We start from the raw sequence: 60,948 nt of genomic DNA on the forward strand, positions 1-60,948 counted from the left end.
CCTTTACACTGGCATATAATCCAGATTATTAAAGCATTGGATTATATGAGTCTACACTGGCAGTGTAGAATAGGCCTGAGTTTCCCAGACAAAAAAAGTTTCTTCTCCAATTGAAAAAAATCATCTTTGATAAAAAAAAAATAGTTTGTTCACATAGATGTAAAGAAATCAACAGAAAGTCAGGACTAGTTTTCCCCTATTGAACCCTGAAGATCTGTTCTAGACATGAACAAGTCACCAAGCAATGCAGTCTGGAACCATTTCTTGAATCGTGATTTTTCAAAATGCCTTTCAGTTATTTAACTGTTTCAGAATTTTTAGATGTCTTTCATGAACATGAGTAATATTGAATCCCAATCTCTTTACAGCTTTCACAGCACTTTGATCACCATTTCTCATCAACATGATTCTGCAGACCCTTCTAATCTCTGTGCTTCTATGGATGGGTAAGGAAAGCCTGGTAATCCAAAGATTCATTTTCCTAGCATTTGAACATTAATTAGTCTTAAATTAAGTAGAAATCATTCCTTTCCTCAAAGTTATGTTCAGAACCCAATCTCTGTGAGACATACTGCCAAACATCAACAAAATTTCAATAATGTTCCATAAACCAGTGAGGACTTTTCTGTTTTGACAAGCCTTTGAAGGCTGAGACAGGCTTTAATACTGTTTTAATATTTGTACATTTGTATCTATTTTAATTAGTATTATAATGTATTTAATTGTGAGCCACTTTGAGTCTTCGTATGGGGAGAAAAAGTGGGATACAAATCAACACAAACATAATAATAATAATAATAATAATAATAATAATAATAATAGTCCTGGATGCTTGGGAAGTGTTTGACTTGTGATGTTTTGATATGAAATCCAGCATATAGATCTTGTTTGCTGTGTTTTCTGTCAGTAAAATAATAATAATAATAATAATAATAATAATAATAATGTATTGCACAGATGGACTACAAACAGAGGCATAACTCTGTTTCACAACTGAGGAAAAGAAAAAAGTTTGAATTATTGATGTTGCCATATCAGGTGACAGTCAAATTGATGAAAAACAACAAGAAAAACTCAGCCATTATCAGGACCTCGAAATCGAACTGCAAAGGTTCTGCCATAAACCAGTACAGGTGGTCCCATTGGTAATCGGCACACTGGGTGCCATGCCGGTATTTGGAAACAATAAACATTGATAAAATCACGATCTGTCAACTGGAAAAAGGCCACTTAAGTTGGATCTGTACGCATCATTCTTAAATACATCACACAGTCCCAGACGCTTGGGAAGTGTTCGACTTGTGATTTTGTGATACGAAATCCAACATATCTCATTTGCTGTGTCATACTGTGTTTTTGTGTCAGTAGAACAACAACAATGATAAATGACTCTACACTGCCGTATAATCCATAGAAGATAATCTGGATTTTATATTGCAGTGTGGACGGGACCACAGTTTCATTCTCAGCCTACATTTTTCTAAAATTCTAGGATCTTTTCTGGAAAATGTTGCAATATAGTATTTTTAAAGAAGTTCCATTGACATAGCAATAATTGCTCATATCAACTAAGGCTTGTGGTATTGAATGAAGCAAAGAGGAAATGCTAGGCTACGACAAAGCCATATACATGTGAACAAATGAATCTCAACCCGGTTTCCTTTCCTTTGCTCAGGCAATGCTTTGGAATGTGAAGTCTGCACTGGCCTTGGAAGCAACTGCAGTGGTCCCATGGAGACTTGCGCCGACGGTCAAGACACCTGTGCAGTCATAATGGTTGAAAACACAATAGGTAAGTGCAGGGAGGATTTGATACATTTTGCTGGCTGAGGTCAAAACAAAGATAATATGCTGCCTCTAGTCCAACAAAAAATAAAAGATGGACTAGCACTTGAATGTTGTTTTCGACCCAGGGAATGAACAAGTTAGTTCAGAGGCCCAGTACAATTGTGAGACATCTGGGAGCTCTGTTCTCCAATAGCATCTAATTATTATTCTTTGTCTCCACCCATCTGTATATTGGGATTCCTCATGTAAATAAATAAACAAACTCTTCCTGACGTCTATATAAATAAAAATGTAATGTTCGTTTTTGGGATTAACATAACTCAAAAACCCCAGGACAAATTGCCACCAATTTTGGCCACAAGACACCTACTAACCCAAGGAGTGACCATCACTAAAAAAAAAATCAATTTTGCCATTTGGGAGTTGTAGTTACTGGGATTTATAGTTTACTTACAATCAAAGAGCATTCTGAACTCCACCAATAATGGAATTGAACCAAAAGTGGCACACAGGACTCCCATGACTAACATGGGCATTGATGGGCATTGACCTTGAGTTTGGGAGTTGTAGTTCATCTACATCCAGAGAACACTGTGGACTCAAACAATGATGGATCTGGACCAAACTTGGCATGAATATTCCGTATGTCCAAATATGAACACAGATGGAGTTTGGGGGAAATAGACCTTGACATTTGGGAGTTGTAGTTACTGGGATTTATAGTTCACCTACAATCAAAGAGCATTCTTTTTAATATATATATATATATATATATATATATATATATATATATATTATTTTACAAATTTGCATTAAAAACAAACAGGAGGTGGACAGTACAGGGAAGTTGTGGGGTGAAGGAAGGGATGGGGAAGAAAAAAGGGGAGGGGAGGAGAGGGAGGAGGGGAGAAGGGAAGAAATAGGGGAAACTTGGGTAGTGGGTGAGGTAGATCAGGTACTTCCAGGTTCATCCAGGTGGCACTCAACTTGTTACATCTTCATACATTAATATATTTGTACATATAATGTGTTCTTTTGACTACTTGTCTAAATACTTGTCCTACAGCATATAAATATACATTTATTTCCTTACTTGCATCACTCGCTGTCTATATATTGGTATAGGCCTTGGGTTTTCATTACAGGTCTATCATATGCATCTCTTTGTTTTCTCCTTTTATAAAGTCCAACACTACCCTCCAGTCAATTCTTTGGGGTTTTGAAAAACTGTGTGAGATTCTTTGCGTCAACATGTCCATGTTTATTATATCCATTATTTTTATTATCCAGTGTTCCGTTGTTGGGATTTCTTTGGTTTCCACATTTTTGCTAATGTTATCCTCGCAGCTGCTATTAGGTGAAAAAATATCTTATCTTCGTTTTTTTCCAGTTTAAAGTCTAGTAGCCCTAATAGCAATATTTCAGGTTTTGGGTCAAATTTTATGTTTAGGATTTTTTCTATCTTTTTATGTAATTGCGACCAATAATTTTTGACCTTACTGCAGTTCCACCACATGTGGACGAATTCACCTCCCCCCCCCCCCCCCACATTTCCAACAACGATCTTTTGATTTATCTTTGGAGATTTTTGATAATATCACTGGTGTTAGGTACCATCTATAAAAGATCTTGTACCAACTTTCTTTAAGGTCGGTAGCATATGTATATTTAATTTTTCTTTGCCAGATTTCTTCCCAATCCGCTAGGGGTATGGAGTGGCCTATGTCTCTTGACCAGTTTATCATATTGTTTTTTATTTGCTCCGTTTCAGTGGTCCATATTAGGAGTTGGTTGTATATATATTTTTAATGATTTTTGTGTCTGAATCTAGTATTTGTCCCAAAAGGTGTTTTTTTCCCAAAAGGTGTTTTTTTTTCATTTCATATCCTATTGTGTTGTCTATCTGGAAATTTTGCTTAATTTGGTGATAATGAAACCATGAGATGGAGGAGTCCAACAGGGTCAGTTCTTCCTGTGACTTAAGTATTATTTCCTGTCCTCTGACCTTTAGTAGTTGGTTGTATGTCAGCCATATGTTCCAAGGAAGTTCTCTTTTATGATAGGCCTCATTAGGTGAAAACCACATTGGGGTTTTTTTTATATATATAGTCTGATTTTGTATTTGTTCCAGGTATGGATAAGAGCGGCTCTGACCAGTTGAAGTTTCCGAACTGTCTTCAAGGGCAACCCCATGTAGAGTGCGTTGCAGTAGTCTATTCAGGATGTAACAAGAACGTGGACCACTGTGGCCAGATCAGACTTCCCAAAGTACGGGCGCAACTGGTGCACAAGTTTTAATTGTGCAAAAGCTCTCCCAGCCACCGCTTAGACCTGGGGTTCCAGGCTCAGCGATGAGTCCAGGATCACTCCCAATCTGCGAACCTGAGTCTTCAGAGGGGGTGTAACCCCGTCCAGCACAGGCTGTAACCCTATACCCTGTTCAGTCTTACGACTGACCAGTAGGACCTCTGTCTTGTCTGGATTCAATTTCAATTTGTTAGCTCTCATCCAGTCCGACACAGCAACTAAGGTGGACAGCCTCCTTGGTGACAGGTGGGAAGGAGTGACAGATCTGGACATCATCTGCATAGAGATAACACCTCAGTCCACCTCAGTCCAAAACTCCGAATGATCTCCCCCAGCGGCTTCATGTAGATGTTAAACAATTGAACCACATGACAACGTCTGTGGGGCCGAACAGGTGTCACCCAGTAACACCTTATTAGTATACAATTTAATTTTCTGATCCATAGTTATTTTTATTTTTGTCCTCTAAGTCCACAGCTTTCTTCGCTTCACACAGGTAAAGGGCATAGTCATTTGGAGATTTTTCTCTGGCTCTCTTTCTTCTGTTGTCACATTCCTCTTTTTCTTGCATTTCTGATGTGAGTCAATTTATTATTTGTCTTATCTATTTTGTTTTATTTTGTTTTATTATTATTTTATATTTATTTTATTTTATCTTATTTATTCATTTATTTTGTTTGTTTGTTTTTTAACTATTATTATTATTATTGTTATTTATTTTTTCCTTATTATTATTATTATTATTATATCGAGGTGTGGTTTCCCACTTCGTCCACAGGATGGCAGCACAGATGCGCCTCCACGGCTAAAGCCTGCGCTTCTCTATGAGACCACTTGATGGCAGCAAAGGACTGCAGATGAGAATTTGAAAGCAAGTGTGCACTTCTCTATGTGGCCACTTGATGGCAGCAAAGGACTGCAGATGAGAATTTGAATGCAAGCGTGCGCTTCTCTATGTGGCCACTTGATGGCAGCAGAGGACTGCAGATGAGAATTTGAAAGCACATGTGCACTTCTCTATGTGGCCACTTGATGGCAGCAAGTGTGTACTTCTCTATGTGGCCACTTGATGGCAGCAAAGGACTGCAGATGAGAATTTGAAAGCACATGTGCACTTCTCTATGTGGCCACTTGATGGCAGCAAGTGTGTACTTCTCTATGTGGCCACTTGATGGCAGCAAAGGACTGCAGATGAGAATTTGAAAGCAATTGAAACTGAATCCAGACAAGACAGAGGTCCTACTGGTCAGTCGTAAGGCTGAACAGGGTATAGGGTTACAGCCTGTACTGGACGGGGTTACACTCCCCCTGAAGTCGCAGGTTCGCAGATTGGGAGTGATCCTGGACTCATCGCTGAGCCTGGAACCCCAGGTCTCAGCGGTGGCTGGGAGAGCTTTTGCACAATTAAAACTTGTGCACCAGTTGCGCCCGTATTTTGGGAAGTCTGATCTGGCCACAGTGGTCCACGTTCTTGTTACATCCTGAATAGACTACTGCAATGCACTCTACGTGGGGTTGCCCTTGAAGACTGTTTGGAAACTTCAACTGGTCCAACGAGTGGCAGCCAAATTGATTACCGGAGCGACATACAGGGAACACACCACCCCCTTGTTGTGTCAGCTCCACTGGCTGCCGATTCAGTTCCGAGCACAATTCAAGGTGCTGGTTTTGACCTACAAAACCCTATACAATTCCGGTCCAGTGTATCTGTCTGAAAGTATCTCCCTCTACGTCCCATCCCGGAATTTGAGATCATCTGGGGAGGCCCTGCTCTCGATCCCACCGCTATCACAAGTGAGGCTGGTGGGGACAAGGTGCAGGGCCTTCTCAGTGGTGGCCCCTCACCTGTGGAACTCACTCCTGGGGGAAATCAGGGCATCTACATCCCTCCTTGCCTTCAGGAGGAGGGTAAAGACGTGGCTATGGGACCAGGCTTTTGGACATCCTGACAGTTAGATATAGAAACCAGATGGATAGGACCGGTAATGTGTGGTAGTAGAACCTAAACTATGAGTCTGTTAAACGCTGACCAGCAATGAGGTTTGTATTGCTTTTATTGTTTTATTGCTTTTACAGGTTTTATGGTTGTTTTGATAATAATTTATTGCTGATGTTAATTGTTATCACTGCTATAATTGCTGTTGTTAACTGATGTTGTGTTTTTGTTGTCATGTAATGCGGGCATTGAACTGTGCCTTGCTTGTGTAAGCCGCCCTGAGTCCCCCCCCTCCCCCCGGGGTGAGAAGGGCGGGGTATAAGCGACCGTAATAAATAAATAATAAATTAATAAATAAATAAGTGTGCACTTCTCCATGTGGCCACTTGATGGCAGCAAGTGTGTACTTCTCTATGTGGCCACTTGATGGCAGCAAAGGACTGCAGATGAGAATTAGAAAGCAAGGGTGCGCTTCTCTATGTGGCCACTTGATGGCAGCAAGGGACTGCAGATGAGAATTAGAAAGCAAGCGTGCGCTTCTCTAAGTGGCCACTTGATGGCAGCAAAGGACTGCCAATGAGAATTAGAAGGCAAGCGTGCGCTTCTCTATGTGGCCACTAGATGGCAGCAAAGGACTGCCAATGAGAATTAGAAGGCAAGCGTGTGCTTCTCTATGTGGCCACTTGATGGCAGCAAGCCTGCACTTCTCTATGTGGCCACTTGATGGCAGCAAAGGACCGCTGATGAGAATTTGAAAGCAAGCATGCGCTTCTCTATGTGGCCACTTGATGGCAGCAAAGGACTGCAGATAAGAATTAGAAAGCGAGGGTGCGCTTCTCTATGTGGCCACTTGATGGCAGCAAAGGACTGCAGATGAGAATTAGAAAGCAAGCGTGCGCTCCTCTATGTGGCCACTTGATGGCAGCAAAGGACTGCAGATGAGAATTAGAAAGCAAGCGTGCGCTCCTCTATGTGGCCACTTGATGGCAGCAAAGGACTGCAGATGAGAATTAGAAAGCAAGGGTGCGCTTCTCTATGTGGCCACTTGATGGCAGCAAAGGACTGCAGATGAGAATTAGAAAGCAAGCATGCGCTTCTCTATGTGGCCACTTGATGGCAGCAAAGGACTGCAGATGAGAATTTGAAAGCAAGCGTGCGCTTCTCTATGTGGCCACGTGATGGCAGCAAAGGACTGCAGATGAGAATTAGAAAGCAAGCGTGCGCTTCTCTAAGTGGCCACTTGATGGCAGCAAAGGACTGCAGATGAGAATTAGAAAGCAAGCATGCGCTTCTCTATGTGGCCACTTGATGGCAGCAAAGGACTGCAGATGAGAATTTGAAAGCAAGCGTGCGCTTCTCTATGTGGCCACTTGATGGCAGCAAGCCTGCACTTCTCTATGTGGCCACTTGATGGCAGCAAGCCTGCACTTCTCTATGTGGCCACTTGATGGCAGCAAAGGACTGCAGATGAGAATTTGAAAGCAAGTGTGCACTTCTCTATGTGGCCACTTGATGGCAGCAAGCCTGCACTTCTCTATGTGGCCACTTGATGGCAGCAAAGGACTGCAGATGAGAATTTGAAAGCAAGTGTGTACTTCTCTATGTGGCCACTTGATGGCAGCAAGTGTGCACTTCTCTAAGTGGCCACTTGATGGCAGCAAGCCTGCATTTCTCTATGTGGCCACTTGATGGCAGCAAAGGACTGCAGATGAGAATTTGAAAGCAAGTGTGCACTTCTCTATGTGGCCACTTGATGGCAGCAAGCCTGCACTTCTCTATGTGGCCACTTGATGGCAGCAAAGGACTGCAGATGAGAATTAGAAAGCAAGCGTGCGCTCCTCTATGTGGCCACTTGATGGCAGCAAAGGACTGCAGATGAGAATTAGAAAGCAAGGGTGCGCTTCTGTATGTGGCCACTTGATGGCAGCAAAGGACTGCAGATGAGAATTTGAAAGCAAGTGTGCACTTCTCTATGTGGCCACTTGATGGCAGCAAGCCTGCACTTCTCTATGTGGCCACTTGATGGCAGCAAGCCTGCACTTCTCTATGTGGCCACTTGATGGCAGCAAAGGACTGCAGATGAGAATTTGAAAGCAAGTGTGCACTTCTCTATGTGGCCACTTGATGGCAGCAAGCCTGCACTTCTCTATGTGGCCACTTGATGGCAGCAAAGGACTGCAGATGAGAATTTGAAAGCAAGTGTGTACTTCTCTATGTGGCCACTTGATGGCAGCAAAGGACTGCAGATGAGAATTTGAAAGCAAGTGTGCACTTCTCTTTGTGGCCACTTGATGGCAGCAAGCCTGCACTTCTCTATGTGGCCACTTGATGGCAGCAAAGGACTGCAGATGAGAATTTGAAAGCAAGTGTGTACTTCTCCATGTGGCCCCTTGATGGCAGCAAGCCTGCACTTCTCTTTGTGGCCACTTGATGGCAGCAAGCCTGCACTTCTCTATGTGGCCACTTGATGGCAGCAAAGGACTGCAGATGAGAATTTGAAAGCAAGTGTGCACTTCTCTATGTGGCCACTTGATGGCAGCAAGCCTGCACTTCTCTATGTGGCCACTTGATGGCAGCAAAGGACTGCAGATGAGAATTTGAAAGCAAGTGTGTACTTCTCTATGTGGCCACTTGATGGCAGCAAGTGTGCACTTCTCTATGTGGCCACTTGATGGCAGCAAGCCTGCACTTCTCTATGTGGCCACTTGATGGCAGCAAAGGACTGCAGATGAGAATTTGAAAGCAAGTGTGCACTTCTCTATGTGGCCACTTGATGGCAGCAAAGGACTGCCGATGAGAATTAGAAAGTATGCGTGCGCTTCTCTATGTGGCCACCTGATGGCAGCAAAGGACTGCAGATGAGAATTTGAAAGCAAGTGTGCACTTCTCTATGTGGCCACTTGATGGCAGCAAGCCTGCACTTCTCTATGTGGCCACTTGATGGCAGCAAAGGACTGCAGATGAGAATTTGAAAGCAAGTGTGTACTTCTCTATGTGGCCACTTGATGGCAGCAAGTGTGCACTTCTCTATGTGGCCACTTGATGGCAGCAAGCCTGCACTTCTCTATGTGGCCACTTGATGGCAGCAAAGGACTGCAGATGAGAATTTGAAAGCAAGTGTGTACTTCTCTATGTGGCCACTTGATGGCAGCAAGTGTGCACTTCTCTATGTGGCCACTTGATGGCAGCAAGCCTGCACTTCTCTATGTGGCCACTTGATGGCAGCAAAGGACTGCAGATGAGAATTTGAAAGCAAGTGTGTACTTCTCTATGTGGCCACTTGATGGCAGCAAGTGTGCACTTCTCTATGTGGCCACTTGATGGCAGCAAGCCTGCACTTCTCTATGTGGCCACTTGATGGCAGCAAAGGACTGCAGATGAGAATTTGAAAGCAAGTGTGCACTTCTCTATGTGGCCACTTGATGGCAGCAAAGGACTGCCGATGAGAATTAGAAAGTATGCGTGCGCTTCTCTATGTGGCCACCTGATGGCAGCAAAGGACTGCAGATGAGAATTTGAAGGCAAGTGTGCACCTCCCTATGTGTCCACGTGATGGCAGCAAAGGACTGCAGATCAGAATCTGAAACGCAATTTTAATATTATTAGTTTATGTTGTTATATTTATTTTGTTTATTTATTTATCTTTTTTTGTCTATTTTCCCCATATATATATATATATATATATATATATATATATCAGTTGATGCCTATTGATGCCAATTGATTCGTAATTATTTTATGGAGTATTGTTCTTATTCCGGGATTTATTTTTTATTTTGTGACTAATTTAAGCTCACCCCTCATTCTATTTGAATCTCTGATTCCTTGTAGTTCTCTTGGTACTCCTTTTTATGTTCTTCTATGTGAATCTCTCCTTTCCTTATTTCTCTTTTTTTTAATTTCCCCCTATTTTTAATAATATATATCTCTATTCTAATATAGTATATATCTCTATTGTGTTTCTTCTACTAGTGGTCTCTATCGTTCTTACTCTAATGTCTTTTCTTTCCAGATCTGTCCTCCTCCTTATCTGTCGGCTTCCCTCTCTCTTTTAGCTCTCTCTCCTTAACCTCTGTCCTCTTCCCCACCCGCACTATGTATCTCGGCTCCTTTCGTTCTTGCTTTGCGTCAGGGCATGTCTTTCCAGATGGCCCCGGCTTCGTATTTCTTCTGGGCGTGCCTTCTTCCGATCCTGCTCCTCCTCTGGGCGTGGCCTCTCAGTCGATTCCGACTCCGGCCTCGTGGTTCTCCCGGGCGTGGCTTGCTACTTTGGGTTAAGTGTCCGCTGCTGTGTTCAGCCTTGCCCTGCGTGGTTCGCCATTTGAGACGCTCTCGATATGGATGGAAGGCGAGCGTCACCTGGGTCCTCACGCTCCCCTCTCTACCCCTTCTCCTCGGATCTCCTCGGATCTATCTTCTTCGATTCTTCTTCTTATTTAAAGTAAGGAGTCGGTGAAGGGTTCCGGAGAGGCGTGGGGTGACGAAAGATCGTCGGGGGGTGCGCGGAGGGAGGCGAGGAGATATTTGTAGTAATTTGTAGTAATTATTGATTGTAGTAATTGCAGGATTTAGCAATTTTGTAGTGTTTTGTTGTTGTTTGTTGTTATTTGTCAGTCGTGTAACCCTTAGGCATCTCAGTTTTATGAACCCTTCTGTAGTTGTTTAGTTGTCTGGATTCAGTTTGTCCAGGGGAGGAATTGGAAAGGTTTACGTAGTTTGTGGGGTTGTTCGGGGTTAGAGTCTTTTAAGGGGGCGGGGAGTTTGGCTTGTTGGGAGATCTTGGGTAGGTGGGTGGTGAGGGGTTTATTCTACCATATTTTACATATTTTGCTTAGACCAGTGTTTCTCAACCTGGGGGTCGGGACCCCTGGGGGGGTCGCAAAGGGGTGTCAGAGGGGTCGCCAAAGACCATCAGAAAACACAGTATTTTCTGTTGTTCATAGGGGTTCTGTGTGGGAAGTTTGGCCCAATTCTATCATTGGTGGGGTTCAGAATGCTTCTTGATTGCAAGTGAACTATAAATCCCAGCAAGTACAACTCCCAAATGTTAAAGTCTATTTTCCCCAAACCCCATCAGTGTTCACGTTTCGGCATATTGGGTTTGATCCAGATCCATCATTGTTTGAGCCCACAGTGCTCTCTGGATGTAAGCGAACTACAACTCCCAAACTCAAGGTCAATGCCAACCAAACCCTTCCAGTATTTTCTGTTGGTCATGGGAGTTCTCTGTGCCAACTTTGGTTCAATTCCATTGTTGGTGGGGTTCAGAATGCTCTTTGTTTACATGTTAACTATAAATCCCAGCAACTACAACTCCCAAATGACAAAATCAGTCTCCCCGCCAACACCACCAGTATTCAAATTTGGGCATACCAGGTATTTGTGCCAAATTTGCTCCAGTGAATGAAAATACATCCTGAAGATCATTATTTACATGGCGATTCATAATGTTAGGGCTATGTTTGGGGGTCACCACAACATGAGGAACTGTATTAAGGGGTCGCGGCATTAGGAAGGTTGAGAACCACTGGCTTAGATTGTCTATGTTTCTCTTTGCTGACCTTTCTACTTTTGTGTCTTTATTTTTTCTCTCTCCTCTTTCTCCTTACTTTTTTTTTTTCCTTCCTTCTTTCTTTTTTTTTCCTCCTTTCCACCTTTCCACCTCTCGTGCTCTCTCGTTTCACCGTTTTTGTTTCACCGTTCCTTCCGCAACTCTCCTGTAACTCCCCTTTTTTCTCTTCTTTCTCCTCCGCTCCTCCACTCTACCCCTTAGTTACTTTCCTCCACTTCTTCTCTTGTTTCTCTTCTTCTTCTTCTTCCTCCTCCTGTTTTTTTATTTCTCTGTTTCCCTTTATAGTTGAACGCTCCACTTCCCCCAGGCTCTCAGTTTCATAATTACCTTATATTATAATCCTTTCGGCATTATTTTGTCCTTATGCACGTTATGCACATTTCAAGTATAATCGGATACAGTTGTAGTAATTAAAGTTCTTATAAATAGTGGAAAATCCAAGGTATATTCAGAAAAAGATTTGTAGCTTTCTTACCCTCCCTGGTGAGCCTTTCTTCGTTTATCTAGTTCTCTTCTTCTTCTTCTTTTTGAGTTTAAAATAGCAGCCGTGGTCCTTTCCCCGGCTTTTGGCCTTCCACGCCCTGCAAAACTCTCCCAATGGGTCAAACTGGTTGCAACAGAGTTGCAAGGGTCTGTAGTAGATTATAGATTGAATGTCCATTCTTTGTTTGACCCGGTCGAGTTAATAGCGCCCACCCGCTTCTAGCTGCCAGGTTAGGGGGTGCTGGGGGGGGGGCACCCCCTGCTCTACCAAGGGTTGTGTGGAAAGGGGTTGCTGCAGGCTGCGGAGCTTCAGCAAACCGTGGCCTCCGCCATCTTGCTGCTACCGGAAGTCCAATCAAAGAGCATTCTGAACCCCATGAATGACAGAATTGGGGCAAACTTCCCACATTGAACCGCCATGACCAACAGAAAATACTTAAGGCCACCCAGTCCAACTCCCTTCACCAGGGCAAGAAAACATAATCAAAGCCCTCCTGACAAAGAGCCATCCAGCCATAGATATAGATAGATATATATGATTCACACACAGAGAGATATAGTATCCTAGATTTGAAAGGGACCCCTAAAGAAGGACAATTATGTGTTGCATGTTCCATAGTAGGCAAACCAGACAATCTCGACATCAACACTGACAAAGAAACAGCAAAAATACTGTTTACCCACAAGCATAAATAAATTACATATATTAGAAACCAACACTTTCTCATTATTTCATTTTCCAGATCACCAGATTGGGCCACAGCAAAGCATGGCAGGGGATAGCTAATCTATATAAATAAAAATGTAATGTTCATGTGTGGGATTAACATAACTCAAAAACCACTAGATGACTTGATACTAACTTTGGATACAAGACACCTATCAGGCCAACCATCACTCATAAAAACACTGAAAAACAGAGAGAAATGAACTTAAAAAGCCAAAAAAAAACCCCAAAAAGATGCTGCAGCGCATGTACAAACCCGTATATGTGTGTGTGTGTACACACACAAAACATATACACAGACTGGGCCACAGCAACGCATGGCAGGGGACAGCTAGTAAATTAATAAAAAAGCAAACCCACATAAAATATTTTTAGTGCAATGCTTGAATATGTTGAATAGTCATATATTCCAGACCCACTAATGTGTCCAGAGACATCCCTATCATTAGAGAAAATGATCCGATCTCGAAAACGTGGTTTGGCATGTTCTGGTGCATGGAATTAAGTGTGCATTCCACTGGTGATGTAGAATGAAATTTCCCTTCAATTGACATGGAGGAAACAAAGGGACCAGGTTTGTATGTGACAATCTCTTTCCTGTTCTTTGCAGATGGGGAACTGCTTCAGACAGTGACGAAGGCGTGTGAGTCCTCTCATGTGTGTGATAGTCCACCAAGTTATATGAATTTAGGAAAGGGAAGATATGTAAGATCAAGTGTGGCCTGTTGCGTGGGAGATCTCTGCAAAACAGCCCATCCTCACTGTAAGCATTTTTTGAGGCTAAAACAAGGTTGGGGGTGGTTTGAATGAAACAGGGTTCAAATCCTTGCTTAACCATGGAAACCCACTGGGACACTTTGGGCAAGTCACTCTTCTTCAGACTGAGATGAAAACAAAGAGAAATATCTTCTGAGCAAAACTTAGCAAGAAAACCAAGTTGATAGATTCATCTTAGGGTCACCATAAGTGAGAAAGAACTTGAAGGTGCACAATACCAACAACAACAACAACAACAACAACAAATTTTCTTTAGAAAGAACCTTTTGATTCCTTCTTTCAAAGCATACGTGAGATAGAACTTGAAGGCACACAACAAAACAACAAGAACAGCCTTTATTTTTCATTATGTACTTGGGAATAATGCACAAAATGGAAAGCTAAACGGCATACTATACAAACAATGTGGTGAAGGGTTTGACATCAAAAGGGTGAAGTCTTTGTTTGTTTGAAAGTTGGAGAACCCAAATGTCACACAGCTGGAAAAGAAATCCTGGTCAACTGAAACTGCAGATACATGTAGTTTGGTTGCGCAAGATTGCTGTTACTCTAAAGCCCCTTCTACATTCCCATATAATCCAGATTATCTAATCAGGTAATCCACACTATCAAAGCAGATAATCTGGATTTTATATTGCAGTGTAGAAGGGACCTTAGTTAACAGAGAAAGAAAGGATACACTTAATACTGCCCAAATGAGCCAAGGATACACTTAGTATTGTATAATCCCAATACTAATCCTATCCTGTCTCATTACATATTGGTAATATTGAAAAACGTGAAAGACAAAATGGATCTGGAGAAATCGGATATGGTAGCAAATCAATCATGCAATATCCTGGGTGAATTTTGGTAAAATGAAAAGGACAGATTTATTATTAACTCAAGCTTGAATTAAAGCCCAACAAAAAACCATTATTGTCTTGATTTTTGGATCTGTTCGCGGGATTATTTGGGATGCTGATTCAGAACATTGTAGCAGGTTTGAATCTGGGGAGAGGCAGATGAGCTCCTTCTATCAGCTCCAACTCCTCATGCGGGGACATGAGAGAAACCTCCCACAAGAATGATAAAAACATCAAATCATCCAGGCGTCCCCTGGGCAACGTCCTTGCAGACGGCCAATTCTCTCACACCAGAAGCGACTTGCAGTTTCTCAAGTCGCTCCTGACACGATTAAAAATTGGATAGATTGCATCAGCTGTAGTTTCTTAGATATTGTTGTCATGATTTTCTATTAGCAGGTAGCTGGTGATTGGTAAGAATAATAATAACAACAACAATTTTTAATTGATTACCTCTTCTGATGACTTGAGGCAGAGTGCAACAAATTAAAAAATCAGATTAACATAAAAATACAGTAAATGAATACATTTCATAGATACACACACACACACACACATGAAAACTTATACACAGCTGCAGAATTGACATATGGTAGATGGCATGTGTTATGTATTTCCGTAACTAGAGCTAATAGGGAAAAACTGATGTCACTTCTGAAATCAGTAAGTCAAATATACCCAGAAACAAGTCTAACATTTGAGAGACCAAAATGTGTGTTTGCCAGCATTATTCACCCTATCAATTCTTATAAAATGAACTATTTATTTATTTACAGTATTTATATTCCACCCTTCTCACGCTGAAGGGGACTCAGGGCAGATCACAATGCACACATACACGGCAAACATTAAATGCTGTTTTTAAGAGTTACAAGACAGACAGACAGACAGAGGTATTTTGGCATTTTCCAACTTCAGCGCTTGGAGGTTATGCTCAATTCCGGCTACATGAGGGTGTTGTTGCTTCATCTACTATGATGCCGAGCTGTTTTGATTGCAGTATTTTCTCCTTGTTCTTTGACCTTCGGCATTTTTATGGTGTTGTAAAATACAAAAGCATATTATTTGCCAAAAAGTGTCTCAGAAATTGGATTACTCCTTGGGGGCTGGCGAAATAAAGAATATTCATCATGCTTGTAGAGCTGAAACCTTCCATATTCCACTAATCAACCAGAGTACCATTACAAAGGAGCCCCCGGTGGCGCAGTGGGTTAAAGCACTGAGCTGCTGAGCTTGTTGATTGAAAGGTCGCAGGTTCGATTCCGGGGAGCAGCGTGAGCTTCCGCTGTCAGCCCTAGCTTCTGCCAACCTAGCAGTTCGAAAACATGCAAATGTGAGTAGATCAATAGGTACTGCTCCGGCGGGAAGGTAACGATGCTCCATGCAGTCATGCTGGCCACATGACCTTGGAGGTGTCTACGGACAATGCTGGCTCTTCGGCTTAGAAATGGAGATGAGCACCACACCCCAGAGTCAGACAGGACTGGACTTAATGTCAGGGGACTACCTTTACCTACCATTACAAAAGTTTGAGCAGCTTGAAGTGGGCACTGACCTGCTCTTAGCAGCCCAGCTTCATTGCACCAGGCATCATCTTTGCACCTGCCTGATCACCTCACCAGCTCTTTCTCTTTGGTTTCAGTGGCGCCAGTAATGGACAAACCCAATGGGAAGCAATGCCCAGCCTGCTATTCCTTCTCACCCTATGGGTGTGAAACAGAAATGGTGGATTGTGTTGGACCTGAGAACTACTGTCTTGACATGGTGGAAAAAGTAACATACGGTAATTTCTGAATTTCAGATTGGCAAGAATAAAATACTAATGGCATCAGAAAATAGATCTTAGGCACTTACTTTGAAAGTAGTTGTTAAACCCTATAAACTTTGTTTTTGTGGTTTCCACAAACTATGTTGAATGGGTTGAGACTCAATGAGATTCAATGAAAAACTATAGCAAAATGTGCTCCAGGATGTCCCACAAAAACAAAATTGTTGGAGTTTAATAAACTTTTTCCATGTTCTTATGATAGATCCAGCTTGAAAACGGCATTTATAATGCAGAAACAAAAGTCATATTACATTGTGTGGTGTAGGATTTATTTCCCCCAGAAATTGGAGATTTCCATTTATCTGCACCTATGCCATCAATGTGAGGACCTTCTCCTATGCCACCACTATGATGTCAAATGTGGAGACATTCTAGATGTCCTGGTAGTTCCTGTGGGAGACTTCATTAATTTAATCTCCCTCCCAAACACTACTACTCTTGATTAACCTGGATGTTGGTCATCCACCCCAAGTGGTTTATTTCCTTTCCACTTTGATTAAATAGCCATTAAACACTTCCATACTGATTGAGATGTGGGTTTTTCACATTGTCGTGAAGCTGCAACATCTACATCAGGTATGGGGAAACCCAGGCCCGGGGCCAGAGTGGCCCTCCTCTCTCTCTCTCTCACCATCTTATTCTTCCATCCTTCTCTCTTTCCTAACCTACTTCCCTCACTCCCTTCTTTCCTTACCTCCCTCTCTCCCTCCCTCCTTCCCTTCCATCCTTTTTTCCTTCCTTCTGCCCTTCCTTCTTTCTTTTCCCCCTCCTTCCTTCCTTCTTTCTTTCCGCCCTCCCTCCATTCCCCTCCGCCCTTCCTTTGTTCCTCCCTCCCTCTCATCCTTGCCTTGCCTTCCCTTCCCTTCCTTCTCTTTTTCCTTTCCTCCTGGGGATGTTTACCTGGGAGAAGAGAAGGTAGAGAGGGAACACCAGAATCATGTTTCTAGATTTAAAGGCGTGTCCCATTGAGGAGGAAGAGGGAGGGGAAAAATGGACTTTCTGCTGCTCTAGAGACCAGGGCACAAGGAAGCAATGGGTTCAAATGGCAGGGAATGAGATTCAACTGGAAAGATTAGGAAGAACTTCCTGGGGAATGGCATAGGCTGCTTCGGAGTGTGGTGGAATCTCCTCTTCTGGAGGCTTTACTGTCTATTTTTTTTTTTAAATCATCTTTATTGAGGATTTTTTCTTAAAAAGTGAATATAAATAAAATAGAGAAAAAAGAGAGAAAAAAGAAAAAAAAAAGAGAGAATGTAAGAGAAAAAAAAAAGTAATAATAAAAAAGAAAAAAGAAAAGATTACTTCGACTCCCTGGTGTCTTCTGAGGATCTTCTGTCCTTTCTTCTTCTAAGAAGAAAGGAGGGAAAAAAATGCATGTATAGAAGAAAAAAAAATAAAGTAAAGTTCTTTATTTTCCTTCCAATCTCTTCGTTCTATCCCCTCTCTTCTTCTATGTTCACCTATTATTTCCACTTCTTTTCTACTTTTTAGATACAAGTCTCTTTTTTCTTTTTCCTTAGGTACTCGATGACCTCCTTCCAGTCTGTTTCTTTTCTTCCTGTTTCTTTGTTTTTCAATAATAAAAAAGTCAGTCTGTCCAGGTTGCTAATGTCCAGTAGCTTTATTACCCATTCTTCTTCCTCTGGTATCTCCGTTTGTCTCCATTTTTTTGCAAAGCACATTCTTGCAGCTGTGAGTGCTAGAAATAGTATTTTGTCTTTCTCTTTTTCTATACTGTTGTCATACATTCCTAGTAAGAACAGCTCCGGTTTCATTGGCATCTTTATTTTTAACATATTTTGAATTTCTTTTTGTATCATCCTCCAGTAATCTTTCGCTTTTTCACATGTCCACCATAGGTGGAAGAAGGAACCCTCCTTCTTCTTGCATTTCCAGCACATCGAGTTTGTATTATTATATATTTTCCCTAATTTTTTTGGTGTTAAATACCACCTTAATGCCATTTTAATCCAGTTTTCTCTAAGCTCCGTGGCATATGCATATTTTAGTCTTTTTTTCCAAATTTTTGTCCATTCCGTTTGTTTAATATTTCTTCTTAGGTTTTCATTCCATCTTCTCATATAATTTTTGTCTTCTTTAGTTTCTAATTGCCATTCTAATAATTTTTTGTATATTTTTGTTATTAATTTCTTTTCTGTTTCCAAGATTTTATCCCAGAAATCTTTCCCTTTTGAGAAGCCCAATTCTTTATCTGTTTTATATTTCTCTTTGATTTGCCAATATTGTAGCCATGATATTTTTTTATCTATAGTAATTAGTTCCTGCTGTTCTTTTAGTATTAGTTCTCCCTGATGAATTTTTAAGATTTCTTTGTATTTTGGCCAGTCGTTCCACCCCATACATCTCCTTTGGCTAGCCTCAAGCGGTGATACCCATAACGGTGTTTTTGTATAGAATTTCTTTTTATATTTTTCCCAAATTTTTAAAATTGCGGATCTCACAAAATGATTCCCAAAAATTTTTTTCCTTTTCCTTCCCTTTATACCATGTGTAAAGATGCCACCCTCCCCTAAGGTCTATTCCTTCCAAAGTCAGTAACTTCTTCTTTTTTAGCAATGCCCAATCTCTTGCCCACACTAAAGCACTTGCCTCATAATAAAGTTTGAGGTCTGGGACTGCTAATCCTCCTTTTTCTTTTTGTTCAATTAAATTATTATAATGAATTCTTGGCTTTTTATTGTTCCAGATAAAGGCTTTACTGTCTATTGGGAATGCTTTGATTGTGCCTTCCTGCATGGCAGGGGGTTGGACTGGAGGGTCCGTGGGGGTATCTTCCAGCTCTAGGATTCTAGGATTACATATCAGGAGTAGGCAATACAGGGTCTAATGGATACAATTTTTCTCCCCCATGCACCATCTCATCCTGACCAAGGCCAACCCTTTTGGGATCCAAATGGTTTCCATCTTTCTGTGTCCAAAAGAGAAGAGGAAGGGGAGGAAAGGATAGGGAGGGGCTTGGGGAGAACCCCAACCCACCTGGCCCATCCACCCCAATCGAACCTGCCATGCTGCCCCCAAGTTAGAAAGTTTGCCCATGTCTGATCTACATCCTTGAATGAAGAATTGGTTTGGGGTAGCTGTTTATGTCTTCCTTTTCTCACCACCTTCCATGAATTTCATTTGCAGGTAAATTTGTCATTGACCTCACCATGAAGGGATGTGTTACAGAAGCTCTGTGTGCCTCAAAAGAAGGCGAAGTCACTTCTGCAAATGTTCATACCAATATTGCTAAGGCGACTTGTACTCCAGCTTCTGTTGCTGCTTGAATGATTCCTTCACCGCTTCAGCTTCTGGATTGTGACAGAGCTTCTGACCGACTGGTTTTGGGCTGCAATAATGCCTTCTTTTCTTTCATTGTTTTTTGTTTTGCCAGTTATTTCCTTTTAGATTATGTTTTCTAAGAGCCCCAGTTTACTGGGCAGTAGGGGGTTATAGGAACTGTCAGAAATTAACTTTATACAGTTCTACTTTTCCTGATACATTTTACAAGCCACCTTCTTCTTCTAGGAACTTTGATTTATAGCTGACAGAGACAAAAAAAATAATAATAAAAATCTAATTTTCTCTGATTGCTGTTCTTAATTTCATTAAGAAAAGTTCATTTTTTTTGTTGTAGCTGAATATTCACAGCCTCCAACTGTTCCAAACTGTCAAGGGTACTCCTGATTAATCCTCTGCCTTCCCACATTTCCAGCTGCTTTTAAAAGGTCCCAGTTTCACTCTCCTCCTCTTAGTTCCACCATTGTTCTTAGCTTGCTTTAATTAGTGGAAACGCAGTTCAAAATGCAAAAAGATTACATTCTGTACCAAATTGCAAAATGCAAATATTGTCCTGAATAAATCTTGAATTGTGAATAGCCTTCAAAAGTGCATGCTTTTCTACTATTCTATCACAATAGAAAGAGATATGAGGAAGTGAATTAGTCACTGATTCCTTTAAGAACAAACTGTCTTCCCTAGGAGGTGGGAATCAAACTAAGTTAGTGCATTGGCATTTCTGGATTTTTTCAAGGAAGGGTCATTGATGGCCAAAAAGGAGAATGGTTACATTATTCTGCCATGTTTTACCCTCCTGGCAAATGTACATGCTGGGCTGCTAGAGATTTTTGCTGTCTAGCATAATGCAGAATCTTGGCTAAAGTATATTTATTTATCTATGTATTTATTTACAGTATTTATATTCTGCCCTTCTCACCCTGAAGGGAACTTAGAGCAGATCACAGAACACATATACAGCAAACATTCAATGCTGTTATACACTATCAAGACAGACAACTGTACATAGATAGATATTGTCCATTGTGTGTATCCTGTCAAATTATGTCTTGTTTTAATGATAAGTAATTCTATTTTATGTGTGGCACCTTGAGTGCTTTGTTAGTTGCCCCGAGTACCTTCAGGGTGGTGGTGGCGGGGTACAATTAAATTATTATTATTATTATTATTATTATTATTATAGATAGAGGTGTATATTGGCTTTCCCATCTTGGGCATCTTGGAGGCTGTGCTCGGTTCTAGCCATGGGGCGAGGCGGGGGGGGGGGGGGGAGGTTGTTGCTCCACTTTCCCTGTCAAAGGGCTTTGTCCAAAAACTTCCTCCTTGATTGAATCACTGGCATTTTTCTGGCATTTCCTCGTGGGTGCCTTAAATACTGATTTAAGCAGTACCTATTTAGCTACTTAAATTGCTGCTTCCGAAACAGCTTGGTAGGCAGAAACTGGGCTAAAGGCCAGGAGCTCACCCTGACCTGGGCTTTGAACTGACAACTTTTAAGCTGGCAAAATTCACTGCAGCTGGTAGTTAACCTACTGTGCTAAGGCCCAGTCCTAGTACTTTGTCCTTCATATCTTGTAAAGGGAAATAATGCATAAAAAATTATCATCCCACAGATAAAAATCAATGGTGAAAATTAGAGATAGGATGCCAGGTTCACTCCAAGGCTTGTGGGAATCACCAGTAGCTCTCATCAGCCCCATCTATACTGCCATGTAATGCAGTGTAGTTCCTGCGGTTTGAAACTGTGTGATACAGCCAGTGTAAACCTACAAATTTAAGTCAAACTAATAGATCCTTGTTCTGACTGTTCCATCCCAGTGCCATGTTTTTGTTTTGGTCACCCTTTACAATCACATCCACCACCCAGGTTTAATCAGTTATTTTTTCAAAGTCTTGTTTATATCCCATTAGGAAAGTGTCTCTTCCTCCTTCACCTCCTCCTCTTTGTAATATTACTTTTACTTCCAGCCAAAAACTAAACAAAACAAGACTTTAGTGCACTGAAATAATTTTATTGTAATGACAGGTAAAGGTAACGGTTTCCCCTTGACATTAAGTCTAGTCGAAGAGCCGGCGTAGTCCGTAGACACCTCAAAGGTCATGTGGCCAATATGACTGCATGGAGTGTCATTACCTTCCCACAGAAGTGGAACCTATTGATTTCACATTTGCATGTTTTGAACTGTTAGGTTGGCAGAAGCTGGGGCTAACAGTGGGAGCTCACCCCACTCCCCGGATTGGAACTTCCAACCTTTTGGTCAGCAAGTTCTGCAGCTCAGCCGCACCACCAGGAGCTCCATTGTAATGATAAAATACATTAAATTCATTGCAAAAGTCTCATATTAACAGCAGCATTTTAAGAAGCTTGAGAACATCTGGTGCCCTCTGGTCCTTGGTTGTAAATAGGTTGAAAGTTATGCACTATAAAGGACTGGAATTGCCCCGCTAGAATGTGCCAAGTGGTGAGGTGTCACTTTCTTTGTTCCTTTCTCTGAAGGTATTTTGGAGTGTGAGCCCATTCACTTTTCCTGAAATTTAAACAGAAAGCAAAGGAATAAATAATGTATTTGGTGTTCTAAAATTTATCTTGGGATCTGGTTGTACAGAGGATTTGGGAGTTTGGGAGGAAAGTGGGAAGTTCATGCCCCATAAAAGTATTCTGTGCCCTCCTCCATATCATGGATTGTACTGAGTTTCATGGAACATTATTGGGACTCAGTTATTTGAATGTATAATTTTGTTTAATACTGGTAGCCAGATTTTGTGAGAAAATGAACAAAATCTGGCTACCAGTATTAAAAAACTCTAAAATTACAACAGCAAAACAACAGAGAGGAAACAACCAGGCACAGATTAACACCTCCCAGGAAGAGATTTTCCCAGGCTCAGGCAGGCCTTCAAATGCTAATGAAGGTGATCAGCTGAAACATTCACACCTAACTGCAGCAGGGAAGAGCTCCTTGCCCCACCCCAGGCATTCCACAGATATATAAACCCATTGTCCTAATTCCAACAGACCTCACTACCTCTGAGGATGCTTGCCATAGATGCAGGCGAAACGTCAGGAGAAATGCCTCTAGAACATGGTTCTATAGCCCGAAAAAACCCACAAGAACCTAGTGATTTCAGCCATGAAAGCCTTCGACAATACGATTTAGGGCTACATAATATGGCCACAGCTCGCTAATTGTTAATGGTTTTTGTTATGGTTTCCATTTCAGATAAAGGCTGATCTGCAAAATTTAAAATTAATTAACGTTTTCCCCTTTCCAGGACGTACAGATTATTTATTATATATATATATACACACACACACATATTTATAAGCTCTGAAGTAGACACTTCAAAACATGTCAGCCATAAAGCCCTATAATACTATCTGGTGATTTCCATGATGTAGTTAACTGAGATCAGTCATATATGTCTAGTTGGATTCTGTTAACAACTTTCAGTTGCCTAAGACTACCATGGGCTAATGACAATAATTAATGAGAATGGGAGGCCTCATACATTTTGGATATAAAGATTGGCCCATTGCATCGTCATCTCACGTTGCCTCCTTCAGTTTGACAAACCCGTCGGCAGAGTTTATATATTTAGTTTGTTTAACCACGCCCTCAGTGACTTTTATAGATTAATTAAACAAAAAAGGAAAATTGTTCTAAAGTTGTAGTGTCAGGCCAAGCCTTTTTTGTTTTGTGATGTCATCTCACACACACGGTTGCCCCATTTGGTCAGAGTGATATATTTGACCAGAGCTCACCTTTGGCTGGTTAAAATAAATTTAAAACTCAATAGCGTCTCCTCCTGGAGACAGGGCTAGAGACAACATGTTAGTGGTGGCCTTTGAGGCTCCAGGGTCACCATTGGTGATTTATTTCAATGGACGTAGGTGGACTGAATGTTTTCCAAAATAAAATGTATTTTTACTTTGCTGTTTGGGTTATCCTGGAGCTCGGTGCAATGGATACAGCATATGGAATGGCTTCAGTGACCAGGAGTAACTTTATTTATTTTATAATATTGTGTATGCTTATTATTTATTTATTTATTTATTTATTTATTTACAGTATTTACATCCCAACCTTCTCACCCCGCAGGGGACTAAGGGCAGATTACAATGTACACATATATGGCAAACATTCAATGCCAATTGGACATACAACGTATACAGACATACACAAAGGCTATTTAATTTTTCTTGGCTGCCAGGGGAGCTGTCTCTTTCATCGTCCATCTGCGACACTGATGAAGTACTTCTGCATTCCCCTCATGGTTTTGCTGAAGGGCTTTGCTGGAGTCTTTTTATGGCCTCATTAATTTAGCCTCCCCACACAAGGTGGTACCTAATTGTCCTACTTGACAGATGCAACTGTCTTTTGGGTTGCAAAGGTCAACAACAGGCTACACAATTGGTTGGAAGCCCACTCCAACCCGGGCTGGCTTCGAACTCATGACCTTTTGGTCAGAGTGATCTTAATGCAGCTGACACTCAGCCAGCTGCCCCACAATCCCATATATTGACAGTCATTATTGTTGACATTGTGTTGTAAAAATGGTTAAAAACAAATAAATAAATAAATAAAATTAGAAATATAACCTTAGTTAGCCACAGAAGGAATTGGCCGTCTGCATGGACGTTGACCAGTGGAGGCACAGATGGTTTGATGTTTGTTATCCTTGTGGGAGGCTTTTTCCATGTCCCCGCATGAGGAGCTGGAGCTGATAGAGGGAGCTCATCAGCCTCTCCCCAGATCCGAACCTGCGACCTGTCGGTCTTCAGTCCTCACAGCCCAAGGGTTTATAAATGTGTTTTTAAATAAAACCAACATGCATTTGTGACAAACGATAGTAACATGCGTTGTGGCTAATTTATTCATAACTTAAAACAGTAAAAACCTGGTGAGTAATTGGTGTGATTCACCTTCATCTATGTGCTGTCCAAAACAGCCTAGGTCGTGCAGCCACTGTGTAATTAAGTGGCTGTCTCGGTGTCAGTCAACCACCATAAAATGGCTGCCAGCCATGGGGCTATAGATGGCTTCAGTATATAAAATGGCTGCTGGGGCCAAGATGGCCGACTGCCACGTGTACAGTGATGTCCTGTCCACAAGCAACTGGCATCATCAGGCAACCAGGAGGCCAGCCAAGAAGCTCCTAAGGGTGGATAGAGGGTGTGCCGCCAGCACTTGGCCTAACAGGCAGGTCAGATCCATAAGCGCTGAGCCAGGGCAAAAAGGCCCCACAGCCAACATGCCTAGCGGTGAAAGAAACAGGGTGGGGGAGGGGCCAAACAAGTCCTATCACTTTGAAGTCCTATCAAGGAAGGAATTGAACTGAAAATAAAGCGAATCACACTGGCCTTAACCCAGTTTATTATAACTTTGTGTCTTGCCTTTTATTGAAATATTAATGACCATTCCTACAAGGGAATTTGGTTCTTTCTTTGCTTTTTTGGCTTTGCCCTGTAACAGTTAAAAGAAGTTTAAGAGGATGTCCTTTCACAGCTTCAAAAAGTCAAAACCAGGCAAAGCCAGGGGAGGAGACAAGGGAGGAAGGCAGGCTGGCAGAGCCCTGCTAAACCACCAACCCCCAGCCCAGGGGAACAACCTGGGGGAGGGGATCCTGACTCAGGGCCAAAGAGGCGGTGGGGGTGCCAAGGCAAGGGAGCTGCCACCCCCCAAGGGCCCAGAGACAGACCTTGAGTGTCCTCCCTGGTCCACATTCAGCTTCAGAATGAAGAAGGGGGCGGGCCAGTGCGGAGAGCAAAGTAGAGAGCTTAAGGAGCTGGGCATGTTTAGCCTGAAGAAGAGAAGGCTGAGAGGAGATGTGATAGCCATGTATAAATATGTGAGAGGAAGCCACAGGAAGGAGGGAGCAAGCTTGTTTTCTGCTTCCCTGGAGACTAGGACGCAATGGAACAATGGCTTCAAACTACAAGAGAGGAGATTCCATCTGAACACGAGGAAGAACTTCCTGGCTGTGAGAACTGTTCAGCAGTGGAACTCTCTGCCCCGGAGTGTGGTGGAGGCTCCTTCTTTGGAAGCTTTTAAACAGAGGCTGGATGGCCATCTGTCAGGGGTGATTTGAATGCAATATTCCTGCTTCTTGGCAGAATGGGGTTGGACTGGATGGCCCATGAGGTCTCTTCCAACTCTTTGATTCTATGATTCTATGATTTCAGTGGCTTCTCTGTGTAGCCTGGCATGGTGGTTGTGAGAGTGGTCCAGCATTTCTGTGTTCTCAAATAATAATCTGCTGTGTCCAGGTGGGTTCCTCAGGTGCTCTGCTATGGCCGACCTGGGGAACCTCTTGCGGTCATCCCTTGGGACCTCCAGGAAACCGACGGGCCATCCTGGCATTGGCTGGCCCTGATTGTTTCACATCAGGAATTCCCCTGTTTTGTCAGTGTTCCTCCTTAATCTCAGGACTGTGAATAAAGAGCAACACTCAAAAAGAGAAGACTTCCAGCCAGGGCCAGCTAACACCTCCCAAGAAAGGATCCCCCCAGGCAGGGAGCAGCCAGGCTTTGAAGCTGCAAGGCTATTCAATGCCAATCAAGGGGGCTAATTGCAACCTTCACACTTGCAACCTCAAGCAGACAGGAGTCCTTTCTCCCTCCCTGGACCTCATTCCACAGGGATATAAACTTCACTTGCCAGTTTCCAAAAGACCTCACAACCTCTGAGGATGCTGCCATAGATGCAGGCGAAACGTCAGGAGAGAATTCTTCTGGAAAACGGCCAGGCAGTTCAGAAAACTCACAGCAACAAATGTGGTGTAGTTGGCCAGTAGTTCAATGTCAGGTAGACTGACTCAGATCCATGTCTCACACCTTGGATAAGGCCACAGCCTTGGATAAGGCCTCAGTTGACACCTTGTCAATCAACCATCAAGTCCTTCGATGCCACCAATGCAAGGCCTATGTTCCTCCATGACGGCATCTCTGCTCTCCATAGGAGCAGACCTGTGAGGAATGATGGGAGCTGCAATCCGCAACACTCTCTGGGGCTTCCCTGGCCCCATTCTCCTCTCTCAAGGAACTCAGCACAGAACCAGCTGCCAAGCCCCAGAGAATGAGCTGGGTCGTGGCAGGGGGGTGGGCCTGGATCGCCTTGGGGGCCCCTTCCCACAACCTGGTTCTATGCATTCACTAGTATTACTATTATTAACATAAAGTTTATCATCATCATCATCATCATCATCTACAGAAATAAAAATGAAAGGTTTGTTTGTGGGATTAACAGAACTCAAAAACCACTGGACGCATTGTCGCCAAATTTGGGCACAAGACACCTACTGACCCAAGGAGTGGCCATCACTAAAAAAAACCCCTGATTTTGTCATTTGGGAGTTGTAGTTGCTGGGATGTATAATTCACCTACAATTAAAGAGCATTTTGAACTCCACCAATGATGGAATTGAACCAAACCTGGCACACAGGACTCCCTTGACCCAACAGAAAACATGAGACAGGGTTGGTGGGCATTGGGTTTGAGAGTTCTGGTTCACTTCCCTCCAGAGAGAACTGTGGGCTCACACAATGATGGGTCACACACTCTCAGCCTCAGAAGCAAACCAAGGTATGACAACAACAACAGAGTTAGAATCCCTGCTCAACCATAGAAAGCCATTGGATGGGTCACATACTCTCAGCCTCAGAGGCAAACCAAGGAATGACTAGAAGGCAAACAACAACTACAACAACAACAGGATTAGAATCCCCACTCAACCATAGAAAGCCATTGGACGGGTCACACACTCTCAGCCTCAGAGGCAAACCAAGGACGGGTCACACACTCTCAGCCTCACCTACAATCAAATAGCATTCTGAACTCCACCCATGAGGGAACTGAACCAAACGTGGCACACAGAACTCCCATGACCAATGGAAAATAATAAAGGGTGTGATGGGCATTGACCTTGAGTTTGGGAGTTGTAGTTCACCTACGTCCAGTGCGCACTGTGGACTCAAACAATGATGGATCTGGACCGAACTTGGCATGAAAACTCAATATGCACAAATGTGAACACTGGTGGAGTTTGGGGGAAATAGACCTTGACATTTGGGAGTTGTAGTTGCAGGGATTTATAGTTCACCTACATCAAAGAGCATGCTGAACTCCACCAATGATAAAATTGAACGAAACGTGGCACACAGAACTCCCTTGACCAATAGAAAATAATAAAGGGTGTGATGGGCATTGACCTTCAGTTTGGGAGTTGTAGTTCACCTACATCCAGTGAGAATTGTGGACTCAAACAATGATGGATCTGGACCCAACTTGGCATGAAAACGCAATATGCCCAAATTTGAACACTGGTGGAGTTTGGGGGAAATAGACCTTGACATTTGGGAGTTGTAGTTGCAGGGATTTATAGTTCACCTACAGTCAAAGAGCACTCTGAACTCCACCGGTGCCTCCGGTGTGGCTGTGAGAAGGTCCTCCCTGGCGTCTCCCGTGACTGGGCTCAGGTGGCAAGCTGGAGGGGGTCAGTGGTGGACTCTCCTCCACTCTCCTCGCATGTCGTGGGCTCCCTGTGGTGGCCCCATTCTTGAAGGTTGGCTCTGCGCCTTCTTGTGGTTGGAAACCCACTCCAACCCGGGCTGGCTTCGAACCCATGACGTGTTGGTCAGAGTGATCTTAATGCAGCTGACACTCAACCAGCTGCACCACAATCCCGGTGTCAGTGGGTCTCTCCCCAGGTGTGTTTTGGCCTACCACGCCCAGAAATCCCAGCCAGTTTCCCAGCTGTTAGGAGTGGAGAACCACTGGTTGAGGAGGAAAGGCTCTGTTGTGGCAGGCCAACTCCCGAAGATGGAATCCTAGAATTGGAAGAGACCTGGTGGGCCATCCCGCCCAACCCCATTCAAAGCACCCCCGACAGATGGCCATATTGGTCCATGCCCACCAAAGCCTTCCAGCATTTTCTGTTGGTCATGGGAGTTCTAGGAGCCCCCGGTTGCGCAGTGGGTTAAATCCTTGTGCTGGCAGGACTGAAGAACGGCAGGTCGCAGGTTCGAATCCGGGGAGAGGCGGATGAGCTCCCTCTGTCAGCTCCAGCTCCTCATGCGGGCACATGAGCGAAGCCTCCCACAAGGATGGTAAAAGATCAAAGCATCCGGGCGTCCCCTGGGCAACGTCCTTGCAGGCGGCCAATTCTCTCACACCAGAAGCGATTTGCAGTTGAAGACCGCGTCCCGACCTCCCGCCTCCCCCCCCCCGCCCGAGACGCCACGACCTGAGGAGGGGAAAAGTCCCGGAAAAAAAAAGAGGGGGGGGAGCCTTGGAGGGAGGGAGGTGGGGAAAGAACAGAACCCCCCCCCCCCAGGGCTCATGGCAGACCTGTGGCTGCAGGGGGGCAGCTGCTTGATTGTGGGAGGGGGCTCTCTTCCGCACTTCCATTCCCCTCCCCACTTTCCAGGTCTCCCTTCTGGTGGGCAGAAGGGAGAGAGGAGGCGACCCCAGGTAGCTGGTGGATCATGGGAGGGAAATGGAAGCACTGAGGAGACTCCCCCTCCCGCGAGTCACCGGCTCCCAACCTGCCTGGTTGGTCAGCTGGAGAAGAAGGAGGAAGAAAAGAAGAAACGGCAGCAGCACCCTTTCTCCTATTCTTCCTCCTCTTCCTTCTCCAGAGCCAATTGGAGGAGGAGGAGGAAGAAGGAGAAGGGGCGCTGTTTCTTCTCTTCTTCCTCCTCTTCCTCTTCAATGGCCAGTTGGAGGAGGGGGAGGAGAAAGGCAGCAGTGGCCCTTCTCTTCTTCCTCCTCCTTCCTCCAACTGGCCATCGAAGTGAAAGAGGAGGAAAAAGAGAAGAAACTGCAGCAGCGCCCCTTCTCCTCCTTTTCTTCCTCCTCCTCCTCCTCGATGGCCAGCTGGAACAGGAGGAGGAGGAAGAGAAGAAACTGCAGCAACACCCTTCTCCTCTTCTTCCTCCTCCTCGATGGCCAGCTGGAACAGGAGGAGGAAGAAGAGGAGGAGAAGGGGCGCTACTGCGTTTCTTCGCTTCTTTCTCCTCTTCCTCTTCAATGGCCAGTTGGAGGAGGGGGAGGATAAAGGCAGCAGCGGCCCTTCTACTCTTCTTCCTCCTCCTTCCTCCAACTGGCCATCGAAGAGGAAGAAGAGAAGAAACTGCAGCAACACCCCTTCTCCTCTTCTTCCTCCTCCTCGATGGCCAGCTGGAACAGGAGGAGGAAGAAGAGGAGGAGAAGGGGCGCTACTGCGTTTCTTCGCTTCTTTCTCCTCTTCCTCTTCAATGGCCAGTTGGAGGAGGGGGAGGAAAAAGGCAGCAGTGGCCCTTCTCTTCTTCCTCCTCCTTCCTCCAACTGGCCATCGAAGTGAAAGAGGGGGAAAAAGAGAAGAAACTGCAGCAGCGCCCCTTCTCCTCCTTTTCTTCCTCCTCCTCCTCCTCGATGGCCAGCTGGAACAGGAGGAGGAGGAAGAGAAGAAACTGCAGCAACACCCCTTCTCCTCTTCCTCCACCTCCTCGATGGCCAGCTGGAACAGGAGGAGGAGGAGGAGAAGGGACGCTACTGCGTTTCTTCGCTTCTTTCTCCTCTTCCTCTTCAATGGCCAGTTGGAGGAGGGGGAGGAGAAAGGCAGCAGCAGCCTTTCTCCTCTTCCTCCTCCTCCTTCCTCCAACTGGCCATCGAAGAGGAAGAGAAGGAAGAAGAGAAGAAACTGCAGCAACACCCCTTCTCCTCTTCCTCCTCCTCCTCGATGGCTAGCTGGAGGAAGAAGAGGAGAAGGGGCGCTGCTGCGTTTCTTCGCTTCTTTCTCCTCTTCCTCTTCAATGGTCAGTTGGAGGAGAGGGAGGAGAAAGGCAGCAGCGGCCCTTCTCTTCTTCTTCCTCTTTCCTCCAACTGGCCATTGAAGAGGAAGAGGGGGAAGAAGAGAAGAAACTGCAGCAACACCCCTTCTCCTCTTCCTCCTCCTCCTCCTCGATGGCCAGCTGGAACAGGAGGAGGAAGAAGAGGAGGAGAAGGGACGCTACTGCGTTTCTTCGCTTCTTTCTCCTCTTCCTCTTCAATGGTCAGTTGGAGGAGAGGGAGGAGAAAGGCAGCAGCGGCCCTTCTCTTCTTCCTCCTCCTTCCTCCAACTGGCCATCGAAGAGGAAGAGAAGAAAGAAGAGAAGAAACTGCAGCAACACCCCTTCTCCTCTTCCTCCTCCTCCTCGATGGCTAGCTGGAGAAAGAAGAGGAGAAGGGGCGCTGCTGCCTGGGCAGCGTAGATAAGCGACTGCTCCAACTCCCAGAGCAGGCAATGCTGCTAGACCAGCCCAGCGTGAGCTGCCTGCCGGGAGCTAAAGCCAGGAGGGCCGAGTGGAGAAGGGGAGCCCAGCTCTGCTTCTTCCTCCTCCCCAGCCTCCTGCTCCTCCTCCTCCCCCAGACACCGGTGCCCAGCTCTCCCTCCGGCTTTGACGGCGCCCATTTATCCGGCCCTTTCTTGCTGCCCTTGGGAGGGGCAGCCCTTCAGGGCACGGTGACCCAGCGCGGGCCGGATAAATGCCCCTGGGGGGCCACATACGGCCCGCGGGCCTTAGTTTGGGGACCCCTGTTCTAGAATATAAAAAGACATTTTTACTCCCCGCCTGGCCCCGCCCATCCTCGAGTATATAAGGCCCCTGGGCGGGGCCAGCCTCCAGTCCTCTATCCGCCGCTTGGGCATCAGCTGGAGAACCTTAGTGCGAGCTTCTGTATTATCTGGATTGCTCCTATTCTGGTTCGTTTTGCTATTCTGTCTTTGATTCTTCATTGATCCTTAACTGGTTCCTAATAGGCAGGGCTTCCATTTCTTTGAAAGTGCGCCGATTGCCCCAATGTTTTACCTCACACTAATGGGTATTCCCTCTGCTTGGCTTGCCTAGGAGAGGGACACCTCTCGTAGGCTTGCCCCGTTTGCAGGGCCTTCACACCTCATAATAATAATAATAATAATAATAATAATAATAATAGTGAGTCCAGGCTTAAGGTGGCCTTATATGTAAAGCCCCTTCTACTCCCAAGCAGCCAATGTCTGCCGATTTCTTGCACTTACCTTTCTGGCTAATTGCGGCGTCAGGGTGCTCCCCTCAAAAAGTAGGCGAAAAAACTGAGGAACAAGGGCCGCCAAGATGGCCGCCAGGGCCCTCAGCCTAACCAGAGCCTGATTAAAAAGGCGGGAACTCCATCTAGTGCCATTTCGCAAGCCGCTTCTGAGCCTCCGTCTAGAGTGCAGAGAGAAACCCTGCTCCCCCTGCCGGCCTCTGAGCGGTTACTGCAGTCTTTTATGGAGCCCCTCTCTTCTTTATTATTACTATCATTCTATTCTTATTGTTAAACTGTGTTACTGGTTTTGATTTTTGCCGGGACTGCACTACGTATCAGGCCGGTAAGGGTGTTTACCGCCTCTTGTGAGGGGGGGGGGGGGGGGCAATTGTTTGGCTTGAATGGGTGCGCTATGTCTATCTCTGGGCTTGCCTTTCCCTTCTGTGCCTCAGAGAGACATATGATACCCTCATTGTCGTTCGTGAGGAGAAAAACCCTGAGCTAAAGGGGCAACTAGTTGCTCCCTGAAATGCTGCTTTAAATGCTCTTCCAACTGCACCACCTGGTGGCTGATATTGCTATGTCGCACATCAGCCTCTTCTCGTCCACGCTCTCCAGGGTTGGGAGCGCGTTGTCGGGCTTCGCAGAGACTGCGGCTCAGGGACCTGGCTGTCGCGGTTTGTTTGCCGCTGCCGTTCTCATCGAGACCTTATGTGCTGGCTCAGGCCAGATTATCGCGCCCGGGACTTTGGCTCCCTGGCAATGCCCCAAGAGTCCCGCTCTGTGGGCCTAGGGCTACAGCTGCGCACCCGTCGTTGCCCTCCATTGCACCGCCTCTGGTGATCCCACCCAGGGGGTCCAGGGCTGGAGTTGCTTGCCCGAGACTGCGGTCCCGTGGCTACCCTCCATGGCGCTGCCCCCAACAATCCCTCTCAGCGGATCTAGGGCAAGAGCTGCGCACCGAGACTTCGGTCCCCAGGCTGCCCTCCATGGCGCCGCCCCCAGCGATCCAGCCGAGTGGATCCAGGGCTAGAACTGCGTGCCCGAGACTTTGGTCCCGTGGCCACCCTCCATGGCGCTGCCCCCAGCAATCCCGTCGAGGAGATCCAGTTTGGTCTTTATCAGTCTTTAGATGAGGGTGGCAGTGGTGTCAGTAAGTGAGTGAAGGTAGTGCAAGTCCCATCATCCAAAGTCCATCCCCTATCAAACTGCAGCAGGATGTAGAGTGGATCATGGGGGCTCTGTGTGCCAAACAACACCAGGACGTAACGTGGGTCATGAGAGGTCTATGTGCCAAGTTTGGTGTTCATCCGTCATTGGATGAGGTTTGCAGAGGTCTCAGAATGTGAGTAAAGGTACTAGAAGTTCCATCATCCATGGTCTGTCGTCCTCCAAACTGCTCCAGGATGTAGAGTGGGTCATTGAAGCTCCATGTGCCAAGTTTAGTCTTGATTAGTCGTTGGCGAGGGTCTCAGTGGTCTCAGGAAGTGAGTGAAGTGACTGCAAGTCCCATGATCCATTGTAAATTCTTCAAAACTGCACCAGGATGTAGAGTGGGTCATGCTGGGTCTCTGTGTAAATTGTGGTCCTGATCCATCATTGTTGGCAGTTGTAATGGTGTTAGGAAGGGAGTGCAGGTATTGGAAGTCCCATCGTCCATGGTGCATCCTTCTTCAAACTGCACCTGGATGTAGAGTGCGTCATGGAGACTCAGTGTGCCAAGTTTGGTATTTATTGGTAATTGGATGAGGGTTGCAGTGGTCTGAAGAATTGTGCAATGGTACTGCAAGTCCCATAATCCACGGCCCATCCCCGGGCAAACCACACCAGGACGTAAAGTGGGTCATGAGAGGTCTATGTGCCAAGTTTGGTCCTGATCAGTCATTGGATAAGGTTAACAGCGGTCTCAGAATATGAGTGGTGGTACTGCAAGTCCCATCATCCATGGTTCATACTCCTCCAAACTGCAGTAGGATGTAAAGTGGGTGATGGGGGCTCTGTGTGCCAAGTCTGTTCTGTATTGGTAGTGTTCTGACCCAGCCCCCGGCCTTTCCTTTCCTCTCTGTCATCTCGGAATGTTGGATTTGAGACTGGCCAATCAGAGACCATATGCAAATTTCCTTCTCATGTCCCCGTTTCTGCCATGAACTCTTTTCTCCACCAGGAGCTCCTCTTGAAGCTGGCCAATCAGAGACCATATGCAAATAGCACCACTGCGGCAGCCAATCCAAATGTTGGAACTTTCAGGCTGGCCAATCAGAATGCTGGCACATACACCGCCACACTTTTGTCCTCCACATACAAACTTTCACCTTTATTATATACTAGCTTGGGGACCCGGCGTTGCCCGGGTAATTAGAGAAAGTGGGTAATGGCGGTTCTGTATGCCAAGTTTGGTCTTTATTGGTCTTTGGATAACGGCTGCATTATTTTCAGGAAGTGAGTGAAGGTACTTGAAGTCCCATCATCCATGGGCCATCCTCCTACAAACAGCAGCAGGATATAGAGTGGGTCATGGGGGCTCTGTGTGCCAAGTTTGGTCTTTATCAGTCATTAGATGAGGGTGGCAGTGGTGTCAGTAAGTGAGTGAAGGTAGTGCAAGTCCCATCATCCAAAGTCCATCCCCTTTCAAACTGCAGCAGGATGTAGAGTGGATCATGGGGGCTCTGTGTGCCAAGTGTGGTCTTGATTGGTCATTAGAAGAGGGTTGCAGCAATCTTCGGAAGGGAGTGGAGGTACTTGAAGTCCCATCATCCATGGTCTGTCCTCCTCCAAACTGCACCAGGATGTAGAGTGGGTCATTGGAGCTCCATGTGTCAAGTGTAGTCTTGATTAGTCATTGGCGAGGGTCTCAGTGGTCTTAGGAAGTGAGCAAAGGTACTGCAAGTCCCATCATCCATCTCCAAAGTTTTCCAAACAACACCAGGACGTAATGTGGGTCATGAGAGGTCTATGTGCCAAGTTTGGTCTTGATCCGTCATTGGATGAGGTTTGCAGAGGTCTCAGAATGTGAGTGAAGGTACTGGAAGTTCCATCATCCATGGTCCACCCTTCTCCAAAACTGCAGCAGGATGTAGAGTGGGTCATGGGGGCTCTGTGTGCCAACTTTGGTCTTGATTGGTCATAAGATGAGTTTTGCAGCAGTCTTGGGTAGTGTAGGTACTTGAAGTCCCATCATCCATGGTCTGTCGTCCTCCAGACTGCTCCAGGATGTAGAGTGGGTCATTGAAGCTCCATGTGCCAAGTTTAGTCTTGATGAGTCATTGGCGAGGGTCTCAGTGGTCTCAGGAAGTGAGTGAAGTGACTGCAAGTCCCATCATCCATTGTTAAATTCTTCCAAACCGCACCAGGATGTAGAGTGGGTCATGCTGGGTCTCTGTGTAAATTGTGGTCCTGATCCATCATTGTTGGCAGTTGTAATGGCCTTAGGAAGGGAGTGCAGGTATTGCAAGTCCCATCGTCCATGGTGCATCCTCCTTCAAACTGCACCTGGATGTAGAGTGCGTCATGGAGACTCAGTGTGCCAAGTTTGGTATTTATTGGTAATTGGATGAGGGTTGCAGTGGTCTGAAGAATTGAGCAATGGTACTGCAAGTCCCATAATCCACGGTCCATCCCCGGCCAAACCACACCAGGACGTAAAGTGGGTCATTAGAGGTCTCTGTGCGAAGTTTGGTCCTGATCAGTCATTGGATAAGGTTAACAGCGGTCTCAGAATGTGGTGAGTGGTGGTACTGCAAGTCCCATCATCCATGGTTCATAGTCCTCCAAACTGCAGTAGGATGTAGAGTGGGTGATGGGGGCTCTGTGTGCCAATTTCGGTCTGTATTGGTAGTGTTCTGACCCAGCCCCCCCCCCCCCCCCCCCGGGCTTTCCTTTCCTCTCTTTGTCATCTCGGAATGTTGGATTTCAGGCTGGCCAATCAGAGACCATATGCAAATTTTCTTCTGTCATGCCCCGTTTCTGCCATGAACCCTCTTCTCCACCAGGGGCTCTTCTTGAAGCTGGCCAATCAGAGACCATATGCAAATAGCACCACTGTGGCAGCCAATCCGAATGTTGGAACTTTCAGGCTGGCCAATCAAAACGCTGCCACATACACCGTCCGCCCTCCCTCCACAATTCCTCTGTCCGATACAAACAAACACTCTTCTTTATTATATACTAGCTTGGGGACCCGGCGCTGACCGGGTTATTAGAGAAAGTGGGTAATGGCGGTTCTGTATGCCAAGTTTGGTCTTTATCGGTCATTGGATTAGGGTCGCAGTGGTTTCAGTAAGTGAGTAAATGTACTGCAAGTTCTATCATCCATGGTCAACCCTCCTCCAAACAGTATCAGGATGTAGAGTGGGTCATGGGTGTTCTGTGTGCCAAGTTTGGTCTTGATTGGACATTAGATGAGGGTTGCAGCAGTCTTGGGAAGGGAGTGGAGGTACTTGAAGTCCCATCATCCATGGTCTGTCCTCCTCAAACGTGCACCAGGATGTAGAGTGGGTCATGGGGACTCTGTGTGCCAAGTTTGGTCTTGATCCGTCATTGGCGAGGGTCTCAGTGGTCTCAGGAAGTGAGTGAAGTGACTTCAAGTCCCATCATCCATTTCCATATTTTTCCAAACTGCACCAGGATGTAGAGTGGGTCATGTGGACTCTCTGTGCGAATTGTGATCCTGATCTATCACTGTTGGCAGTTGTAATGGTCTCAGGAAGGGAGTGCAGGTATTGCAAGTCCCATCGTCCATGGTGCATCCTCCCCCAAACCGCACCAGGATGTAGAGTGTGTCATGGAGACTCAGTGTGCAAAGTTTGGTCTTTATCGGTAATTGCATGAGGGTTGCAGTGGTTTCAAGAATTGAGCAAAGGTACTGCAAGTCCCATAATCCAAGGTCCATCCCCGGCCAAACCACACCAGGATGTAAAGTGGGGCATGAGAGGTCTATGTGCCAAGTTTGGTCCTGATCAGTCATTTGATGAGGTTAACAGCGGTCTCAGAATGTGAGTGATGGTACCGCAAGTCCCATCATCCATGGTTCATCCTCCTCCAAACTGCAGTAGGATGTAGAGTGGGTGATGGGGGCTCTGTGTGCCTATTTCGGTCTGTATTGGGAGTGTTCTGACCCAGCCCCCGGCCTTTCCTTTCCTCTCTTTGTCATCTCGGAATGTTGGGTTTGAGGCTGGCCAATCAGAGACCATATGCAAATTTCCTTCTCATGTCCCCGTTTCTTCCATGAACTCTTTTCTCCACCAGGGGCTCCTCTTGAAGCTGGCCGATCAGAGACCATATGCAAATAGCACCACTGCGGCAGCCAATCCGAATGTTGGAACTTTCAGGCTGGCCAATCAAAACGCTGGCACATACTCCTCCCGCCACACCGCCACACATCCGCCACATACAAGTTTTGACTTTTATTATATGTACTAGCTTGGGGACCCGGCGTTGCCCGGGTTATTAGAGAACGTGGCTAATGGTGGTTCTGTATGCCAAGTTTGGTCTTTATTGGTCTTTGGATAACGGCTGCATTATTTTCAGGAAGTGAGTGAAGGTACTTGAAGTCCCATCATCCATGGCCCATCCTCCTACAAACAGCAGCAGGATATAGAGTGGGTCATGGGGGCTCTGTGTGCCAAGTTTGGTCTTTATCAGTCATTAGATGAGGGTGGCAGTGGTGTCAGTAAGTGTACTGCAAGTCCCATCATCCAAAGTCCATCCCCTTTCAAACTGCAGCAGGATGTAGAGTGGAACATGGGGGCTCTGTGTGCCAAGTGTGGTCTTGATTGGTCATTAGAAGAGGGTTGCAGCAATCTTTGGAAGGGAGTGGAGGTACTTGAAGTCCCATCATCCATGGTCTGTCCTCCTCCAAACTGCACCAGGATGTAGAGTGGGTCATTGGAGCTCCATGTGCCAAGTTTAGTCTTGATTAGTCATTGGCGAGGGTCTCAGTGGTCTCAGGAAGTGAGCAAAGGTACTGCAAGTCCCATCATCCATCTCCAAAGTTTTCCAAATAACACCAGGACGTAAAGTGGGTCATGAGAGGTCTATGTGCCAAGTTTGGTCTTGATCCGTCATTGGATGAGGTTTGCAGAGGTCTCAGAATGTGAGTGAAGGTACTGGAAGTTCCATCATCCATGGTCCACCCTTCTCCAAAACTGCAGCAGGATGTAGAGTGGGTCATGGGGGCTCTGTGTCTTGATTGGTCATTAGATGAGTTTTGCAGCAGTCTTGGGGAGTGGAGGTACTTGAAGTCCCATCATCCATGGTCTGTCGTCCTCCAAACTGCTCCAGGATGTAGAGTGGGTCATTGAAGCTCCATGTGCCAAGTTTAGTCTTGATGAGTCATTGGCGAGGGTCTCAGTGGTCTCAGGAAGTGAGTGAAGTGACTGCAAGTCCCATCATCCATTGTCAAATTCTTCCAAACCGCACCAGGATGTAGAGTGAGTTATGCGGGCTCTCTGTGTAAATTGTGGTCCTGATCCATCATTGTTGGCAGTTATGGTCTTAGGAAGGGAGTGCAGGTATTGCAAGTCCCATCGTCCATGGTGCATCCTCCTTCAAACTGTACCTGGATGTAGAGTGCGTCATGGAGACTCAGTGTGCCAAGTTTGGTATTTATTGGTAATGGGATGAGGGTTGCAGTGGTCTCAAGAATTGAGCAATGGTACTGCAAGTCCCATAATCCACGCTCCATCCCCGGCCAAACCACACCAGGACGTAAAGTGGGTCATGAGAGGTCTATGTGCGAAGTTTGGTCCTGATCAGTCATTGGATAAGGTTAACAGCGGTCTCAGAATGTGAGTGGTGGTACTGCAAGTCCCATCATCCATGGTTCCTAGTCCTCCAAACTGCAGTAGGATGTCGAGTGGGTGATGGGGGCTCTGTGTGCCAAATTTCGTCTGTATTGGGAGTGTTCTGACCCAGCCCCCTTTGGCCTTTCCTTTCCTCTCTTTCTCATCTCGGAATGTTGGATTTGAGGCTGGCCAATCAGAGACCATATGCAAATTTCCTTCTGTCATGCCCCGTTTCTGCCATGAACCCTCTTCTCCACCAGGGGCTCCTATTGAAGCTGCCCAATCAGAGACCATATGCAAATAGCAGCATAGTGGCAGCCAATCAGAACGCTGCCACAAACTTTTCCGCCCTACGTCCTCCCTCCACATACAAACACTCTTCTTTATTATATACTAGCTTGGGGACCCGGCGCTGCCCGGGTTATTTGAGAAAGGAATTGTGTATCAAGGTTGGTCTTTATCAGTTATTTATATGACTCGCAGTTGTCTCAGGAAGTTAGTGAAGTTACTATGAGTCCCATTATCTGTGGTCCATCCCCCTCCAAACTGCTCCAGGATGGAGAGTTGGTCATGGGGTTTTTGTGTGCCAAGTTTGGACTTGATCGGTCATTAAATGAGTGTTGCAGAGATCTTGGGAAGTGAGTGGAGGTACTTGAAGTCCCATCATCCATAGTCTGTACTCCCCAAACCTCACCAGAATGTTGAGTTGGCCATGGGGGGCTCTATGTTCTAAGTTTGGTCTTTATTGGTTTTTGAATGAGTGTCGCTATGGTTTCAGGAAGTGAGTGAACGTACTGTAAGTCCCATCATCCATCGTCCATCCTTCAAACAGCACCGGGATGTAGGGTGGGTCATGGAGGCTGTGTGTGCCAAGTTTGGTCTTGATTGGTCATTAGATGAGGGTTGCAGCAATCTTGGGAAGGGAGTGGAGGTACTTGAAGTCCCATCATCCATGGTCTGTCCTCCTCGAAAGTGCACCAGGATGTAGAGTGGGTCATGGGGACTCTGTGTGCCAAATTTGGTCTTGATCAGTCAGTGGTCTCAGGAAGTGAGTGAAGTGACTGCAAGTCCCATCATCCATTGACAATTTTTTCCTAACCGCACCAGGATGTAGAGTGGGTCATGCGGATTCTCTGTGTAAATTGTGGTCCTGATCCATCATTGTTGACAGTTGTAATGGTCTTAAGAAGGGAGTGCAGGTATTGCAAGTCCCATCGTCCATGGTGCATCCTCCTCCAAACTGCACCAGGATGTAGAGTGCATCATGGAGACTCAGTGTGGCAAGTTTGGTCTTTATTGGTAATTGGATGAGGGTTGCAGTGGTCTCAGGAATTGAGCAAAGGAACTGCAAGTCCCATAATCCATGGTCCATCCCCGGCCAAACCACACCAGGACATAAGGTGGGTCATGAGAGGTCTATGTGCCAAGTTTGGTCCTGATCAGTCATTGGATGAGGATAACAGCGGTCTCAGAATGTGAGTGATGGTACTGCAAGTCCCATCATCCATGGTTGCAGTCGGTCTTGCAGGCTCTGTGTGCCAAGTGTGGTCTGTATTGGTAATTTTCTGACTCGGCCCCCCCTGGCCTTTTCCTTTCCTCTCTTTGTCAGCTTGGAATCTTGGAATTGAGGCTGGCCAATCAGAGACCATATGCAAATTTCCTTCTCATGTCCCCGTTTCTGTCATGAACTCTTTTCTCCACCAGGGGCTCCTCTTGAAGCTGGCCAATCAGAGACCATATGCAAATAGCACTGCTGCCCAGCCAATCGGAATCTTGGAATTTCAGGCTGGCCAATCAGAGACCACAGCGGTAGCCAATCAGAACGCTGCCACATACACCGCCCGCCGCCCTTCCTCTGTCCGATACAAACACTCTTCTTTATTATATACTAGCTTGGGGACCCGGCGCTGCCCGGGTTATTAGAGAAAGTGGATAATTGCGGTTCTGTATGCCAAGTTTGGTCTTTATTGGTCATTGGATAACGGCTGCATTGTTTTCAGGAAGTGAGTGAAGGCACTTGAAGTCCCATCATCCATGGTCCACCCTCCTCCAAACAGCAGCAGGATATAGAGTGGGTCATGGGGGCTCTGTGTGCAAAGTTTGGTCTTTATCAGTCATTGGATGAGGGTGGCAGTGGTTTCTGTAAGTGAGTGAAGGTACTGCAAGTCCCATCATCCAAAGTCCATCCTCCTTCAAACTGCAGCAGGATGTAGAGTAGGTCATGGGGGCTCTGTGTGCTAAGTTTTGTCTTGATCAGTCATTGGATTAGGGTCACAGTGGTTTCAGGAAGTGAGTAAAGGTACTGCAAGTCCCATCATCCATGGTCAACCCTCCTCCAAAACTGCAGCAGGATGTAGAGTGGCTCATGGGGGCTCTGTGTGCTAAGTTTTGTCTTGATTGGACATTAGATGAGGGTTGCAGCAGTCTTGGGAAGGGAGTGGAGGTACTTGAAGTCCCATCATCCATGGTCTGTCCTCCTCGAAAGTGCACCAGGATGTAGAGTGGATCATGGGGACTCTGTGTGCCAAGTTTGGTCTTGATCAGTCATTGGCGAGGGTCTCAGTGGTCTCAGGAAGTGAGTGAAGGGACTGCAAGTCCCATCATCCATTGTCAAATTCTCTGTGTGGCTATTTCGGTCTGTATTGGTAGTGTTCTGACCCAGCCCCCTTTGGCCTTTCCTTTCCTCTCTTTGTCATCTCGGAATGTTGGATTTGAGGCTGGCCAATCAGAGAGCATATGCAAATTTCCTTCTGTCATGCCCTGTTTCTGCCATGAACCCTCTTCTCCACCAGGGGCTCCTATTGAAGCTGCCCAATCAGAGACCATATGCAAATAGCACCACAGCGGCAGCCAATCAGAACGCTGCCACATATCCCTCCGCCCTACGTCCGCCGCACTTCTGTCCGTCGCATACAAACTTTGACTTTTATTATATATATAGATATAGATAGATATAGATAGATATATAGATAGATAGATACAGATATAGATTGGTCATGGGAGTTCTGTGTGCCACGTTTGGTTCAGTTCCCTCATGGGTGGAGTTCAGAATGCTATTTGATTGTAGGTGAGGCTGAGAGTGTGTGACCCATCCAATGTCTTTATATGTTTGAGCGGGGATTCTAACTCTGTTGTAGTTGTTGTTTGCCTTCAAGTCATTCCTTGGTTTGCCTCTGAGGCTGAGAGTGTGTGACCCATCCAGTAGCCTTCTATGCTTGAGTGGGGATTCTAACTCATTGTTGTTGTTGTTTGCCTTCAAATCATTCCTTGGTGTGCCTCTGAGGCTGAGAGTGTGTGACCCAGCCAATAGCTTTCTATTCTTGAGTGGGGATTCTAACTCATTCTTGTTGTTGTTGTTTGCCTTCAAGTCATTCCTTGGTTTGCCTCTGAGGCTGAGAGTATGTGACCCATCCAATAGCTTTCTATGGTTGAGCAGGGATTCTAACTCTGTTGTTGTTGTCATACCTTGGTTTGACTCTGAGGCTGAGTGTGTGAACTATCCAATGGCTTTATATGTTTGAACGGGGATTCTAACTCTGTTGTAGTTGTTGTTGTTTGCCTTCAAGTCATTCCTTGGTTTGCCTCTGAGGCTGAGAGTGTGTGACCCATCCAATAGCCTTCTATGCTTGAGTGGGGATTCTAACTCGTTGTTGTTGTTTGCCTTCAAGTCATTCCTTGGTTTGCCTCTGAGGCTGAGGGTATGTGACCCATCCAATGGCTTTCTATGGTTGAGCAGGGATTCTAACTCTGTTGTTGTTGTCATACCTTGGTTTGACTCTGAGGCAGAGAGTGTGTGAACCATCCAATGGCTTTCTATGGTTGAGCGGGGATTCTAACTCTGTAGTAGTAGTAGTTGTTGTTTGCCCTCAAGTCATTCCTTGATTTGCTTCTGCGGCTGAGACTGTGTGACCCATCATTGTGTGAGCCCACAGTGCTCTCTGGAGGGAAGTGAACCAGAACTCTCAAACCCAATGCCCACCAACCCTGTCTCATGTTTTCTGTTGGGTCAAGGGAGTCCTGTGTGCCAGGTTTGGTTCAATTCCATCATTGGTGGAGTTCAGAATGCTCTTTGATTGTAGGTGAACTATACATCCCAGCAACTACAACTCCCAAATGACAAAATCAGGTTTTCTTAGTAATGGCCACTCCTTGGGTCAGTAGGTGTCTTGTGCCCAAATTTGGCGACAATGCGTCCAGTGGTTTTTGAGTTCTGTTAATCCCACAAACAAACCTTTCATTTTTATTTCTGTAGATGATGATGATGATGATAAACTTTATGTTAATAATAGTAATACTAGTGAATGCATAGAACCAGGTTGTGGGAAGGGGCCCCCTAGGCGATCCAGACCCACCCCCCTGCCACGACCCAGCTCATTCTCTGGGGCTTGGCAGCTGGTTCTGTGCTGAGTTCCTTGAGAGAGGAGAATGGGGCCAGGGAAGCCCCAGAGAGTGTTGCGGATTGCAGCTCCCATCATTCTTCACAGGTCTGCTCCTATGGAGAGCAGAGATGCCATCATGGAGGAACATAGGCCTTGCATTGGTGACATCGAAGGACTTGATGGTTGATTGACAAGGTGTCAACTGAGGCCTTATCCAAGGCTGTGGCCTTATCCAAGGTGTGAGACATGGATCTGAGTCAGTCTACCTGACATTGAGCTACTGGCCAACTACACCACATTTGTTGCTGTGAATTTTCTGAACTGCCTGGCCGTTTTCCAGAAGCATTCTCTCCTGACGTTTCACCTGCATCTATGGCAGCATCCTCAGAGGTTGTGAGGTCTGTGGGAAACTGGCAAGTGAGGTTTATATCCCTGTGGAATGAGGTCCAGGGAGGGAGAAAGGACTCCTGTCTGCTTGAGGTTGCAAGTGTGAAGGTTGCAATTAGCCCCCTTGATTGGCATTGAATAGCCTTGCAACTTCAAAGCTTGGTTGGAAGAGACCTTATGGGCCATCCAGTCCAACCCCATTCTGCCAAGAAGCAGGAATATTGCATTCAAATCACCCCTGACAGATGGCCATCCAGCCTCTGTTTAAAAGCTTCCAAAGAAGCAGCCTCCACCACACTCCGGGGCAGAGAGTTCCACTGCTGAACAGCTCTCACAGTCAGGAAGTTCTTCCTCGTGTTCAGATGGAATCTCCTCTCTTGTAGTTTGAAGCCATTGTTCCATTGCGTCCTAGTCTCCAAGGAAGCAGAAAACAAGCTTGCTCCCTCCTCCCTGTGGCTTCCTCTCACATATTTATCCATGGCTATCACATCTCCTCTCAGCCTTCTCTTCTTCAGGCTAAACATGCCCAGCTCCTTAAGCTCTCTACTTTGCTCTCCGCACTGGCCCGCCCCCTTCTTCATTCTGAAGCTGAATGTGGACCAGGGAGGACACTCAAGGTCTGTCTCTGGGCCCTTGGGGGGTGGCAGCTCCCTTGCCTTGGCACCCCCAGCGCCTCTTTGCCCCTGAGTCAGGATCCCCCCCCCCCAGGTTGTTCCCCTGGGCTGGGGGTTGGTGGTTTAGCAGGGCTCTGCCAGCCTGCCTTCCTCCCTTGTCTCCTCCCCTGGCTTTGCCTGGTTTTGACTTTTTGAAGCTGTGAAAGGACATCCTCTTAAACTTCTTTTAACTGTTACAGGGCAAAGCCAAAAAAGCAAAGACAGAACCAAATTCCCTTGTAGGAATGGTCATTAATATTTCAATAAAAGGCAAGACACAAAGTTATAATAAACTGGGTTAAGGCCAGTGTGATTCGCTTTATTTTCAGTTCAATTGCTTCCTTGATAGGACTTCAAATGATAGGACTTGTTTGGCCCCTCCCCCACCCTGTTTCTTTCACCGCTAGGCATGTTGGCTGTGGGGCCTTTCTGCCCTGGCTCAGCGCTTATGGATCTGACCTGCCTGTTAGGCCAAGCGCTGGCGGCACACCCTCCATCCACCCTTAGGAGCTTCTTGGCTGGCCTCCTGGTTGCCTGATGATGCCAGTTGCTTGTGGACAGGACATCACTGTGCACGTGGCAGTCGTCCATCTTGGCTGCAGCAGCCATTTTATATACTGAAGCCATCTATAGCCCCATGGCTGGCAGCCATTTTATGGTGGTTGACTGACACCGAGACAGCCACTTAATTACACAGTGGCTGCACGACCTAGGCTGTTTTGGACAGCACATAGATGAAAGTGAATCACACCAATTACTCACCAGGTTTTTACTGTTTTAAGTTATGAATAAATTAGCCACAACGCATGTTACTATCATTCGTCACAAATGCATGTTGGTTTTATTTAAAAACACATTTATAAACCCTTGGGCTGTGAGGACTGAAGACCGACAGATCGCAGGTTCGGATCTGGGGAGAGGCTGATGAGCTCCCTCTATCAGCTCCAGCTCCTCATGCGGGGACATGGAAAAAGCCTCCCGCAAGGATAACAAACATCAAACCATCTGTGCCTCCCCTGGTCAACGTCCTTGCAGACGGCCAATTCCTTCTGTGGCTAACTAAGGTTTTATTTCTAATTTTATTTATTTATTTGCTTTTTTAACCATTTTTACAACACAATGTCAACAATAATGACTGTCAATATATGGGATTGTGGGGCAGCTGGCTGAGTGTCAGCTGCATTAAGATCACTCTGACCAAAAGGTCATGAGTTCGAAGCCAGCCCGGGTTGGAGTGGGCTTCCAACCAATTGTGTAGCCTGTTGTTGACCTTTGCAACCCAAAAGACAGTTGCATCTGTCAAGTAGGAAAATTAGGTACCACCTTGTGTGGGGAGGCTAAATTAATGAGGCCATAAAAAGACTCCAGCAAAGCACTTCAGCAAAACCATGAGGGGAATGCGGAAGTACTTCATCAGTGTCGCAGATGGAGGATGAAAGAGACAGCTCCCCTGGCAGCCAAGAAAAATTAAATAGCCTCTGTGTATGTCTGTATACGTTGTATGTCAAATTGGCATTGAATGTTTGCCATATATGTGTACATAGTCCCCTGCGGAGTGAGAAGGGCGGGATGTAAATACTGTAAATAAATAATAAGCATACACAATATTATAAAATAAATAAAGTTACTCCTGGTCACTGAAGCCATTCCATATGCTGTATTGATTGGCAGCAGCCATTGCACTGAGCTCCAGGATAACCCAAACAGCAAAGTAAAAAATACATTTTATTTTGGAAAACATTCAGTCCACCTACGTCCATTGAAATAAATCACCAGTGGTGACCCTGGAGCCTCAAAGGCCACCACTAGCATGTTGTCTCTAGCCCTGTCTCCAGGATGAGACGCTATTGAGTTTTAAATTTATTTTAACCAGCCAAAGGTCAGCTCTGGTCAAATATATCACTCTGACCAAATGGGGCAACCGTGTGTGTGTGTGAGATGACATCACAAAACAAAAAAGGCTTGGCCTGACACTACAACTTTAGAACAATTTTCCTTTTTTGTTTAATTAATCTATAAAAGTCACTGAGGGCGTGGTTAAACAAACTAAATATATAAACCCTGCCGACGGGTTTGTCAAACTGAAGGAGGCAGCGTGAGATGACGATGCAATGGGCCAATCTTTATATCCGAAAATGTATGAGGCCCCCCATTCTCATTAATTTTTGTCATTAGCCCATGGTAGTCTTAGGCAACTGAAAGTTGTTAACAGAATCCAACTAGACATATATAGGACTGATCTCAGTTAACTACAGCATGGAAATCACCAGATAGTATTATAGGGCTTTATGGCTGACATGTTTTGAAGTGTCTACTTCAGAGCTTATAAATATGTGTGTGTGTGTGTAATAAGTATCCCGTACGTCCTGGAAAGGGGAAAACGTTAATTAATTTTAAATTTTGCAGATCAGGCTTTATCTGAAATGGAAACCATAACGAAAAACCATTAACAATTAGCGAGCTGTGGCCATATTATGTAGCCTTAAATCATTTTTCGATTGTATCGGCCCCATAGCTGGGGGCCTTCACAAAGGGAAGAAGGATCAGGGCTCTCTCTTAGTAATATAGTGTCTCCTGGGTTGAGGAGTAAGCCCCAGAACAAAGGCTAATGACTGAGAAAGCTCTAAACATTACAGATCTTGGTCAGAACCCATAAAACATGCAAGAGACAAAGGGCTCCACCATCCAGTGACGGATGCGACACGAGCACCTACTCGCTTAGGGCCATTACCCAATCTATTCAAATGGTTTTTATTTTGTGACAGCTGCTTTTCTTACCATGATATTTGCTGGCTGACAAATATTAATGTTGGACAATGGTCATTAAGGCCCTTCTTTATGGGCTTGAGATACACAACTTGAGATATATTTATATCCATCGGGGCCGCCCAAATATCAAACGATCAGGCGGGAATACGATTCAACCCCGAGAGAGTCACAAGTGAAACCCATTCATATCATTTTCTTCTAACAACCAACTGGTTTCATGAACAGGGGCTTTGGTCACGTATGGAGGTCCCCTCACCTTTTGGTATAGTGCTTTTGCTATGCCCACAGGGACAAGTATCAAGCTCACTGGAGTCCCCTAGATGACCATTTAGGGCCTATTAATGGTCACAAGTGAATGAAGAGATGCAAGAGGCTGATGTTGGGATGGTTGTATCCCTTTATTGTTGCAGCCAGGGGCAAATCCCCATCCGATGTTCTGGTCAACTATATTTCCATGCCGTGGGTGGCATGTTGGTGTGATGTCGGGAAGCTGGCTGAATAAAGGTGAAAGCCAGGTGTTTTTTGTGATGACCCAAGAAAAAGGGGACACTGCCTACACGGTGGTTCGATTCGAGACAGATGGTATCCAGCTTTCTGATTTCGCCAACACGTTTGGTGATTGGAGGCTGTTTTGGAGATGCCCGGTCATCGATTCCTTGCCGTGGGTGGCATGTTGGTGGCGATGTCCAGAAGCTGGCTAAATCAAGATGGGAGCCAAGTGTTTTTTGTACTGACCCAAGATAAAGGGGGCTCACTGGCTATACAGTGGTTTGACTTGAAACAGATGGTATCCATCTTTCTGATTTTACCAACACGTGTGGTGTTGGGAGACGGTTTTGAGATGTCCCGGTCATCGATGATTCCATCGATGATTGGGAGGCGCTTCATCTTCATTGCTACTTCATAACTGATTTTGCATCAACACCAGTGGTCCTCATCCTTCCGAATGCCGCGACCCCTTAATACAGTTCCTCATGTTGTGGTGATCTCCAAACATCTATATCAGGGGTCCTCAAACTAAGGCCCGGGGGCCAGATGCGACCCTCCAAGGTCATTTACCCGGCCCTCACTCAGGGTCAACCTAAGTCTGAAACGGCTTGAAAGCACACAACAACGACAACAATCCTATCTCATGGGCCAAAAGCAGGCCCACACTTCCCATTGAGATACTAATAAGTTTATATTTGTTAAATTTTTCTTCATTTTAATTATTGCATTGTTTTAAAGTGATTTTTGCACTACAAATAAGATATGTGGTATGCATAGGAATTCATTCATGTTTTTTTCAAATTATCATTTGGCCCTCCAACAGTTTGAGGAACTGTGACCTTGGCCCTCTGTTTAAAAAGTTTGTGGACCCCTGATCTATATAAATAAAAATGTAATGTTCGTTTGTGGGATTAACATAACCCAAAAACCACTGGACGAATTGCCACCAAATTTGGACACAATACACCTACTACCCCAAGGAGTGACCATCACTAAAAAAATGGATTTTCTAATTTGGGAGTTGTAGGTGCTGGGATTTATAGTTCACCTACAATCAAAGAGCATTCTGAACTCCACCAATTATGGCATTGAACCAACACGTGGCACACAGGACTCCCATGACCAACAGAAAACACTAGAAGGGTTTGAGGGGCATTGACCTTGAGTTTGGGAGCTGTAGTTCACCTACATTCAGAGAGCACTGTGGACTCAAACAGTGATGGATCTGGACCAAACTTGGCATTATTTTCATTGCTACTTCATAACTGTGATTTTGAATCTACACTAGTGGTCCTCATCCTTCCGAATGCCGCGACCCCTTAATACAGTTCCTCATGTTGTGGTGACCTCCAAACATCTATATCAGGGGTCCTCAAACTAAGGCCCGGGGGCCAGATGCGACTCTCCAAGGTCATTTACCCGGCCCTCACTCAGGGTCAACCTAAGTCTGACTTGGAAGGTGGCGGTGCCCGGCTCCAGGCACTGGCCTGCCCCCTTCCTCATTCTGAAACACAACTTCGAGGGAGGAGGGCGCGCAGAGGTCTGTCCCGGGGCACGTGGGAGGGGGCTTGGTGGCTCCCCCCGGTTGCCCTCTCTGGCCCAGCTTGGATCCGCTGCCTGGGTGGGAGGTGGCTTGGCTCCCAGTCCCCGTCGCTTTCTCCTCCTCAAGGTGGTCTTTCTCCATTATCCCTCCTTATTCCTTTCTAGTGAGGGCTTGCTGGGGCTCGGCCTTTCCTCCACAGAGGAATGCTTTTGTGGCCTGCAGGCCAGGCTGTCCCACTCAGGGTGTTGTGACAAAATGGGGCGCAACAGACGTGTGCCCGCAGCCAAATGGCTGCGTTGAGCCATGACCGGTTTGCCTGCCTGTTTGGTGGCCACCTCTGCTACCTGGCTGGCAGCCATCTTAGCCACATGGTCGGCTGCTATTTTGATGGCATGGTCGGCAGCCATTTTGATGGCATGGTCGGCAGCCATTTTGATGACATGGTCAGCAGCCATTTTGACGACATGGTCGGCAGCCATTTTGTCTCGGGACCAGCTGCCAATGTATTATATAGACCGGATAGCCGCCTTCCCCCCCCCCCCCCCGTTTCTTATTACCTCTGACAGTTGAGTTTTCTGTTCTGAATGTAGTGTCAATTGGCCCAGAGTTTTGTAAAGTATATAAACTTTATATACTCAAACAATCATTACAATTTTGTTGATATAGATATATAATTTTAAACAACAATGATACAAATAAGTCATAAAGGCTGAGGCCTAGGCCTGGAGTTTACATTTTAAGATATATTTGTCAAAATATAGCTTCACCATGTTCCACAACCCATAACAAATCGGGCAATGCGATATTATAATTACAATAATATTATTATAATAATAACAATAATATAAACAAATACAGGAGAGTTTGATCAATATGGATACCAAAACTCCAGTATTCTTATTCTTATTATTCTTATTATTATTATTAACTTTATTTGTACCCCGCTAGCATCTCCCGAAGGACTCGATGCGGCTTACACGGGCCGAAGCCTTAAAACACAATACAATAGAAAACATAACACAACAATAGACAAGCAAATCAAACAATTAAGCAAATAACCACAATAACAATACATCAAGACACTATTAAAACTGGTTCGGCCAGCGCAATGGGGTACAGAGTTAAAAGTGCTGAGATGGCAGGAGGAACGTAGGATTAGAGGTGTGGTGTGCAGCAACATTAGTAGTGCTAAAGTGCATCTAGGACTTGGGATGGGGATTCCTAATCTGCGAAGGCACATCGGAACAGCCAAGTTTTTAGGTTCCTTCTGAAAACTGCCAGAGTAGGGGCCTGACGAAGCTCTTTTGGAAGGGCATTCCAAAGTCGGGGGGCTGCCACAGAGAAGGCCCTGTCCCGCGTCCCCACCAAGCGCGCTTGCGACGTAGGTGGGATCACGAGCAGGGCCTCCCCAGATGACCGGAGTGAGCGTGTGGGTTCGTAGATGGAGATGCGGTCACGCAGGTAGGGTGGTCCCAAACCGTTCAGGGCTTTGTAGGTGAGCACCTTGAATTGGGCTCAGAAAATAAATGGCAGCCAGTGGAGCTCCTTGAACAAGAGGGTTGACCTCTCTTGATAATGAGCTCCAGTTAGCATCCTGGCTGCTGCCCGCTGGACCAATTGTAGTTTCCGAGCCGTCTTCAAGGGTAGCCCCACGTAGAGCGCATTGCAGTAATCCATTCTAGAGGTGACCAAGGCGTGGACCACCCCGGCCAGATCCGCCTTCACGAGGTACGGTCGCAGCTGGCGCACAAGTCTCAATTGTGCAAAGGCCCTCCCGGATACCGCCGACACCTGAGCCTCAAGTGTAAGCGAAGAATCCAGGAGGTCACCCAAACTGCGGACCTGTGGCTTCAGGGGGAGTGTAACCCCGTCCAACACAGGTTGCCACCCTATACCCCGATCCGGTTTACGATCGACCAGGAGGACCTCTGTCTTGTCGGGATTGATCTTCAGCTTGTTCTTCCTCATCCAGATCGACACAGCGGCCAGGCACTCGTCCAGCACCCGAGGAGCCTCCTTGGAATTAGGTGGAAAGGAGTAGTAGAGTTGTGTGTCATCCGCATAAAGATGGCACCCAACTCCAAAACTCCGGATGACCTCTCCCAGCGGTTTCATGTAGATGTTGAAAAGCATGGGCGACAAGATAGAGCCCTGCGGGACCCCACAGGTCAAAGGCCAGGGGTCCGAGCAGGCGTCTCCCAGCTTCACCATCTGGGTACGTCCCTCCAGGAAGGACCGGAGCCACGACAAAACCGTGCCCCCAAGGCCCATCCCAGAGAGACGACCCAGAAGGATACCATGATCGATGGTATCGAAAGCCGCTGAGATGTCCAGGAGAACCAGCAGGGTCACACTCCCCCTGTCCAGCTCTCTGCGGAGGTCATCCACCAAGGCGACCAAGGCTGTCTCGGTGCCATGACCAGGCCTGAAACCAGACTGTGCCTGATCTAGGTAGTTGGTATCGTCTAGGAAGCCCTGGAGCTGCGAGGCGACCACCCGCTCCAGCACCTTACCCAAGAAAGGGAGGTTGGAGACTGGCCTGTAGTTATTCAGCACCATGGAGTCAAGGGAGGCTTTTTTGAGGAGTGGACGAACCACTGCTTGTTTCAAACCAGATGGAAAAATCCCTTGCTCCAACGAAGCATTGACAATCAATACAAACCAGTCAACCAGCCCCTCCCTGGCTGATTTAATGAGCCAAGATGGGCATGGGTCTAGAGGTGAGGTGGTCGCCCTCACAGCCCCAAGAACCTCCTCTACGGTTTCAGGAAGAACAAGCCTAAAAGAATCCCACAAAATTGGACAAGCAGATGCCTCCGTCACCTCTTCTGGCACTGCGATAGAAGTGGAGTCAAGCTCGAGACGTATCTGAGCGACTTTATCTGCAAAATGGTGTGCGAAATCGCAACACCGAGCTGCTGGGTCATCAGTGAGCTCCTCCACCACAGGTGGGTGGAGGAGTTCCCCCACGACCCGAAACAGCTCCGACGATCTATTTGCTGCAGACGCTATACGGGTGGTCGTGAATGATTTCCTGGCCACCTGTATAGCCACGGAGTATGCCTTCAGAGAGGCTTTAGCCCGTGCTCGATCAGACTCGACTCGAGATTTCCTCCATTTGCGCTCTAGCCCCCTTCTCGCATGCTTCATCACAGACAGCTCCCTGGTGAACCAGGGAGATGGCCTGTCACGGCGCAACAAGATGGGGCGTTCGGGTGCGATCGCATCTAACGCCCTGGACATCTCCCCATTATAGAGAGTTACCAAGGCGTCGATGGAATCGCCAGGCTCCAAGGCAGGAAGAACCCCAAGATTCCTCAGGAAACCACCCGGATCCATCAGTCTCCTAGGGCGGACCATTTTAATCTGTCCTCCACCCCTGCGGAGGTTAAGAGTCGCAGCAAGTCTAAAACTGATCAGATAATGATCAGACCATGACACCGGAAGGATGTTTTGATCTTCCACTCTAATCATTTCGTTGTCCGCCACGAAAACAAGGTCAAGAGTATGTCCAGCTTGATGAGTGGGACCAGATATTATTTGTGACAGTCCTATTGTCGTCATGGTGGCCATAAAGTCCTGAGCTGCCCCAGATAGGGTGGTCTCGGCGTGGATGTTAAAGTCTCCCAGCACCACCAGGTGCTGGGAGACCAAGGCCAAATTAGAGACCACCTCCGCTAGCTCAGACAGGGAGACTACTGGGTCGTGGGGTGGGCGGTACACCAGCAGAAACCCCACACTGTCACGGCTCCCCACTTTCAAGTGGACACACTCAAAACCAGAAGCCTGCGGAACAGCGCATCTGATCACGGCGATGGATTGCCGAAAGACTACTGCGACCCCTCCTCCCCGCCCCCCTTGTCTGGCCTGCTGATGCACTCCGAAACCTGGTGGACACAACTGAGTGAGATTTACTCCCCCCAGCTCGTCCAACCAGGTCTCGGTGATGCATGCCAGATCCGCCCTCTCATCCAGGATCAAGTCCTGGATGGCCGCGGTCTTACCATTAACGGATCTGGCATTAATCAGCAGGACCTTAAGACCAAGGGGGTTGCCAAGGAGCCTACCACTACCCACCTTTCCCAGGGTCGCAAGGACTCTGTTGCGCTTCTCCCTGGGATATCGGTGACCTGCAGATCTCCTCCCCCACACGACTTGAATGGCACCCCCTTCCTCCGGAACCCTCCCCCCCCCCTGCATGGCCGGGATCTGTAACTAGTCAGCTCTCAGAAGAAGGAGTCGGGCTGGGGAATAATCTCCCTTGGGCGTTGGGAAGGGATGTTTCTGATGATGAGGTAGATAACGAAACATCAAGGGAGCTGAGTGGACTGAATAAGGGAAGGGTTCTCGAGCGAAGGAGTGTAGCTGGTTGAGTGGGGGCGACCGGGACAGATGGAGTCTCAAAATTATACGAACCAGGAGGGGGGCCCTAACCGGTGAGCTAGTTGTGGATGCACGGGGACCTGATGGGGTATGGCAAGAAGGAACCCCGGAGGCAAATAAGGGGCATATCTGAGGGTCCACAACTACCCTCCTAATGGTAATGCCCCATTTCTTTAAGTCATAGCGCTTTGCCATAAGCTCTCCGAGCCATGAATTGTCTTCTGGTGTTATTTGAAGACGGGAGGAACGGTCAGATGATTGGTAGTCCCTCCATAACCACATTATGGCTTCTAGTCTTATTTCCTGTGGTCTTTTACCCAGGATTTGGGCCAAGGAGTTACAAACTGCCCTCTTAGAGGTCCATCTGCCTCTGTTAACCATTTGGTCCGCAATGTCCACCGCAAACATGTCAGTTTGTAGATGTTGATCCTTAGCACAGGCTGCGGTTGGCTGAACCAAAAGATCTGTTGTTGTATTATTGATCGTCCTCTGAGCGGCCTTCACAGACCGCTGCCACTCCACGATGTTCTCAATCCTATGACTGCCCGAAAGTTCTCCCCTTCCCTCAGTCCACTCATCATTCATTCCTCGTTCAGCCCCAAGATCCCCAAGATCCGACGTGCCTTTCTCCCCATTTTGGCACAAGTCCTTAGCTAGATCTGCACACAAAGAGTTCTCAGTCTTTGGGGGAAAGGATTGCACAGGGATTCCTGAGAAAGAGGCAAAACCTCTAAGGAGGTGGTCCATTTTCTCGTTTAAAAACCTGAGTTGTAATAACACATGATTAAACGATTCCCTCAGGAGGTCGTAAAAGTGCAAAAGATCATTCTTCGCATGAGGCTCTGCTTCATCCATTCCTATGTCTAAAGGTAGCTCTCACAACACTCAATCTGGGCACTCCCACTCGCTTCAATCACATTCACTACCAACACAACCAGCCACTCCCAGGCACTCCAAGGATCCACACCCTCCTCTCTCTCCCACAATACACTCTACCAGCCACACTAACCTACGCTCGCACACACTAAACTAACCACACCCAGTAATCATGCACACTTCCTATGTCACACTCTACACCCACTCCCACAAATCACTCGGGCAGTTAGACTAAGCCGACTCACTCTCTCACTAGACTAAACACACCCAACAAACATCCACTCCTTCCTATGAATCACTATATCACAACCCTAAACACATTCGGCTACCATCCGCACCTTCCTATATAGTATTTCTATGTCACAGACAGGCTCATGCGCTCTCCTGGGCCTCTTCCCTGACCCACCCCAGCAATCCAATCCTCTGATATCAAACCTATGAATCACTATGACCTCCTAACATGCACTCAGCAATTAAAACCAAACAAACAACATACAACATATAGCCAACTATCCTAAATCTAAGACCAAAATAACACTAGCCAAAAAGAGAAAGTGGGAAAATAAAGTAAGAATAAAATAATAAACAAAACAAAAACATAAAACAATAAAAGAGTCAGATGGCGATAAAATTCCTTCCCAGTGCACTTAAACCAGCAGCTTCCTGGAGCTCTTCAGCCCCTTCTCGGTGCAAGAGGGTCGACAAGGGCCACAGCTGGCTGGAGCAGTCTTCACCCCACCCAGATGACAAGGGAGGGGGTGACGGCGGAGTAGCTGGTGCTCTCTCTGGGCCCCTTCCTAGATGGGATGGAGGGGCTGGATGAGCTGGATGAGCCTCCCGATGGAAGGGAGGCGGCGGGACATGGCGCAGCGCTCTACCCACGGCCCCTTCCCGATGGACGGAGGGGCCGGAACGAGTCGCGAACAGCCGGCTCTCTTTCACCCCTCCCAGGTGACGAGGGAGGGGCAGAGGCAGTGCAGCCCGGCGCTCTTCTTGCCTCATAACTGATCCCCCCCCCCCCCCCCGTTGCCTAATATATGGATACATCCATAGATGGGTGATAAGACAAAACGGTGGGTGAAATCGATGGGGTTTTTTGGATCTTAAGAGATGCAAGCTCAAATCCAGTTATTACACTTTAACGTTTGGATTAAAGCCCCCGGGGGCACAGCGGTTTAAACCCCTGTGACGGCAGGATTAAAGACCGACAGTTTGAAGGTACAAATCTAAAGAAAGCGCTGATGAGCTCCCTCTATCAGCGTTACCTCCTCGTGCAGAGACATGGGACAAGTCTCCTACAAAATAATAATAATTAAAAAACAACAACATCAGGAGATTACATCCAAACATTAGAAAAAACTTCCTGACTGTCAGAGCCATTCATCAGTGCAACTCTGCCCTAGAGTGTGGTGGAGGCACCTTCTGTAGAAGCTTTTAAACAGGGGCCATTGTGCTTAAGACCAAGCTATATAACCTGTTTTAATTTGTCCACAACTGGTGCATGTTTCACTGGGATTATTCCTGGATTTTGCATAAACCAGTTACTCAAACAAAAATTAACAAAGATTAAAAAAAATAACTGGATTGTATTGCCATGCCCTAAAAGTTTTCTCTCTCCTTTTAGAGGCTGCTATGTCAGCTAATCTGCTTGAAGAGGCTGAACAACTGGAGCAAGAAGCTCAACAATTAATACACAAAATCAATGAGGATCGGAAGAAAGATCTTGAGCTCATGATTAAGTTCAGAGAAGATCTTTGGATAAAGGTAAAGTGATATAGTTATAATGCACAAGTTGCATTCTTATTAATTGGGAAGAATAACTACAAGTCCCCTAAATTATTGTATTTTCTTCCTATTTCCTAGTGTTCTGAGTTGGCTTCTTGTACTTAAGCAATACTGAAAATTCAATAACGCCAAGTATTGTAGAAGAAATTAGTCACCAGAATCTTTTACTTGCTCATAAAATCTTTTTCCCAAAAATTCAGATATGGTTGCATCTTTCCCATTTTCCACACTGAAAATCCTTTCAGCATCCATCCTACTTCCTCTTTTCAGTATGTTCTTTAATATAATTTGACTTTTTTCATGTAAAGAAATGTTCAAATGTTCTTTCTGGCATTTGTATTACACTATGTAACACGATTTTTGTTCCTGGGTTATAAATGTAATTTCCTAATTGGTTCTAACATAAAAATATGGAAAAGTTTATTAAACTGTACAAACTTTGTTTTTGCGGAACATCCTGCAGCACATTTTGCTATAGTTGTCCAGTGACTATCTTGCAGAGTCCCAACCAATTCAACATAGTTTGTGGCAGCCACAAAAATGAAGTTTCTGGAGTATAACAACTTATTTTAAAGTAAGCACCATACAATTAAAAGGGAAAGAATACTTTCAAACCAGGAATGGAATTTTTCAAATTTATTTTCATAGTATTACTACTCCCCTTGCTCTCTGCTCAATTTCCTTTTTTCCCTTCTGGTGACTTGAAAGTTACACCACAGGAGCTGCTAAGTCTATAAATATCAACCTTTGCACTGTTTCAAAGGACACGATTGGTGGCTGGATTGTAACTGCACCGCTGCTCCTTAAATTTCCAGTCATTCCACTGATGTATGGTCGTAACTATTCATTGTTGTTATTTGTCCAAAAGTGGACCTCAAGTTATGTATGGGACATCTCCAAGAACCATAGTTCATGACGATGAAAAATCATGGCTGTAAATTACTTGATTATGTCAAACACCCTGTAATGCGGTATCCCTCATTTCCTAATATTGCACCATCATCTTTTCGAACAACTCACACTGTCTCATGTCATTTTATGATATTTACTCAATGTAGCCATTACTAAATTCTCATATGGTTATACGTGGATATGTTTGCAAGTGTTGAGAAGTAAAATTTGTCAAAGTCTTTTAACTTAGGACAAGCCCTTCATAAAGGGTTAGGAAAAAAGGAGAAACACAAGGTGAGTTTATTTGCTGACAACACACTGCTATTTATAGAAAATATAGTAAAGAAAATGGATAAAATAAAAGATCATTTGGAGATATTTGGGAAAACAACAGGCTTACAAGTTAATTGGAATAATTCAGAAATGATGCTACTCAACTATACAAAGGAAGAAGACGAAGATTTTATAGAACAGAGTAAAATGGGAATAAGAATTAAGAATAATTAATTAATAAATAATTAATAATAATTAATTAATAATTAATAATAATTAATTAAGAGTCGCCCCCGGGCTGAGAACAGCGGTATATAAGCAAAGTAAATAAATAAATTAAAATACCTGGGAGTAATAATAACAAAGTATTTAAAAGAAATGGAAGAGGAAAATGTAGTAACATTGAGGAAAGTGGTTCAGAAAAAGTTAATAGAGTATGAAGATATACGCTTATCTTGGTTTGGAAGAATAGCATTAGTAAAAATGAAAATACTTCCAAAGATAAATTTTATATTTAGGATGCTGCCACTTCAAATCACAGAAGAAGAACTTAATAGATGGCAAGAGATGATAAACAAGTACTGCAATGGTAGTAAAAGAAATAGATTAAATAAACAGTTATGGTATAGATCTCAAAAAGAGGGTGGACTAGCACTACCTAATATTAAAAAATATTATGAAGCAAGTAGATTAAGATTGGCTATAGAAGGAATGGTTAAAAAAGAGGTAACAGATTGGCTTAGTAATGACTCAGAAGAAGTGGAAGAGGAAATTTGGAATATATTTTTTAAACAGTTCACGAGAAAAGAAATTAGGGAAATCAGAAACCCAATGCTGAGCAATACATTAGAAGTATGGAACAAATATAGGAGAAAGTTAATAACGGAGCGGTCAATTATAACCCCAATTGTAATGGAAAAGAAGTTTCCAAAAAATCTTTAAAAAGTAATGGATAAAACGTTAAGGGGAAAAATCTAGATAAGATATGGGATTGGATAAAGGTGGGAATGAAAAAGGAAATGATTATGGAAGAGTTTAAAGAAATAAAATTGACACGGTTCCATTATATACAATTAGAACAATGGCTCAAAAATTGGGGGAAAAATAATAAAAATGGAAGCAAACTTAACCAATTTGAACAAATAATATAGAAGGGAAGGGTTGTAGAAGAGCATGAAAATTTGAGAGGAATAACTACTAAAATATATAAGATAATAATTGAAATAAAGGAAGGAAATACAAAAAATAACATCCTTAAAGAGGTTTGGGAAGAAGATTTAGGGATAAAAATAAATGAAACAGAGTGGCAACAATTATGGGGACAAAGACATTTAAAAAACTTATCAATACGGGTTAAAGAAAATTATTATAAGCTAATATGGAAGTGGTATTTGACACCAGTAAGAATAGCATATATAAATAAAAATAATTCAAAAAGATTGCTGGAGAGGGTGTCAAGAACCAGGAACATACATATATATGTGGTGGCAATGTAAAAATGTAAATAATTTTTGGGAGAAAGTATTTAGAGAAATAGAAGATATAATGAATATGAAAATTGAGAAAAGTCCTAGTATAGCCTTATTATCACTATATAACAATAAACAATTGAAAAAGGAGGATAAAGAAGCGATAACAAACTTATTAACAATAGCAAGACTGCTCATAGCAAGGAACTGGAAAAAAAGAAATAAATATACAAATAGAGGAGTGGTACAAGGAAGCATGGAAACTGACAATAAATTACAAGCTTACATGTATATTAAAAGTTTAAAAAGGTATATGGAAACAAAGTGATTTTGATGTTGTATGGGTTAAATTTGTTGTAAATGGTTTAAAAAACAAAGAAGGAAGGTTACTGCCACAAGAAGAAATGAGATTTTGGACAGATGATATGTAAAAGTTATTATTATTATTATTATTATTATTATTATTATAACTTTATTTTTACCCTGCTAGCATCTCCCGAAGGATTCGATGCGGCTTACAACAGGCCGAAGCCCAATACAATACAACAGTACAATATCTAGCAAATAAACAGTTAAGCAGAAAAATAAAACAGTAGCAATACGACAAGACATTATTAAAAACTGAGTCGGCCAGAGTAAGGGTACAGGGTTAAAAGTGCTGGTGTATCGGAGGGGTGTGGGATTATAATATAAGTGCGGTGTGCAGTGTGCGGTGATTTCGGTACTAAAGTGCTTCTGGGATTTGGTACTGGGGGATTCCTAATCGGAAAAGGCACATTGGAACAGCCAGGTTTTCAAATTCTTTCTGAAGACTGCCAGTGTAGGGGCTTGTCTGAGGTCTTTCGGGAGGGCGTTCCAGAGGCGGGGGGGGGGCTACCACGTAGAAGGCCCTGTCCCGCGTCCCCACTAATCGCGCTTGTGATGCGGGTGGGATCACAAGTAGGGCCTCTCCAGATGACCGGAGTGAGCGTGTGGGTTCGTAGACAGCGATGCGGTCACGCAGGTAGGGTGGTCCCAAACCATTCAGGGCTTTGTAGGTAAGCACCTGCACCTTAAATTGGGCTCGGAAAATAAACGGCAGCCAGTGGAGCTTCTTGAACAGGAGGGTTGACCTCTCTCTGTAATGGGCCCCAGTTAACATCCTGGCTGCTGCCCGTTGGACCAACTGAAATTTCCGAGCCGTTTTCAAGAGCAGCCCCACGTAGAGCGCATTGCAGTAATCCAGTCTAGAGGTGACTAAGGCATGGACCACCCCGGCCAGATCAGCCTTAGCGAGGTACGGACGTAGCTGGCACACAAGTCTCAGTTGTGCAAAAGCCCTCCCGGTCACCGCCGAAGCCTGAGCCTCAAGCGTGAGCGATGAATCCAGGAGGACTCCCAAGCTAGGGACCTGTGGCTTCAGGGGAGTGTAACCCCGTCCAACACAGGTTGCCACCCTATACCCCGATCTGGTTTACGATCGACCAGGAGGACCTCTGTCTTGTCGGGATTAATCTTCAGCTTGTTCGTCCTCATCCAGATAGACACAGCGGCCAGGCACTCGTCTTGCACCCGAGAGGCCTCCTTGGAATTGGGTGGAAAAGAGTAGTAGAGTTGTGTGGCATCTGCGTAGAGATGGCACCCAACTCTAAAACTCCAGATGACCTCTCCCAGAGGTTTCATGTAGATGTTAAAGAGCATGGGAGAAAGAATAGAGCCTTGCGGGACCCCACAGGTCAAAGGCCAGGGATCCGAGCAGGCATCTCCCAGCTTCACCATCTGAGTTCGTCCCTCCAGGAAGGACCGGAGCCAAGTTGTGGCTTGAAATGGGGGGGAGGGGAGCACAGTGGTGGGGAAAAAAAGGGGGGGGGGAATGCTTAAGCAGAAGAATAAGATATATGTTAAAGACGGTGTTGAATAATATGTAACTGCTATAAACAAATGTATAATAAATGTAATCATTTATGATAAAATAAAAATATATTTTTTAAAGGACAAGCCCTTCATAAAGGACTTTTTAAAAAAAATCTTTAGCTCTCATTAATTCTTCTCTTTTTTCTGAAAGGTTTCAAGCTTGGCTGAATATTTGGAAGAACGGCTGCTTGACAATAATATGAAGCTCGTTCAGGACAAACTCCAAGTATTTTGTAAGAAGATGGAGGTGATCAAGGAGATTGAGGCTGAGCTTAGTCAAATCTGTAACACTATTGAAACATTGGCTAAAGACCTGTGTGACTGAACTATGATAACATACAGAAAAAAAGGGGGGGGGGGAGAGATACAAAAAACAAAAACATTTGAGGCCATGTGTTATTTGGCAAATAAAAGACATCTATTTGTAACGTATGTTTATTTAGGGAAATAAATATTCAGAACTATTTGAAATTAAATAAATATTTCTAATGTTGACTATAAGCTTCCAATTATTTTGTTACTTCAACATCTCAAATGTGTACATTTGTTGGCGTTCATTGATTCTGAGAAACAACAAATATGAAATAGTTTATCTGTAAACTAACAGGTGCAAGCTCTCATTGCCGAATATTAAAATCATGCAATCACATATTGTATAAAATGCTACAAAACAGTGATCTAACAAACATCAAGTATTCAGAGAACTTCCAAACTTCGCTAAGTTAAATTCAGGGAACTTTGATTCAACTTTTAAAAGCTTGTGATAGAATGAGGATGCTATTGGTGTATT

General features: G+C 45.3%; 1 protein-coding gene and 1 long non-coding RNA gene across 2 annotated transcripts; both read left to right on the top strand.

The window, feature by feature from the left end:
* The first annotated feature begins 1,587 nt into the window (after positions 1-1,587).
* On the top strand, positions 1,588-20,139 carry LOC137094768 (phospholipase A2 inhibitor gamma subunit B-like). Its single transcript, XM_067461934.1, is given in 4 exon segments — positions 1,588-1,792; positions 13,424-13,576; positions 16,078-16,218; positions 19,411-20,139. Coding segments are annotated over 4 exon segments (639 nt in total). The 3' UTR covers positions 19,551-20,139.
* Positions 20,140-31,210: 11,071 nt separating this feature from the next.
* LOC137095451 (uncharacterized) lies at positions 31,211-60,653 on the top strand. Its single transcript, XR_010908846.1, has 3 exons — positions 31,211-31,281; positions 55,472-55,611; positions 60,310-60,653. It is a non-coding gene; the product is annotated as an uncharacterized lncRNA (long non-coding RNA).
* The last annotated feature ends 295 nt before the right edge of the window (positions 60,654-60,948 follow it).

The sequence above is a fragment of the Anolis sagrei genome, chromosome Y (assembly GCF_037176765.1).
Source record: "Anolis sagrei isolate rAnoSag1 chromosome Y, rAnoSag1.mat, whole genome shotgun sequence".
Classification (NCBI taxonomy): Eukaryota; Metazoa; Chordata; class Lepidosauria; order Squamata; family Dactyloidae; genus Anolis; species Anolis sagrei.